Source organism: Aedes albopictus, chromosome 1 (genome assembly GCF_035046485.1).
Source record: "Aedes albopictus strain Foshan chromosome 1, AalbF5, whole genome shotgun sequence".
In the NCBI taxonomy this organism is placed as follows: Eukaryota; Metazoa; Arthropoda; class Insecta; order Diptera; family Culicidae; genus Aedes; species Aedes albopictus.
In genome coordinates, this window is record NC_085136.1 from 252,527,965 (window position 1) to 252,586,370 (window position 58,406).

The 58,406-nt window shown below is 41.1% G+C and overlaps 2 protein-coding genes and 1 long non-coding RNA gene across 4 annotated transcripts; 1 reads left to right on the top strand and 2 right to left on the bottom strand.

The window, feature by feature from the left end:
• Positions 1–8,384: 8,384 nt before the first annotated feature.
• LOC109428658 (uncharacterized) lies at positions 8,385–28,323 on the bottom strand. Of its 2 annotated transcripts, none has more exons than XM_062846617.1 (4): positions 26,424–28,323; positions 26,207–26,351; positions 25,367–25,768; positions 8,385–12,810 (listed from the first exon to the last, which is right to left on the bottom strand). In XM_062846617.1, the coding sequence occupies exon 1, from the start codon at positions 27,710–27,712 to the stop codon at positions 26,429–26,431; it is 1,284 nt and encodes a 427-aa protein (XP_062702601.1). In that variant the 5' UTR covers positions 27,713–28,323; the 3' UTR covers positions 8,385–12,810; positions 25,367–25,768; positions 26,207–26,351; positions 26,424–26,428. The 2 variants fall into 2 exon arrangements, with proteins under 2 accessions (XP_062702601.1, XP_062702600.1); XM_062846616.1 differs by having other exon boundaries at positions 26,207–26,355; positions 26,424–28,315.
• A 4,318-nt stretch (positions 28,324–32,641) lies between these two features.
• LOC134287274 (uncharacterized) lies at positions 32,642–33,191 on the bottom strand. Its single transcript, XR_009997179.1, has 3 exons — positions 33,052–33,191; positions 32,885–32,977; positions 32,642–32,825 (listed from the first exon to the last, which is right to left on the bottom strand). It is a non-coding gene; the product is annotated as an uncharacterized LOC134287274 (long non-coding RNA).
• A 219-nt stretch (positions 33,192–33,410) lies between these two features.
• On the top strand, positions 33,411–35,253 carry LOC109399863 (WD40 repeat-containing protein SMU1). Its single transcript, XM_019672352.3, has 2 exons — positions 33,411–33,582; positions 33,651–35,253. Exons 1-2 carry the CDS (start codon positions 33,557–33,559, stop codon positions 35,152–35,154), a joined length of 1,530 nt encoding a protein of 509 aa, XP_019527897.2. The 5' UTR covers positions 33,411–33,556; the 3' UTR covers positions 35,155–35,253.
• The last annotated feature ends 23,153 nt before the right edge of the window (positions 35,254–58,406 follow it).

Below are 58,406 nucleotides of genomic sequence, written 5' to 3' on the forward strand. Positions count from 1 at the left end.
TGCCACATATGTGGGTGAATCCAACGGAAGCTACCCGGATAAAAAATTACCATTCATTACATGGTAAATATTATTAACGTATGACTGGTTTTATTGTCCACAATAAAACACATAGTAGATATATTGTTACTTTTTACAATAGAAATCAAGCCCATATAGTTCGTACAATAAGTGAACATTAGCTTTATTAGTGACTAATTGATACGATTGTTTTTCAAATGTTCTATAATAATTTAAAGTTACTATCAGTAAAAATTAATTTAAGTTGTTTTTAAACAGTTGCAAAAGTACCTGCAAAGTTCTCATGGACTTTTTATTAAAAAGAATTTATTTCTCAATTACACTTAAAAACAATTCGTAACAAATAAATAACAATAAATATTATTGTTGCTTGGATCATGTTTGTATAATCAAATACAAAATCACTTGACATATTTTTTTATAGTTTTCGTTTTAAATTTGAGTACAGTAGATGTTTCGGTTATCGAATGTTTTTCGCTAAAACTTCAACGACTGACAGACGTCAAGCCGTGTTGGCAGAGGAAGCTCTCAATGAATAACTGAGGAAGTACTTATAGAAAACTAGCTGAAAAGCAGGTTTAGCCAAGTGAGGATGTTACGACAAGAAAAAGATGAACAATGATTTTTCTAATGTTTTCCAAAAAATTAAAGGAATTAGGTAAATAGTAAACTACCATTGATTACAATACAAATACAATTAGTTTAATGGGGTCAATTGAACCGATGTTAAAATAAACATGCAATAATATTTGTTGTTATGTAAACAGATTTCGCCTTTGAAACCCCAAAGAATTCATATTTCTCGGTAACATTTTTCTCCAGCATTCACAGATACTAATGACCACATGAATTGTGAACAATTTATGATATGGATCATATGACCTGAGGTCTGACTTGTGATATTTGGCAGTTTTTTGAAAAGATTGATGATAGATCTTATCAACAGCTGCCAAGCAATACATACCAGACAGACCCAAGCAACCAAAAGTTCGGATTCCACTTGAAGAACGAACTCAGAAGTTCAAGTTCGGTTCAATTCCAGGTTCCGTTGAACTTAATTCTCCAAAAAGTTACTCTTGTATTGTTTATGAACTTGGAAGTACATGTACAAGCTTTTGACTTCTCTTCAAAACGACATTAAAGTCGAAAAAAGGTTCAAAAAGAACTTATGTTGAACTTTAAAACAGAGTTCAATCAAATATTAACCGAACTCATGTTGAACTTTTGCGTGCCTTTAAAATTCAAATATAGTTCATTTGAACATATTCCAACAACTTGAAATCATCCGTTCCGAACTTGTTTCGAACTTGTTTTGAACTTACTACTGAAAGTTCGGATAAATATTAACCGTACCAAAAGTGAACTTCACTTGAACTTCGGCGACAGCGGGGCCGGGGAGAAGTTCTCATTCAATTAAATCACTCGGAAATCGAGCCCAGCAGCCACAGCTTGTGTTAATTCCACAAGTACACTTTGTTCCACTATAATATTTGAACGTACTTACTTGTAATCAACGCAAAGGATCCGTATTGTGTGGATCAAAGGCTGCTCCCGCAGCGGAAAACTGTTCCCCCAGGATGCCGCCGGGGGTTTTTCGGCTGCGCACAAAAATTTTCCAGCTTTGCTGGATGTTTTCACACCCGTCTCACTTGTCACTGCAGCGCACCGGTAATCGACGCAATCGTATTCACTGAAAACCAAGCTGAAAACTTATAATTTTTTCTTGAAGTCGATACACTGGCCCTAATTTATCGCTTTGCACTGCGAACCACAACAAACTGAAAACTGCGTAAGTTCACAAGAAGTTCCACGTGAACTTCTTTCGAACTTTCGACTTCAAAAACTATTCCAAGTTCAGGGAAAGTTCACACGCGAACCTGATTGAGCTCTACTATATGATATCAGCACATTGAGTAAAATCCCACAGTGCATTACAACACTTACATGGAGTAGTGGTTAGGCACCGACTTTCAACGAGGAGATCCCGAGTTCAAATCTCAGTAAGTAAAAAACATCAAACATTATTTCAAGGTATTAGTCAATTTGGATTCCACATGAACTAATGGTTCTTAATAATAAATTACTTTTGAGGACTAAACTTTTTTTTTCATTTTTTCGAAGTTTATTTTTAAGCTGAATAGCGTTCCTTTCAGCGACACAAGTGTACTTTTTGTGAACTGAAGTTCGGTTAATTACTTAAAAAGTGAGCTGAATAGAATGCTATTCATATACCTTCGAATAGCTGATTAAGCCCAAACATGCTATTTTATCCGAACTTTTGGTTGCTTGGGGACATCAGAGTGTTTGATTCTTATCATAAAATGTGCATATCATTCTGGCGGCCGTTAGTGCTCGTAAATGCTGGATATAAATGTTAGCGGGAAATATAAATTCTAAGGATTTTCAAAAGCGAAAACTGCTTACAAATAACAACAAATATTATTGTATTTTATTGTAACAACGATTCATTTGACGCCATTCAATTAATTGTATTTGTATTGTAAGAACAATGAAAAAACATTGAGATATATTGTTTTCTTTTGAAAATTGCCCTAAAAATGTCTCATAAAAACACAATACATTCTATTGTTTTTCGCGAAAAAGTGTATGAAAATTTTCTCAAAATTTTATGGTTAAGATACATAACGACCACCATTTTTTATTGTAAAAATGCCATTTACCATTCGCCGAATGGTATAAAACAATAGAAGTGATGGTGAGTGTGCCGTGTAAATTACAATACGTTTAATGGTGAATATTTTTCGAAAAAATGGTGTTGTAACAATCAAATTTATCGTATTTTTATGATACTTTTTATCAGGGTAACGATCCCTCCGCATCTGGTGGCAGGAATGAGAACCCTACGAAAAACGTGACTCCTCCAAAAAGTGCCTTGGTGCAGCATAGGCAAAGTGCACTTTTTTCACTTTTTCGTATCAAATTCCGCATCGTAGAGAAACAAACGAGCACATTTTGGAAAGAAATTTTCGAGGAAAATTTACTCCTCTTTCAGATGCGCTTAGATCCAGTGGGGTGACACGGCTGTCAAACTCGGTACATCGCCGCTACACCCAACATCATTTTTGGTACGGCGCGTTTTGGTACCCACTTTCTGGTCGGTTTACCCTAACTTGCTCCTGATTTTCGGGTGTGTGGCTCGTGTGTTGCTAGTGCTTATTTCGGAAATTACACATTTCAAGCGAAATTGTTGTTTTTAATGATTGTTTCTCTTTCCTTGTCACTTTGCACGATATTATATGTAGCAGCGAAGCAGTGTCGATGTTTCCAGCGCACGTTTTCCATGATTTAAGCAATCAAAACAAAAACATTGGACGCCATGTTGAGTTGAATGCTGGGTAGATGATTCGGGCCCTTCGTCATCCCCCTGCTTAGATCCGGTAGGTAGGGTCTTGTACCATTTGGGCAGGTATGCCTATTTTGGGCACTTGCCGCTATGACTAAGTCAGTATCAAACCGATTAATTTGAAATTTTGTTTAGAATTAGGTACGTACAGTATTGTGTATTCAGTTCAAAGTTGGATTATCCCGACTGTTTGTGAAACTGTTCAGAACAGTCGTCGAATATCGAGGGGGTTCTCGATGTATTCTATAGAAATCGATCAATCAGCAAATTAGTTTCGAGCACATCATTATTTCAAACATTCAGGTCTTCGAGAACTTCAAACATAGGTAATTACCCAAGTAACCACTAAACCGTAAAAATTGGCACCAAGTTGGTTCTATATTCACATGAAGAGCAATGTTAACAGAGCTTACCAGAACTACATCCTATAATAGATCTGCTTAAAAGCCAATTTTGGCGAAATATTCGGCTGATATACGGCCAGCTCAGAGGGGACGACACTAGTTTTTAAGCCGACTTTTTCAATAATATCTGCAACAATGCCAAACCAACCTTATTAATATGTTTTTGTCCAACTTATCCCTGCACATCCCTATTTATCCGCTTTTATCTTCATCCAACCAGAAAAAGCCAAAAAAAGTCGCTCTGGTTGTCAAAATCTTTTTGCGACTTTTTGGCTTTTTTGCTCTTTTTTTATTTTGCTGTTTACTTTGCGACAGGCACCAGACAGCCAAGTGGTGGAGTCGGTGCTTTCTTATTTATTTTGGGCCCCCTCCGGTGAGTATACTTATAATGTGAGAGAAAAATTAAATTTGATAAAACTAACGTGAATCTCTTCCAAAAACAGATAACTCAAGATTACAGCACAGGCGGGGTCAGCCAGATTGCACAATAAACTTCCGAATGACCTGCTTCCTGAATACGCTGCTCTATGCCTTTGCGGCTTGTCTGCATTTCATCGTCTGGCTTGTCTGGCCTTAGTTGCGACACACAGGAACTGCTGTACGTTAAACTGAACTCCTTGGAGCAGGAGGTAACGAAACCGAAAAAGATCGGCTGTCTGTTGGATGCCCCGGAGGAAAAGGAACTGAGGGACATGATGCCAGGCCGTCCAGTGGCATGCTTTTGCAATTTAGAATCCGGTCTGAACGTACACTCAGGATTAACCACACTCGACTTGCATGGAAACGGAGGATTCAATGGCGGTTCATTGATGAACTGCGCCGGATTACCGCCATCGATCATTTCCACGTTCTCCGGGCGACCAATCAGGCCGACATCGATTCTGGTCACGGAAATGAGCCGAAACGGGACACTAGACAAGCGATCGCCCGGGTCGTACCAGTCTGTGAAATGGTTGACGCATGGCCCCGGGACCTCCCTTCTGGGGAGACCAGAAGCAGATTCAGGGTACCCATCTGTTTCGAGGTGATTTGAGCAGCCAGTTGTGCTGCTGCGACTGTAGATACAAATCCATGATTCGATCCGTGGAAAGAATACGGAAATCAGTAGGTCGGCTCCAGAGGCACGGCTGAGAAACATAAGCGATTGTTTTTTGTACCACACATACGCGCGCATACATTTGCTCAGTTTGTCGAGCTGAGTTGATTGGTATATGAGACTCAACCCTCCGGGCCTCGGATCGATAGTCGGTTTTTCGAGCGGTATTTATACCCTTCTTTTGGATGTAAGAAGGGTAAAAAGAATATATTATTCTAAACCATTTCAAGCATAATTTTTCAAATCGACGTATCTAACTTTTTCACTGATCTGAGTAAATTCATGGTCAATGTTGACGACCATTTGATTAAAAAAGTTTTTATATAAAAAGACTTTCATAAGTTTTTTCGTGCTTTACATCACCAGGGATATAGCATGCACTAGGTAAGAAACAAAACCTACTCCATTTTCACAATGAATTTTGACAAAAATACACATACGCCGGGTTGGTTAGAGATACGTCATGCCAGATACGTCGCTTTTGTATGGTGCCAGTTTGGTGTATCTGTTACTTTGGATTTTGGCTAGATACGTCGTTTGGTTTTCTCATATATCAAAACGGTGTATCTATCAGCAAAGTTGTAAACATCAAAATAGTTAGATACGTCGTTTCGAAAAATTTACTTAGTTAAACAAATTGAGCAATAAATCATCAAACATTGATGTGGATTCTTTAATTTGCTTTATGAATCATACATGCAGCTGAAAACCCGGATTTGTTTACATTTGCGAGTTACGTCGGATTGAAAAGTTATGCTTGATTTGCAGTATTTGGTATGTGTTAATATAAAATGTTATTTTTTAACATAACATGCTAAGACAAGTATAGTTGAACTTTCCTCACAATGTTTAACCGTTATGTGTCCGACATATTTTTCTACTTCGTGATTTTCAAATGGGTGCTGGGTACCCGGGTGCCCTGTCGGCCACATAAGGGTTAACATTTATTCCAATTTTAACCCTTTATAAGGCCGAGAAAACTGGAAGAGTTGTCTACGCGTACTATTATAGAAATGATTGTATACATGATTACATATACAAAACAATTTTTGTTTGAAACAAATCTCAAAAATCTAGGGGGCAATATAGTTGCCACTGCCCATTTACCCCAAAAACGAGCTTTTGAGATGGCAATAAAGTTGCCACTGCCCGTTTAGGGTACTTTTCTTCTTTTGACTTCGACAAAAAGCCGGAAAAGAGATTTTAGAGTGGATTAACCCATAATATAAACTGCGTAGTTCAGCTCATGTCAACCCATAATTTGATTATTTCTTAAAATATTTACGAAATCTATAATTTTACAATAAGTTTGAGCTAATTTTCTTTACGCGGTCAAATTAAGCCATTTTTAACACTACAAATGGATCCAAAATTGTTGTTAAAGCTTTGTTTAGTACTAAAAAAATACCAGGCGTTGTTAGTAGTCCCAATTTTGCGCAAACCAAAAACAAGTTTGAAATAAATTGTTATATAACAGAAAAAAAAATACAAACAGTAGGTGGCAATATAGTTGCCACTGCCTTATAAAGGGTTCAAATGAGGCAAATGTTATTACTTGAGCTTGTGAAGAAAAGAAGTCAATTAGGGTAGGGGACCCAAATATTGATGCAATATGTCAGCAGTTTAGACTCAAAGCAGATTTCAGTAGCATGTACGGAAGAAACAGATTATTTCTAAATTTTTGATACAAGTTTGAATCCTTGCGGAACAAATAAATAGATAAATTTATATGAAAACATCAATTAGGCCGATAAAATATTAGTTTTGAAAATCGTTGCCTTTTTACCAATTATGGCAATAAACGTGTACCAATTATGGATTATCCATTATTTATCACAAAATTAACTTAAATACCATTCCAGAAAACATATCTTTAAATGGTTATAGGTCGCATTTTGTAAACGCTTGGTTTTAGTGTATAAATTAAAAAAAAAAATATGTCCAAATGCAATAAAACCTTCCAATACAGTCAGGTTTTTTTTTTTACGCGGGGAATACGTACCGCGTAAAAAAAAACTCAGTTCAAATTTCGAAAAACCGCGTAAAAAAAGTCTCACCATTTCTCGACGAATCATGCGAAAATAAGACGATGATTTTTTTTTTTGTATGGAGTTTTCATTTACGCGGCCGCGTTAATCAAAACCGCGTAAAAAAACCTGGCTGTATAGTCAAAGCGTGATGTGTGTGCTCATTAGTCAGTTAGGCTCATTTCAGCCACTTATCATGGAAAAAAATCAAATTCAGAAAAATATAAATCACTCAAATAACCACCATCACTGTAAAATATTTCTTTGACTCTTCCGTGCTTTTACGGTCCTTTAACAGTGGAACCTGATAATCACGCATAAACCTTAAAGATATTGTCTCCCCTCATCGTCTCGTCATAAAAGTTATAAGTAAAACTATTTTGATTGAATTATTTTACTTGTTAAAGTATGTAAACAAACCACCTTTAGAGTATCGCCATAACTGGTACTCCATAGATCCTTTGTACAAAATATCGCCATGTGTATTTTTCTACATTCCACAAAATATGATCAGATTATTTATCTGTCTTTTAAACATGGGCATTTTCTACCAATGCCTAGTATCTATTCATTGGATGACTTACTTTTTACATTGAAAATCCTTATTTTAATGCTGCATGTTGCTTACCGAATCGTTATGCGGGCAACGTATGCGTGGCGCAAAATTTTGAATTGTTAGAATCTGAAGAATATCTCATATTTTTGTACATAAAGGCCTTATATATTATGAAAAATGAATATGTTATTCATTTCAATGACGATGAGCTCCTATTTTTTGTTGAAATAGAAAATAAAGTTGTTTTTCTTCCACCTACTGCCATAAATAGTACATCTACCCTAATAATAGTTTCAAGGCAAATGTATTAGAATTGGCAATCAACTTGGGCCACCGTGTACGCTTACATTTCACAACAGAGTTGGCATTCCGCACAGAAACTGTGAACAGTGCATTTCATTCTTTTTCATATACTGAGGAGCATGTCATCCCTGTTTCACAATATGTACCGTCAAACGGGATGACTTGCAACAGATTTTAGCTTCAACTAACAAAAAATGTGGATAAAACGAAATTTAAAAATACAAACTTCAGGTAATAGTTTTAATAGTCGGGCCCTCTACAGAATACGGAAAAGAAAATTCATAAAAAGAAAATCGCGTTCGTTAAGTACTGTTCCTTTGAATTCCACTAAGAATTTGCATCCTTTGACAGATACGTATTTCGACCTCAACTGTAAGGTCGTCTTCAGTGTCTTGTACTTGACTCGAGTCGAGTCGAGACTCGACTCAAGTCTCGACTCGACTCGAGTCAAGTACAAGACACTGAAGACGACCTTACAGTTGATGTCGAAATACGTATCTGTCAAAGGATGCAAATTCTTAGTGGAATTCAAAGGAACAGTACTTAACGCGATTTTCTTTTTATTTACAGATATTCCCCTAACAAGCCCAGGTTAATCATCATCAGAAAATTCATATTAGGGGTAGGCGGGGCAATATGGACACCCTAAGGTTTTTGCCAACTTTACCTGGCAAGATGTCAAAAAAGTTTGGTTTTTTGATACATGTATCCTTTTAAAGTCTATTTAGCATCTATTGCATAAGAATGCTCACGAAGAAAAATGATTTATCCACTTCAAAAAATGTTATGAAAAATGTTAGTTTTTCATGACCGTCTTCAAGCATACGGGGCAGAATGAACACCCCCATGGGGCAGTATGGACACCATGAGACTTTTACGAATTTCGTACATTATTTACACCTATAGAGTCATTTCATTACAAAACAACTATTATGGATGAATAATACGCCGAAGTAGTTCATTTTTGTTCAGTTAATTTAAACTCAGGCGGTTTGGATAAAGCTTCGTTTTTGTCCGCATGTACAGCTGTGCCTAGAACAACTAATTTCCACTGCTGTCGTTTTTTGACCAATTTGTTTCACCCTATGTCTACTATAGTGAACATTTCACCGAAAATATACTGAAATCGAAGAATTTGGTTGGTTTGTGATTTAGGTTACATTTTTCACTTGCCGCTTCTTTCAAAAAGGTGAGTGTCCATTTTGCCCCGGCAGCAGAACATATTTTCAAACTTGATTTTTGATATGGTAAAGAAGAAAATATAAACATGTCAAGCATGTAGATACAGCAAAACTACTTGCATGTGTTCTAGAAACATCAGGTTTTAATCGACCTGCAATAAATTAATCACTAAATCTTATTTTAGATGGTGTGAAAATTATAATTTCCATACACAAAAAACGGAGGACGCAACTTTTTCGTGTAAAATCAAGTATAATTTTAATTTCGAATGTTTCTTTCCTGAAACTACGTTTTAGACAAATGGACTATATTCTCCATTCATTGAAAGTTCAAAAAAGTTCGCATATTTCAAAATATTGAGGGTGTCCATTCTGCCCGGGTGTCCATAATGCCCCGCCTACCCCTATTTTATTTTTTTCTTGTTGAAAAAATCAAATAGGGTCGTTTTTATACAAGTCGTCGTGCGGACTTGCATCACTCAATGTAAATCCCTTTTCTAACAAGCAAATATTTATTTTCAATTCCTAGCACACTTGACTGGTATTCTTATTAGGGTAAATCGGGGTAATTTGGCCACCTTAAGCAAAAGTCCATTGAAGATGCAGAAAACAACGTTTAATCTCTCGTACATCGTATGGTCAGAATGTTTCTGATAATACTAAACTAGTTGCATAAAAATATCATGGTCTAATCGTGTTTAAATGCCAAAAAATGATTTTAGAAAAAAGTGTTGTTTATGGGTCGATTTTGAACCGTCGGGGTAATATGAGCACCCTATTTTTAATAAAGAATTTATATTGCCTAATGCAATACAAACTTAATATGCTTCGCTTGATGTTGAATCATATAGTATCAACTTAAAGTGTACAGAAAGCAAACTAATTTGAAAGTTATTTAAGGTATTTAAACAAGAGAAGTCTGATGAGATGTTTTTGTTCAGCCCTCGTCGGGGTAATTTGGCCAACAATTTTATTTTTCTAATTTACTATGAGACTAAATTACTTCGTTCTAAAGTTTCAATCGCTTCAATATCAGGCCAGTATTGGAGCTCCTAGGTAGATTATCAAAAATACTAGATTTTAGGTGATTTTCAAATGACAATCCTCCAGTTTTTACTGATCAAATATAATTTGAACTCTTAAAAAAAAAAGTTGGTGCTTTTAAATATTGAGAAAATAGCTAGGTGTTGGAAGTCACCCCATCTAAGTGCAGTATGTATCTCAAAACATATGACTAGAACAAAGTTATTGCAATAGTTTAAGGACAAGGTATTTGGAGTACATAGTTCAAAATTTCTAGAGCACCGTTTTTTAGAACCGTTTAACGGATATGGCTGAAAATGCATCATGCTGGTTGCTCAGTGATTGTCAACAGGGTGATGCATTTTCATCCAAATCCGTTTAACCTTTTTAAAAAAACGGTGCTCTAGAAAATTTGAGCTATGTACTCCAAATACCTTGTCCTTAATGAAGTAAAATTAAAATTCATATAGCACATTAGGTTGAGAAACCGCCATAAAGAATATTACTTCGAGTCATTTACTTTATCTTACTTTTGTAGGCATCGATTCAGTGCTCTTATTTTTCCTCATTTTACAGTATTACATTATTTTGTAAACATTTTGTTTAAACTATTTAAAACGATTAACAAATCGTGACAACTACTCAGATAGTATGTGAACTTTATAGTAAAACTGACTTTTGGTGTGTAAACGTCTGATTTTTATGTTTTGCTGATAGACAATATCAGAAGACATCATGTGTTGCAAGTCACTCCGCCGTTGCAGGTCACCCCGTTTGACGGTAGTACAAAAAAAATCTATTTAATTCTAAATTCCTGAACCACTTCCAGTTGTAAGGCAACATAGGGGTAGGCGGGGCAATATGGACACCCTATGGTTTTTGCCAACTTTACCTGGCAAAATGTCAAAAAAGTTTAGTTTTTTGATACATGTATCCTTTTAAAGTCTATTTAGCATCTATTGCATAAGGGGGCCTACACACCAGTCAAACGGTTGCACAAACATCGTGTGGCCAAAAAACAGTTCGCTCCGATTGATGCAATGTTTGTCACAAACGATCAAACAAAGCACAAGTCTGAGCGAGTTGATCGGTCGTGCGGCCAGGTTTGACCAACCGTTTGACTGGTGTGTAGGCCCCCTAAGAATGTTCACGAAGAAAAATGATTTATCCACTTCAAAAAATGTTATGAAAAATGTTAGTTTGTCATGATCGTCTTCAAGCATACGGGGCAGAATGGACACCCCCATGGGGCAATATGGACACCATGAGACTTTTACGAATTTCGTACATTATTTACACCTATAAAGTCATTTCATTACAAAACAACTATTTTGGATGAATAATACGCCGAATGAGTTCATTTTTGTTCAGTTAATTCAAATTCAGGCTGTTTTGGATAAAGCTTCGTTTTTGTCGGCATGTACAGCTGTGCCAAGAACAACTATTTTCCACTGCTGTCGTTTTTTGGCCAATTTGTTTCACCCTATGTCTACTATAGTGAACATTTAACCGGAAATGTACTGAAATCGAAGAATTTGGTTGGTTTGTTATTTAGGTTATATTTTCCCCTTGCAGCTTCTTTGAAAAGTGAGTGTCCATTTTGCCCCGGCAGCAGAAGATATTTCCAAATTTGATTTTTGATATAATAAAGAAGAAAATATAAACATGTTAAGCGTGTAGATACAGCAAAACTACTTGGATGTGTTCTAGAAATATCACGTTTTAATCCAAGGGCTGAAAGTCTCTCTAATAAAGACAAATCAATCAATCACGTTTTAATCTACCTGCAATAAATTAATCACTACATCTTATTTTAGATGGTGTGAAAATTATAATTTCCATGCACAAAAAAACGGAGGACGCAACATTTTCGTGTAAAATCAAGTATAATTTTAATTTCGAATGTTTCTTTCCTGAAACTACGTTTTAGACAAATGGACTATATTCTCCATTCATTAAAAGTTATAAAAAGTTCGCATATTTCAAAATATTGAGGGTGTCCATTCTGCCCCGGGTGTCCATATTGCCCCGCCTACCCCTATTGATACCTAATTCATAGATAGCAAAAACAACTTACCCGAAGTGATGTAGATCTGCGTCATATAGCAATAAAAGTTCCAAGATTGAACAATATTTACAGGGTTTTGTTACTTTTCTCTGTAAAAAAGAACATGATTTTCAGAACTCCTAAACTATAACTAAAGAACTAAATCCGTGAGAAGGACTAAACCTATGATCAAATCCGCAAAAACCGCGAAATTTGCGCTGTTGTAACAACCTTGTCATTAATAAACATTCGTCATTAGGCCGCATTGTTAAAAAAATATAATTTATTCGATCGTTTAAAAGTGATAATACAATGTAGCAATAATCATACCAAAAAAAATGCAGTCCGAGGACTACCCAGCACTATAAGTACCGCTAGATTTCACAAAACAATTTAAATATTAGAAAATTTTGTTCCTTAATATAACTTGTACGTTTGCTTCTTCCGCTTCCCGTTCGTGCAAGTTGAACAGTTTAGCAAATTCGTTCAAATCATCGTCCCGAGAAACGATCCTTCGAGCCGTTCCGATTCGGTGAATGCTTTCCTCTTCCGTCGCCTTTGTCCTCTTCGGTTGGCACGGGCACCGTTTCCTGCTATGCTTTCACCACATCCGGATTGCCTTACACCGACGATTCTGCTCCTCCGGTGGAAGGAATGGTGGTTGTCTTTACCGAAGCATTGACGGAATGCCCTTGGTCAAACCGGCAACGGTGGGAAAGGTAGGATCGATGATACCTGGACGGCTCTATCCCAGTGCAGCTGTGAGATGTGCAATTTGTCTGCTCGACCTTTTTAGAAAAAGGAAAATAACGTTAGAAATATCATCGCTGAAAATATTATTTATACAGAAAAACAGAAGCTTAGTACTCAGATCGCAAGAAATGAGGTCAAGGAAAAAAGTGCATTTTTACCAAAGTAATTTTGACAGTCGATCTTGAGAGAGAAAAAAGAAAAAAAAAATCGACGAAACTCTTTGTTTACCAATCTGACTGACTTGGAATGGAACCGGGACAATCGGCAAGAACAAGTGAACTCCCTTCCCAGGAGCAGGCATGAATCAACTGATCCACAGCAAACTGGAAGATTGACCAGCAATTCGAAGCGCTCCAGCTCTATTTGACCGGTGATATTCTGAGCGGGCCAACTGGCTGTTTGCTGAAACCAGACACGATTTGTTTTAGAAAATATCCGGCTGCTGGAAAAATGTGATTTCGAATTCGAAAAGGAATTGCTTCGGGTATTCGGAAAATCCACCGGAGCCTCCTCCAGGGATTCCTCCAGGAATTCCGTAGAGGATTCTTCCCAGAAATTCCTTCGGTGATTCCTCCAGCAATTTGTGCAGATATAACTCCAGGAATTCCTCCGGGAATTCATCCTTAAAATCCTTCTAAACTTCCTCCAGGGCTTCTTCCGGGAATTCCTCCGAGGATTCTTTCAGAAATTCATCTGAAGACTCCTTCAGAAATTCCTCCAGGAATTTCATCGGTGATTCCTTCAGGAATTCCCCGGGGATTCATCCATGAAATCCTTCTAAGATTCCTCCTGGGATTCTTCCGGGGATTCCTTCAGGAATTTCTCCAAGGATTCCTTCGGAGATTCATCCGTGAATTCCTTCAGAGATTCCTCCGAGGTTTCTTCCAGAGATTCATCCATGGAAGCCTTCTAGGATTCCTCCAGGACTTTTTCCAGGGATTCCTTCAGAAATTGCTCCGGGGATGCCTTCAGAAATTCGTCCAGGGATCCCTTCAGAGATTCCTCCGAAAATTGCATCGAAGATTCTTCCGGGAATTCCTCCGGGGATTCCTTCCGGAATTCCTCCGTGGATTCCTCCAGGAATTCCTCCGGGGATTCCTCCAGGAATTCCTCCGGGGATTCCTCCAGGAATTCCTCCGGGGATTCCTCCAGGAATTCCTCCGGGGATTCCTCCAGGAATTCCTCCGGGGATTCCTCCAGAAATTCCTCCGGGGATTCCTCCAGAAATTCCTCCGGGGATTCCTCCAGGAATTCCTCCGGGGATTCCTCCAGGAATTCCTCCGGGGATTCCTCCAGGAATTCCTCCGGGGATTCCTCCAGGAATTCTTCCGGGGATTCCTCCAGAAATTCCTCCGGGGATTCCTCCGGGGATTCCTCCAGGAATTCCTCCGGGGATTCCTCCAGGAATTCCTCCGGGGATTCCTCCAGGAATTCTTCCGGGGATTCCCCCAGGAATTCCTCCAGGAATTCCTCCGGGGATTCCTCCACGAATTCCTCCGGGGATTCCCCCAGGAATTCCTCCGGGGATTCCTCCAGGAATTCCTCCGGGAATTCCTCCGGGGATTCCTCCAGGAATTCCTCCGGGGATTCCTCCAGGAATTCCTCCGGGGATTCCTCCAGGAATTCCTCCGGGGATTCCTCCAGGAATTCCTCCGGGGATTCCTCCAGGAATTCCTCCGGGGATTCCTCCAGGAATTCCTCGGGGGATTCCTCCAGGAATTCCTCCGGGGATTCCTCCAGGAATTCCTCCGGGGATTCCTCCAGGAATTCCTCCGGGGATTCCTCCAGGAATTCCTCCGGGGATTCCTCCAGGAATTCCTCCGGGGATTCCTCCAGGAATTCCTCCGGGGATTCCTCCAGGAATTCCTCCGGGGATTCCTCCAGGAATTCCTCCGGGGATTCCTCCAGGAATTCCTCCGGGGATTCCTCCAGGAATTCCTCCAGGAATTCCTCCGGGGATTCCTCCAGGGATTCCTCCGGGGATTCCTCCAGGAATTCCTCCGGGGATTCCTCCAGGAATTCCTCCGGGGATTCCTCCAGGAATTCTTCCGGGGATTCCTCCAGAAATTCCTCCGGGGATTCCTCCGGGGATTCCTCCAGGAATTCCTCCGGGGATTCCTCCAGGAATTCCTCCGGGGATTCCTCCAGGAATTCTTCCGGGGATTCCCCCAGGAATTCCTCCAGGAATTCCTCCGGGGATTCCTCCAGGAATTCCTCCGGGGATTCCTCCAGGAATTCCTCCGGGGATTCCTCCAGGAATTCCTCCGGGGATTCCTCCAGGAATTCCTCCGGGGATTCCTCCAGGAATTCCTCCGGGGATTCCTCCAGGAATTCCTCCGGGGATTCCTCCAGGAATTCCTCCGGGGATTCCTCCAGGAATTCCTCCGGGGATTCCTCCAGGAATTCCTCCTGGGATTCCTCCAGGAATTCCTCCGGGGATTCCTCCAGGAATTCCTCCGGGGATTCCTCCAGGAATTCCTCCAGGAATTCCTCCGGGGATTCCTCCAGGAATTCCTCCGGGGATTCCTCCAGGAATTCCTCCGGAGATTCCTCCAGGAATTCTTTCGGGGATTCCTCCAGGAATTCCTCCGGGGATTCCTCCAGGAATTCCTCCGGGGATTCCTCCAGGAATTCCTCCGGGGATTCCTCCAGGAATTCCTCCGGGGATTCCTCCAGGAATTCCTCCGGGGATTCCTCCAGGAATTCCTCCGGGGATTCCTCCAGGAATTCCTCCGGGGATTCCTCCAGGAATTCCTCCGGGGATTCCTCCGGGGATTCCTCCAGGAATTCCTCCGGGGATTCCTCCAGGAATTCCTCCGTGGATTCCTCCAGGAATTCCTCCGGGGATTCCTCCAGGAATTCCTCCGGGGATTCCTCCAGGAATTCCTCCGGGGATTCCTCCAGGAATTCCTCCGGGGATTCCTCCAGGAATTCCTCCGGGGATTCCTCCAGGAATTCCTCCGGGGATTCCTCCAGGAATTCCTCCGGGGATTCCTCCAGGAATTCCTCCGGGGATTCCTCCAGAAATTCCTCCGGGGATTCCTCCAGAAATTCCTCCGGGGATTCCTCCAGGAATTCCTCCGGGGATTCCTCCAGGAATTCCTCCGGGGATTCCTCCAGGAATTCCTCCGGGGATTCCTCCAGGAATTCTTCCGGGGATTCCTCCAGAAATTCCTCCGGGGATTCCTCCGGGGATTCCTCCAGGAATTCCTCCGGGGATTCCTCCAGGAATTCCTCCGGGGATTCCTCCAGGAATTCCTCCGGGGATTCCTCCAGGAATTCCTCCGGGGATTCCTCCAGGAATTCTTCCGGGGATTCCCCCAGGAATTCCTCCAGGAATTCCTCCGGGGATTCCTCCACGAATTCCTCCGGGGATTCCCCCAGGAATTCCTCCGGGGATTCCTCCAGGAATTCCTCCGGGAATTCCTCCGGGGATTCCTCCAGGAATTCCTCCGGGGATTCCTCCAGGAATTCCTCCGGGGATTCCTCCAGGAATTCCTCCGGGGATTCCTCCAGGAATTCCTCCGGGGATTCCTCCAGGAATTCCTCCGGGGATTCCTCCAGGAATTCCTCCGGGGATTCCTCCAGGAATTCCTCGGGGGATTCCTCCAGGAATTCCTCCGGGGATTCCTCCAGGAATTCCTCCGGGGATTCCTCCAGGAATTCCTCCGGGGATTCCTCCAGGAATTCCTCCGGGGATTCCTCCAGGAATTCCTCCGGGGATTCCTCCAGGAATTCCTCCGGGGATTCCTCCAGGAATTCCTCCGGGGATTCCTCCAGGAATTCCTCCGGGGATTCCTCCAGGAATTCCTCCGGGGATTCCTCCAGGAATTCCTCCGGGGATTCCTCCAGGAATTCCTCCGGGGATTCCTCCAGGAATTCCTCCGGGGATTCCTCCAGGAATTCCTCCGGGGATTCCTCCAGGAATTCCTCCAGGAATTCCTCCGGGGATTCCTCCAGGGATTCCTCCGGGGATTCCTCCAGGAATTCCTCCGGGGATTCCTCCAGGAATTCCTCCGGGGATTCCTCCAGGAATTCTTCCGGGGATTCCTCCAGAAATTCCTCCGGGGATTCCTCCGGGGATTCCTCCAGGAATTCCTCCGGGGATTCCTCCAGGAATTCCTCCGGGGATTCCTCCAGGAATTCTTCCGGGGATTCCCCCAGGAATTCCTCCAGGAATTCCTCCGGGGATTCCTCCAGGAATTCCTCCGGGGATTCCTCCAGGAATTCCTCCGGGGATTCCTCCAGGAATTCCTCCGGGGATTCCTCCAGGAATTCCTCCGGGGATTCCTCCAGGAATTCCTCCGGGGATTCCTCCAGGAATTCCTCCGGGGATTCCTCCAGGAATTCCTCCGGGGATTCCTCCAGGAATTCCTCCTGGGATTCCTCCAGGAATTCCTCCGGGGATTCCTCCAGGAATTCCTCCGGGGATTCCTCCAGGAATTCCTCCAGGAATTCCTCCGGGGATTCCTCCAGGAATTCCTCCGGGGATTCCTCCAGGAATTCCTCCGGAGATTCCTCCAGGAATTCTTTCGGGGATTCCTCCAGGAATTCCTCCGGGGATTCCTCCAGGAATTCCTCCGGGGATTCCTCCAGGAATTCCTCCGGGGATTCCTCCAGGAATTCCTCCGGGGATTCCTCCAGGAATTCCTCCGGGGATTCCTCCAGGAATTCCTCCGGGGATTCCTCCAGGAATTCCTCCGGGGATTCCTCCGGGGATTCCTCCAGGAATTCCTCCGGGGATTCCTCCAGGAATTCCTCCGTGGATTCCTCCAGGAATTCCTCCGGGGATTCCTCCAGGAATTCCTCCGGGGATTCCTCCAGGAATTCCTCCGGGGATTCCTCCAGGAATTCCTCCGGGGATTCCTCCAGGAATTCCTCCGGGGATTGCTCCAGGAATTCCTCCGGGGATTCCTCCAGGAATTCCTCCGGGGATTCCTCCAGGAATTCCTCCGGGGATTCCTCCAGGAATTCCTCCGGGGATTCCTCCAGGAATTCCTCCGGGGATTCCTCCAGGAATTCCTCCGGGGATTCCTCCAGGAATTCCTCCGGGGATTCCTCCAGGAATTCCTCCGGGGATTCCTCCAGGAATTCCTCCGGGGATTCCTCCAGGAATTCCTCCGGGGATTCCTCCAGGAATTCCTCCGGGGATTCCTCCAGGAATTCCTCCGGGGATTCCTCCAGGAATTCCTCCGGGGATTCCTCCAGGAATTCCTCCGGGGATTCCTCCAGGAATTCCTCCGGGGATTCCTCCAGGAATTCCTCCGGGGATTCCTCCAGGAATTCCTCCGGGGATTCCTCCAGGAATTCCTCCGGGGATTCCTCCAGGAATTCCTCCGGGGATTCCTCCAGGAATTCCTCCGGGGATTCCTCCAGGAATTCCTCCGGGGATTCCTCCAGGAATTCCTCCGGGGATTCCTCCAGGAATTCCTCCGGGGATTCCTCCAGGAATTCCTCCGGGGATTCCTCCAGGAATTCCTCCGGGGATTCCTCCAGGAATTCCTCCGGGGATTCCTCCAGGAATTCCTCCGGGGATTCCTCCAGGAATTCCTCCGGGGATTCCTCCAGGAATTCCTCCGGGGATTCCTCCAGGAATTCCTCCGGGGATTCCTCCAGGAATTCCCCCGGGGATTCCTCCAGGAATTCCTCTGGGGATTCCTCCAGGAATTCCTCCGGGGATTCCTTCAGGAATTCCTCCGGGGATTCCTCCAGGAATTCCTCCGGGGATTCCTCCAGGAATTCCTCCGGGGATTCCTCCAGGATTTCCTCCGGGGATTCCTCCGGGGATTCCTCCAGGAATTCTTCCAGGAATTCCTCCAGGAATTCTTCCAGGAATTCCTCCAGGAATTCTTCCAGGGATTCCTCCAGGAATACCTCCAGGAATTCTTCCAGGAATTCCTCCAGGAATTCTTCCAGGAATTCCTCCAGGAATTCTTCCAGGAATTCCTCCAGGAATTCTTCCAGGAATTCCTCCAGGAATTCTTCCAGGAATTCCTCCAGGAATTCTTCCAGGAATTCTTCCAGAAATTCCTCCAGGAATTCCTCCAGGAATTCTTCCTGGAATTCTTCCAGGAATTCCTCCAGGAATTCTTCCAGGGATTCCTCCAGGAATACCTCCAGGAATTCTTCCAGGAATTCCTCCAGGAATTCTTCCAGGAATTCCTCCAGGAATTCTTCCAGGAATTCCTCCAGGAATTCTTCCAGGAATTCCTCCAGGAATTCTTCCAGGAATGCCTCCAGGAATTCTTCCAGGAATTCCTCCATGAGTTCTTCCAGGAATTCTTCCAGGAATTCCTCCAGGAATTCTTCCAGGAATTCCTCCAGGAATTCTTCCAGGAATTCCTCCAGGAATTCTTCCAGGAATTCCTCCAGGAATTCTTCCAGGAATTCCTCCAGGAATTCTTCCAGGAAGTCCTCCAGGAATTCTTCCAGAAATTCTTCCAGGAATTCTTCCAGGAATTCTTCCAGGAATTCTGCCAGGAATGCCTCCAGGAATTCTTCCAGGAATTCCTCCATGAGTTCTTCCAGGAATTCTTCCAGGAATTCCTCCAGGAATTCTTCCAGGAATGCCTCCAGGAATTCTTCCAGGAATTCCTCCATGAGTTCTTCCAGGAATTCTTCCAGGAATTCCTCCAGGAATTCTTCCAGGAATTCCTCCAGGAATTCTTCCAGGAATTCCTCCAGGAATTCTTCCAGGAATTCCTCCAGGAATTCTTCCAGGAATTCCTCCAGGAATTCTTCCAGGAATTCCTCCAGGAATTCTTCCAGGAATTCCTCCAGGAATTCTTCCAGGAATTCCTCCAGGAATTCTTCCAGGAATTCCTCCAGGAATTCTTCCAGGAATTCCTCCAGGAATTCTTCCAGGAATTCCTCCAGGAATTCTTCCAGGAATTCCTCCAGGAATTCTTCCAGGAATTCCTCCAGGAATTCTTCCAGGAATTCCTCCAGGAATTCTTCCAGGAATTCCTCCAGGAATTCTTCCAGGAATTCCTCCAGGAATTCTTCCAGGAATTCCTCCAGGAATTCTTCCAGGAATTCCTCCAGGAATTCTTCCAGGAATTCCTCCAGGAATTCTTCCAGGAATTCCTCCAGGAATTCTTCCAGGAATTCCTCCAGGAATTCTTCCAGGAATTCCTCCAGGAATTCTTCCAGGAATTCTTCCAGGAATTCCTCCAGGAATTCTTCCAGGAATTCCTCCAGGAATTCTTCCAGGAATTCCTCCTGGGATTCCTCCAGGAACTCCTCCTGGGATTCCTCCAGGAATTCCTCCAGGGATTCTCCCAGGAATTTCTCCAGGGATTCCTCCAGGAATTCCTCCAGGGATTCCTCCAGGGATTCCTCCAGGAATTCCTCCAGGGATTCCTCCAGGAATTCCTCCAGGGATTCCTCCAGGAATTCCTCCAGGGATTCCTCCAGGAATTCCTCCAGGGATTCCTCCAGAAATTCCTCCAGGGATTCCTCCAGGGATTCCTCCAGGAATTCCTCCAGGGATTCCTCCAAGGATTCCTTAGGTAGTTCCTCCATGAATTCCTTCAGGAATTTCACCACGATTTCTTCCGGTAATTCCTCCAGGAATTCCTTCGAGAATTCCTCCAGGGATCCCTCCATGAATTCCTACAGGGTTTCTCTCAAGAATTTATTCGGGGATTCTTCCAAGTAATTGCTCCATGAATTCATTCGGGAATTTCACCAGGAATTCTTTCGGGAATTTCTCCAGGAATTCCTCCAGAGATTCCTCCAGGAGTTCCTCCAGAAATTTCTCCAGTAATTCCTCCAGGGATTTCCCCCAGGATTCCTCCCGGAATTCCTCCAGAGATTCTTCCAAGAATTCCTCCAAGTATTCCTCCAGGGATTTTTCCAGGATTTCCTTTAGAGATTTCTCTAGGAATTCTTCTAGGGATTTCTCCAGGAATTTCTCTAGGTATTTCTCCAGGAATTCTTCTAGAGATTTCTCCAGGAATTCCTCTACGGATTTCTCCAGGAATTCCTCTAGAGATTTCTCCAGGAATTTCTTTTGGGATTTCTCCAGGAATTCCTCTAGAGATTTCTCCAGGAATTCCTGAAGAAATCCCTCATGGAATTCCTCGAGAAAGTCTTCCAGAAATTCCTTCCGGAATTTCTCCAGGGAATCCTCCCTTAATTCTTCCAGGAATTTGTCAAGGAATTCCTCTAGGGATTCTTCAAGAGATTCCTCCAGGTATTCCATAAGAAATCCCTCATGGGATTCTTTCAGGAAGTCCTCAAGGGATTCCTCCCGGAATTCCTCCAGGGATTCCTCCCTCAATTCCTCCAGGGATTCCTTAGGAATTTCTCCGGAGATTCTTAAGGGAATACCTCCAAGGATAATTCCTCCAGAGATTCCTTAAAGAATCCTTAATGGGATTCTCTCGGGAAGTTTTCCAGGGAATTCTCCAGAAATTCATCAAGGGAATCATCTATCAATTCCTTCAGGAATTTATTCTGGTATTTCTCTTGGGATTCCTCAGGGCTGGATCTAAGGGGACCGGGCCCCACATCCGGGCCTCCACATCCGCTCTGGCCCCGGACCCCCACAATCCTTAATCCTGGCCTGAATTCTACCAAGACTTCTGCCTGATATTCCTCCATGATTTCTGCGTGGAATTTTTCCAGTATGTCATCCTGGCATTCCAAACTATTTGTAAAATTCACCGATGGAAATCCTTGAAGAAATTTCTGAAGAAATCCCTGAAGAAATTTCTGAAGAAATCCCGAAAGGAGTACCTAAAGAAATCCAGAAAGAAATTTCTTTAAAACGCCAGAAGCAATTTCTGGAGAAATCCCAGAAGCGATTTCTGCAGAAATCCCAGAAGGAATTCCAGAAAACATCCAGGACGAGATTTCTGGAAGAATCCCCGAAGGAATTTCTGGAACAATCCCCGAAGGAATTCCTGGAGGATTCGCAGAAGGAATTTCTGGAGGATTCCCAGAAGAAATTACTTGAGACACTTCCGATGGAATTCCCTGAACAACGGAAGAATTATTTGAGGCGTCTCCAAAGAAATTCGGTGAGAAATCCCGAAAGGAATTCCTGGAGGAATACCCGAAGGAATTCCTGGACGAATCTCCGAAGAAATTGGATTTTGAGAAATTCGTTGAGAAATCCCTAAAGGAATTCCTGGGGGAATACTCGAAGAAATTCCTGGAGGAGTCTCCGGAGGAATTCCTGGAGGAAACCCCGGAGGAATCTCCGATGGAATTCCCGGAAGAATCTCCGGTGCAATTTTCGGAGGAATCTCCGAAGGGATCCTGGAAGAATTTCTGAAGGCATCCCCGGAAGAATTTCTGAAGGAATCCCCGGAAGAAGTCCTGGAGGAATCCTAGAAGGATTCTATAGATAAATCTCTGGAAGAAATCCCGGAGGAATCTCCGATGGAATTCCTGGAGGAATCCCCGGAGAAATACCTGGAGGAATCCCCGGAGGAATTCCTGAAAGAATTCCTGGAGGAACTCCTGGAAGAATTCCTTGAGGAATTCCTGGAGGAATTGCTGGATAAATTCCTGGAGGAATTGCTGGAAGAATTCCTAGATGAATTCCTGAACGAATTCCCGGAGGAATTCCTGGAGGAATCCCCGAAAGGAATTCCTGAAGGAAACCCCGAAGGAATTCCTGGAGGAATCTCCGAAGGAATTTCTGGAGGAATCCCCGAAGGAATTCCTGGAGGAATTCCTGGAGGAATTTCTGGAAGAATTCCTGGAAGAATTCCTGGAAAAATTCCTGGAGGAACTCCTGGAAGAATTTCTAGAAGAATTCCTTGAGGAATTCCTGGAGGAATTGCTGGATGAATTCCTGGAGGAATTGCTGGAAGAATTCCTGGATGAATTCCTGAACGAATTCCCAGAGGAATCCCTGGAGAAATTCCTGGAGGAATCCTCAGAGGAATTCCTGGAGGAATCCCCGAAGGAATTCCTGGAGGAATCCCCGAAGGAATTCCTGGAGGAATCCCCGGAGGAATTCCTGGAGGAATCCCCGAAGGAATTCCTGGAGGAATTCCTGGAAGAATTCCTGGAAGAATTCCTGGAGGAATTCTTGGAGGAATTCCTGGAAGAATTTCTGGAGGAAATCTTGGAGGAATTCCTGGAAGAATTCCTGAAGGAGCTCCTGGAAGAATTCCTGGAGGATTTCCTGGAAGAATTCCTTGAGGAATTCCTGGATGAATTCCTGGAGGAATTGCTGGATGAATTCCTGGAGGAATTGCTGGAAGAATTCCTGGATGAATTCCTGAACTAATTCTCGGAGGAATCCCCGAAGGAATTCCTGAAGGAACCCCCGAAGGCATTCCTGGAGGCATCTCCGAAGGAATTCCTGGAGGAATCCCCGGAGGAATTCCTGGAGGAATCCCCGGAGGAATTCCTGGAGGAATCCCCGAAGGAATTCCTGGAGGAATCCCCGAAGGAATTCCTGGAGGAATCCCCGAAGGAATTCCTGGAGGAATCCCCGAAGGAATTCCTGGAGGAATCCCCGAAGGAATTCCTGGAGGAATCCCCGAAGGAATTCCTGGAGGAATCCCCGAAGAAATTCCTGGAGGAATTCCTGGAGGAATTCCTGGAAGAATTCCTGGAGGAATTCCTGGAGGAATTCCTGGAAGAATTCCTGGAGGAATTCCTGGAAGAATTCCTGGAGGAATTCCTGGAAGAATTCCTGGAGGAATTCCTGGAAGAATTCCTGGAGGAATTCCTGGAAGAATTCCTGGAGGAATTCCTGGAAGAATTCCTGGAGGAATTCCTGGAAGAATTCCTGGAGGAATTCCTGGAGGAATTCCTGGAAGAATTCCTGGAGGAATTCCTGGAAGAATTCCTGGAGGAATTCCTGGAAGAATTCCTGGAGGAATTCCTGGAAGAATTCCTGGAGGAATTCCTGGAAGAATTCCTGGAGGAATTCCTGGAAAAATTCCTGGAGGAATTCCTGGAAGAATTCCTGGAGGAATTCCTGGAAGAATTCCTGGAGGAATTCCTGGAGGAATTCCTGGAAGAATTCCTGGAGGAATCCCCGAAGGAATTCCTGAAGGAACCCCCGAAGGAATTTCTGAAGGATCCCCCGAAGGAATTCCTGGAGGAATTCCTGGAAGAATTCCTGGAGGAATTCCTGGAAGAATTCCTGGAGGAATTCCTGGAGGAATCCCCGAAGGAATTCCTGAAGGAACCCTCGAAGGAATTCCTGAAGGATCCCCCGAAGGAATTCCTGGAGGAATTCCTGGAAGAATTCCTGGAGGAATTCCTGGAAGAATTCTTGGAGGAATTCCTGGAGGAATCCCCGAGGGAATTCCTGAAGGAACCCCAGAAGAAATTCCTGAAGGAACCCCCGAAGGAATTGCTGGAGGAATCTCCGAAGGAATTCCTGGAAGAATTCCTGGAGAAATTCCTGGAAGAACTCCTGGAGGAATTCTTGGAAGAATTCCTGGAAGAATTCCTGGAGGAACTCCGGGAAGAATTCCTGGAGGAACTCCTGGAAGAATTTCTGGAGAAACTCCTGGAAGAATTCCTGGAGGAACTCCTGGAAGAATTCCTGGAGGGATTCCTAGAGGAATTCCTGGATGAATTCCTGGAGGAATTGCTGGATGAATTCCTGGAGGAATTGCTGGAAGAATTCCTGGAGGAATTCCTAAACGAATTCCCGGAGGAATCCCCGAAGGAATTCCTGAAGGAACCCCCGAAGGAATTCCTGGAGGAAGCTCCGAAGGAATTCCTGGAGGAATCTCCGAAGGAATTTCTGGAGGAATTTCTGGAGGAATTCCTGGAAGAATCTCTGGAGGAATCCCTGATGGAATCCTCTCAAGAATTCGTGGTGAAATGGAATTTCAGGAGGAATTCCCTGAGGTTTTTTTTGGGGAATCACAGATAGAAATCTTGGAAAAATCACAAACTCAAATACTGGTTTTGAAATCCTAGAAGAAAAATTAGGACGAAATCTCAGAAAGAACTTTTAGGCGAATTCCAAAACTGCTGGAAATATTTGAAGGAATTGCTAAGAATTCACAACAGCTTCCGGAAAAAAATCAGGAAGAATCCCAGAAAGAAACTCCGGAGGAACTCTTGGAGGTTTGCCAGAAAGAGCTCCCGGAGGAATTCCCGTACTAATCACTAATCAACACCACTTCATTTTGAAAATAGTTGCTCCCCACACTCAATTTGTATGATTTGTAACAAGTTCCGGCGTCTCATCCAGTGGTCCATTCTAGCAACAGCTAACCGCAGTGTTCCGGTGATGGTTCCATAGAAATGTAGGCATTAGAATCCGGCAGAAACATCATTTAAATTCACACCAGCAGCAGCCGCTCTATGTTGTTTACATCTCGCACTTCGCACAAAATCCGAACAGCGCGAGAAACGTCACTTTTCCTTGCGGAATAATTGGTCAGGCTATTTTTCCCAAAAGAAAAATTGACAGCTGGCTTGATCGACACAATCATCACCACCCTTGTCACCATCATCATTGATCATCAAGTTCGTCGATTTTTCCGTTTCAGCTGAGTACCGCTCAAGAAATTTCGACAGAAAATCGTTTCTTGACCGTTTCTTGGCCTATCTTTTTACACAGTACTTACGATGTGAGTATCACCCCAGAATCCATACCATTACTGATTTATGCATGTCACACAAATGTTGGTGCTTTGGGACCAAAAACTGCTCGAAACTGATCTGCTATCTGCAGGTGGGCGATCGTAGGAATTGTAGCGATTATGTGGAGTCAAACACCTTCGGTGAACGCTTTCCGCTTCCGTCCTCCAGGTAGAAGATAACGCCCTTGTTGAAGTCGTCTTTGTCCTCTTTTTTGTCTTGCTATTTATGCCTTCACCATATTCCGATTGCCTAACACCGATTCTGCTCCTCCGGTGGAGAAATGGTGGTTGTGTTTACCGAAGCATTGGCGGAATGCCCTTGGTCAAACCGGCAACGGTGGGAAGGGTAGGATTGATGATACCTGGACGGCTCTATCCCAGTGCAGCTGTGAGATGTGCAATTTGTCTGCTCGTCCTTTTTAGAAAAAGGCAAATAATGTTAGAAATATCATCGCTGAAAATATTCTCAATTTAGTTGAAAATCGGAGTTTTCGACTATCGAAGTTGGATTTTTCTCCAAATCCATGCGTCGGACCTAACTCTGGAAGTGGTGCGCTATACAGCCAATTTCGCTAGTCGGAAATTTCGGGTTTCAACTGCACGGAGAATATATCCACTTATCCGCGAGCGGTAATGGCGGTGGCGGGCACAAATAACCGATTCGAATTTTGACGTTTCTTGGGGATCGCAATCGGTTGGCGCCACTGAAGAGTGGGTGAAGGGGTGAGGAGGAGAATGACAATGTTTTGACTTTCCCCCAATAAACGTCAAAATCCGAACCGGTTGGATATGCCCGCCGTCGCCATTACCGCTCGCGGATAAGTGGATACAGTACAACAGAATCCATACATACCATGATTACTAATTTGTGTATGCCACAGACATGTTGGTGCTTTGGGACCAAAACTGCTCGAAACTGATCAGCAATCTGTAGATGGGCGATCGTAGGAATTGTTGCAGATTGTGTGGGGTCAAACAACTTCGGTATCCTCCACGACCTTTCTAAAGAAACAAAATAAATGTTAAAAATATCATCGCTAAAAATATGGTATAGCAGAATCTATACCCACCATAGTTAGTTATACTGATTTATGTATTCCACAATTTCTTCAGGGTAGAAAAATATTGCAGAATCGACTGTCGGTTTGATTAGATGAGACACATAGTGCTTAACATCTATGGTTTGATTGTTGCTGATAAAATCAAGCAAGTAGTCTTCATCATTGTTTACTAGCTCAAATAAACAACCTGTCAATCCAACTGATGAATGTGTGTCATCTTTTTGAATTTTCAAAGATACCTCTGCCGCACAATAGGAATTGTTTTTTCGATTCAAGTATTTGAATCCATAAATTTTAAAAACCCTTAGTGTCTGATTCATTCGAAGCAACACATATTCTCCTACCACAATTTTTTCGAGGACTTCATTGCAGTATCTTGGGCTGTTACTTTTGTCTGGTTTATCGAAAAATCGATATGTGCGATCGGTGGAACATTTTTGCAAGCCAGATGTCAGCATCCACAGAAATGTCCGTTTTTTTACATGAATGATCTTGTTCCGCCGATTTTTGATTTTGAAAACGTTCTTAAAATTTTTCGAATCGGGCAACAAAATCTCTTCGCCAATGTTTTCGAACAGCTCTGAAGCATCGTGAACATCGCATTTTATTTCTTTTTCATACACTGCAAATTCCTCGGGAACCGTGATAAATTCGCTTTCATCAAAAGCATAAGCTTCTTCGTCGATATTTTCTTGGACATCATCATCGCTTCCATATTCTTCAGGAACTGTGATGAATTCGACTTCAGGCGAACTACTAATCTGCTTTGTTGTGAGACACTTTGTTGTTACGCTACTGTCGAAGCAAATGTCTGATGAATCTATTCCCAATTCTATCAGAATTCTCTCAACAGATGCTTGCGCTTTTTCGACTTCCCGAATGATTTCATCGTTTGTCGGCATTGTGACTTTTTCTGTCTTGATTGAATTGTTTTTCAAACTTGGAAAGTTTAAAACATGTGCGTTTCTGTGCATGACATTTTTCTTGAATTGAATCCGACTTAAGCGTGATTCGAAACCTTGGATCGTAAAATTGACGACTGTAGACTCCGTGGAAGTGAATGCTCGGGCTTCCCTAAAAGTACTCTCGCAAGCTTGGCTTTGATTCCAGTTAGGGTTGAATTCGGTACCGTTAACTCGACAATGAACGATGTAATTGATGAGAGAATGCGCGTTTATTTCCAACCCCCAGTAGGCATTCGTTGTGACGCAGTTTTTTAGGTTGCCGAATTTCTTCACACACCAATTACGCCAACTACGCACTAGGAATAGAGCGTGCCTGTAACAGGAAAAAAACATATGATTGAAAGCTTGCTAAAACTGCTAAAATAGACGATAGAGATATTGCATTAGGACAACTTCACTGGTGGTCCATTTTTTGTTCCAAATTTATACCGTTTTTGGAACGGTCCAAATATATTAGACCAATTGAAAATGGATCAAAATGCTTGCTCGCGCAGCGGTGTTCTAAATCTGTTTGGTGTATTTTACTTGTAAACAATATTGTGACATTTGCACCCATTTAGACTCGGCCGAAATTCATTATCATCACAGTCGAATTTCGCACACGACTTCGCAGCGGCTGGCATACACAAGTTCGGTTGAGTTCATGACAGGGGCGTCGGATGCTCAACAGGTAAACAAAATAAGTTTGATTAGTGTGAAATTTTGCTGGGAAATGATGATTCAGTGGATTCTTAAATTATCACAGTAGTCTAAACATTAATGAGAAACCCAGTAATAAACAAAGAGAGCACTGTAGATCGTGAAAAACAGAATCGCGATGTAGACATTTTTCGGGGAACTTCAGGAATTCCTTCGGGGATTCCTCCAGGAATTCCTTCGGGGATTCCTCCAGGAATTCCTTCGGGGATTCCTCCAGGAATTCCTTCGGGGATTCCTCCAGGAATTCCTTCGGGGATTCCTCCAGGAATTCCTTTGAGGATTCCTCCAGGAATTTCTTCGGGGATTCCTCCAGGAATTCCTTCGGGGATTCCTCCAGGAATTCCTTCGGGGATTCCTCCAGGAATTCCTTAGGGGATTCCTCCAGGAATTCCTTCGGGGATTCCTCTAGGAACTCCTTCGGGGATTCCTCCAGGAATTCCTTCGGGGATTCCTCCAGGAATTCCTTCGGGGATTCCTCCAGGAATTCCTTCGGGGATTCCTCCAGGAATTCCTTCGGGGATTCCTCCAGGAATTCCTTCGGGGATTCCTCCAGGAATTCCTTCGGGGATTCCTCCAGGAATTCCTTCGGGGATTCCTCCAGGAATTCCTTCGGGGATTCCTCCAGGAATTCCTTCGGGGATTCCTCCAGGAATTCCTTCGGGGATTCCTCCAGGAATTCCTTCGGGGATTCCTCCAAGAACTCCTTCGGGGATTCCTCCGGGAATTCCTTCGGGGATTCCTTCGGGGATTCCTCCGGGAATTCCTTCGGGGATTCCTCCAGGAGTTCCTTCGGGGATTCCTCCAGGAATTCCTTCGGGGATTCCTCCAGGAATTCCTTCGGAGATTCCTCCAGGAATTCCTTTGAGGATTCCTCCAGGAATTCCTTCGGGGATTCCTCCAGGAATACCTTCTGGGCCAGCTTCAATCTGCGTACCAAGTCTCTGGTGAAAGAGTTGTCAAATGAGTCAGAAAAAAAAGCAAAAAAAAAAGAAAGTTATTTACCTTCTTACTTTTTTTGTTCCGGATGTTTTTTCCATCGACGTTTATTTTTCTTCGATTTTTACGGCCTGATCCAGATTCGGTCTGATATCCTCGGGATTGTTATTTCTAAGTGGATTTCGTCACATTTCCCATCTACTCCATCGATGAATCAACAGATCGGTTGGCTCAGCACCGTATTTAAAGAAAAGCAAGCAATAAGTTGGTACAGCGTTGATATTCCGGATGATCCGATGTTCGGATCGGAAATCGGGCACAAAGTGTCCGCATTCGAAATGTATAAAATGGTTTTATGGATGGCTGAGAGAGATTTGCAGGAGATGCTGCTAGGGAAGTTTGGGAGGTTGACGAGGTTCATTAACAGGATAATCAAAATGGGGCTCATCGCTCATCGATTAGTTTTGGTGTTTTCCGAGGATATTTGATTGTCTTGCTCCGGATCAGTCGAGGGTTCAGTTTTGTTTTGCTTGAAATCAGCTTTGATTGATATAAACGTCATACAGGCCAAGCCTTTTAACAGCACTGTCAGGCTTCTTATTCGGCTCATAGACACTGGGTTTACAAGCACTATAGCATAGTGTCATATACTAATATACGGCTTATTCCAGTGCTTACTATTTATAATGCCTGAGAACATTTGAAAATCTTTTATAGAGCCTATTGACACGGAAAAGCTTTCGCATGGCCTTTAGACCGCTTACGACAGGGCTTAGTGGTTACTTGGGTACCTTGGTTATTATGTAAATTGCCTTTACTATACCTTATTTAGAAAATACACAACATTTATCGCGGAAAAAATATCCTCATAAATTTATTCATTGATAAACATTGCATCTGAACACCCCCTGACTTCCGCGCCAAAAAGCTGGCGGCTTGGCTGCCGGCAACAGCTGATCAAAGAATCAGTTGGCGCCCGATCAGCTGTCCTTGTTTCACCAATTCAATGTTTTTAGATACGCGTTTGCGCGCGAGATCTTTCTCGCTCGTTTTTGCTGTCAAATCCGTCAGCGACCGTTCACCGACCGTTTGAAACGTCGACTGTTTCAAACGGTCGTGAACAGTTTGGAACTGGACGGTCAATATTATCTAACTCTGTATGTAATAATGTACACGCTCATTGAAATCTACTCAAAAGTGAGTAGAATTCGACTCACTTTGGTAGAAAGTGGAACAGCTCAAAAGAGAGTAATCAGGGGCCTGTAGCATAATCGGGCTAATAATATTAGCTACAAGTTACAAGTTACTAGTACTTATATTACAAGTGCTAATAATTTGTGTTGCATAAACGCTCGATTTTCCACTAATATTATTAGCACTTGTAATATTAGAGACCATGAAAATACAAGTTGTTTTGGTTCATTTACCTGTCAAAGTTCATCCGACAGTTCACTAATAATTTGAAATGGCAGTTGCTGTTTATTTACTTTCTGTATTTTTCGAGTAACATCCAAAAGAAAAATTAAAAAAGGATGTTCGTTAAAAATAACTTCGTAGAATCCGAAGTTTTCCATTCTCGATACGATACATGAAGAAAAGCATGTGCTATTCGGATCATTTTTGACCACTCTAACAAAATAAAGTTATTAAAAACTATGATATTCCAATTACCAAAATAAAGTAATTTATTAAACATTAATTAAAAACACATTTTTATATTGTACTTTTATTCTTTTGGTGAGTGGTTTTCTTATGTCATTTTCATAGACAAATAGACGACCGAAGCGTCAAAGACGATAAACACACAAATGACAAATATACACACACAAAACATAGATCAACATCGGTCAATATGTTAAACCAAGTACCTAGATTGTTATTAAAATGTCCCAAAGATTCAATAGAACTGGTAGACAAACAATTGAAAAAAATAGTAACAGGTAGTATTTAGTTAAATCCGAAGTGATCTGGGGTGCAAAAAATGAGTTTTTCCTTATTGTTATATATCGCAACTCGATTCGGATTAGTGCATATTGCAGGTCTTAATTAGCTTAATGATGCGCCATATAAACTATTGATTCAAATTTATTTCGTATCTGAAACTTCACGTGTGTTTTAAGTCGCGACTTCGTTTTGGTGCAGTAACCATAATAACTTTCCCAAGAACCACCAGTTCAAGATGGGTATTGTAGAAACTTTGGAGGACTTGAGAAACTCGGCAGAAATGATTTTTGTGTACAAAATGACGTGTACATCAACACAATCATCTCTCAATAAGTTTTAAATACAAAACCGATGGATACATATTGCCAAACTTAATCGTCAAAAGCTAGAATGAAGGTTGAAATGTTTGATAAATATTATTTCTTGAGTTCATGAAAATGGAAAATCGATACATATACAGCATCCGCTCGATAACTGACTGCTGTTTAACTGGACTGCTTTTTAACTGGGCGCTCGATAACTGGACCAAAGTCCAGTTAAAAAGCAGCTGTCTGTCAAAACTAAACGAAATTTAACCTCACATTTTGCAAATCAATAAACAAAACAAAATATAACAATAGCCTCCGGCTCCGGGAGTTCAATCCAGTTATCGAGCGGCGCTCACTAACTGAACTATCGTCAAAGCCCAGTTATCGAGCGGAAGCTGTACATATTTTAAACTAAATATGACTTCGGAAAGAATTTAAATTACCTTGTAAATTATTTTACAAGACGTTCGAGACTTGTAGTAAAAAGTACAAGTCATGGCTAATATTTTATACTTGTAGTTTGTTTATGCAACAGACACTTGTAATTTCTACTAATAATATTAGTCCAACCGACTTGTAGTTTTGGACTTGTAACTTGTACTTGTAGGTTTTTTATGCAACAGGAAAAAACAAGTTACAAGCTACAAGACTAATATTATTAGTAAAATTTTCATTATGCTACAGGCCCCAGGCTTTACCACAGAGAACAGACGAACATGCTCGAACAAAATTGCTTGAAAATCTTGTGTATAGAAAAAACAAGCTCAGTAGCGACATCGACGGTGACTTTCCCACTCAAAAACTTGTTTCGACACCATGATGGTGCTTTCTGGAGAAATATTTCACTAGCGCACCTTTAAATTTTCCTACTCAGATTCTAAGCTGTATTTGCTTAAATAACAAGATGTTTATGATTATTTCACTAATCCAGCAACAAAATTTGAGCAACCCATCGATAATTAATTTCATTATCTTCAATAAGAAACAAGTTGAACAAGAATTCAATTATTGTTTTCCAAGTAAAACCAACACATTCTCTTGGTGGAACTATACTAGGGTGCACACTTGGCGACACTAGCGCCAAAAGGTAAAACAACGGCAAATTTGTACCCCGATTCGAAATTTGACAGCGCCGCGTAATGGCCACATTCCCAGTTATTTCAAAACAACCGTTGCAATGCTTTACACAACAGCACTACATGAGCTTGGACGTCTGTTCTCTGTGGCTTTACTCTCTTTAGAGTAATTTACGAATTTGTCCAAAAGTGAGTAGAGAGTGAGTAACTTTAAAACTGCGATTTGTAAAAGTGAGTAGATTTCCAATAATTTTAATTTGGTAGGTTTTATTCGTAAAATTAATTAAAAAAATACAAAATAATGAAAGAACATGTTTATTTATATATTTAAAAGTAATTATACAAATAATGATTCGTTACACTAATTCCAAATCGGCAAAGACACATTCCATTGTGGTGATCTAGGATGATGGGGATGGTATGTAGTGGTTCTCGGTTTTCGGGCTTGTCGGCCTCATGCTGGCTGCGGTGAAGGTTCCGGAACTAAAATCATTTGCATATTTATTAGTTTTCGTTGAAAGGCACAATTTTAAATAACTTACTTAATTGTTGTTGCCATAATTATCACTTAGCAGGAAAAAATAAGTGGCATCTTGTCCGTCAACTTGGAACCGCCGTTCGACATCGATAACAACCTTGAACATTTAAAATGTTTCTTTATGTTTGTTTATGTTTCAAAACAATATCAAATTTTAAGAAAACTACTTACCTTGTAATGGAGGAGTAGTTATCGCTTAAAAGATGTCAACAATTTCTTTAAAAAAAAGTAATCCGCAAATTTTATTTCTACGGCAAACTGCTGACCGTTACCAAAGATGAATTTGAATGATGCTGCTCAAAAGTGAGTTCATCCCCAAACTAATGCAATTGAGTAGAAATCTACTCTCTTTGGAAAAATAATGTCACTCAATTTTTGACATGTTCGATGAAATACAAAAGTGAGTAGAATCCTACTCACTTTTGAGTAGATTTCCGTGTGGGTTTCCGCATCCATCTGGCTGCGTGCCAGAATTAGTTGTTCTTCCCCCGACTCTCGGTTTATTTATGTTTCCATCCTCTTGTCAGCTGTCAAGCAGTTTTGTAAAATTGGATCGCTGCGCTGCTCTGCTTTGTTCGCTGTGCCAGTGAAATAGAAAAATCCCTCAATTTCCTAATCTTATTGTGAAAATAGAATAAAAAACCCTGTTCGCTGTGTCCGGTACGATAGCCTAACCATGTCCATCGAAATCGAGTCGGCTGAGTGAGTATTACCATCAAAATATTCGCTTTGAAAATTGCGCTCTTCAACTCTCCCTCTGAATCCCATAGCGTGATTCGCCTGATCCAGCAATATTTGAAGGAATCGAATCTGCACAAGACGCTACAAACTCTGCAGGAGGAAACCGGCGTCTCGTTGAACACGGTCGATAGCGTGGAGGGTTTCGTGTCGGACATCCACAATGGCCACTGGGACACGGTGCTGAAGGCGATCCAGTCGCTCAAGCTACCGGACAAAAAGCTGATCGATCTGTACGAGCAGGTCGTGCTGGAGTTGATCGAGCTGCGGGAGCTGGGAGCGGCGCGGTCATTGCTCAGGCAGACGGATCCGATGATAATGTTGAAGCAGCAGGAAGCGGAGCGGTATATTCATTTGGAGAATATGCTGCAGCGGGCTTACTTCGATCCGAGGGAGGCCTATCCAGAGGGCGGAAGCAAGGAGAAGCGACGGGCGGCCATTGCTACGGCATTGGCCGGAGAAGTATCGGTGGTACCATCGTCGAGGCTATTGGCTTTGCTGGGGCAGGCGCTGAAGTGGCAACAGCACCAGGGATTGCTTCCGCCCGGAACAACGATCGATTTGTTCCGTGGTAAAGCGGCCATCAGGGACCAGGAAGATGAAATGTTCCCGACGCAACTGTCCCGACAGATCAAGTTCGGTCAGAAGAGCCACGTCGAGTGTGCACTATTTTCACCGGATGGTCAATATCTGGTAACGGGCAGCGTGGATGGATTCATCGAGGTTTGGAACTTCACAACTGGAAAGATCCGTAAAGATTTAAAGTATCAAGCGCAGGACAACTTCATGATGATGGAACAGGCGGTCTTGGCGATGTCCTTCTCGCGGGATTCGGAAATGTTGGCCACGGGATCCCAGGATGGACAGATAAAGGTCTGGAAGCTGCTGACTGGTCAGTGTTTGCGTCGCTTCGAAAAGGCCCATTCCAAGGGAGTCACATGTCTGCAGTTCTCAAGAGATAACAGTCAAATTCTAACCGCTTCGTTCGATCATCTCATCCGGTTGTACGGATTGAAGTCCGGCAAAATGTTAAAAGAATTCCGAGGTCACACATCGTTCGTCAACGAGGCAGTATTCTCGCCGGACGGCCACAACGTTCTCAGCGCGTCCTCGGACGGATCCGTAAAAATCTGGTCTCTCAAAACAACCGAATGCCTCTCAACATTCAAGGCCCTTGGAAGCGAACTGGCAGTCAACTCAGTTCTAATGCTTCCGAAAAATCCCGAACACTTCGTCGTATGCAATCGGTCCAACACGGTGGTCATCATGAACATGCAAGGTCAAATCGTCCGATCATTTTCGTCCGGTAAGCGAGAAGGCGGAGCGTTTATCTGTGCCACAATTTCCCCCCGAGGTGAGTTCATCTACTGCGCCGGAGAGGATTTGGTGTTGTACTGCTTTTCGGTTACTTCTGGCAAGCTGGAGCGAACCTTGAACGTGCACGAAAAGGACGTCATCGGGCTGACGCATCATCCCCATCAGAACCTGCTGGCGACGTATAGCGAGGATGGGTTGCTGAAAATGTGGAAGCCTTAAGGAACTGCCTTTGGGTTACTTCTAGGTCATTAAGGTATGATAATTACACTACTTCTAGGTATAACGATACAAATTGCGTGGAATAAAATTTAAAATTAAGTTTATGTGTTGTACTTAAAGCCGAACTCTTGCAGAAAAACTGCAATCATCGTACATAGGACAAGCTAGGTGAACATTTCACCTATTGGTGGCTTACCCCACGTCTCCACTAGACAGAAATGTCTTGCCATTTTGCTGCCAGAAAGAGAAAACGTAACAGAAATGATCAACACCGCTGCTTTCCATGCAAACAGCGAGAGAACGTTTCTGTCATGACACATCTGTCCAGCAAAATGGCAAGACATTTCTGTCTAGTGGAGACGTCGGGTTACGATTAACATAGTTAACAGGAGTTAACCCTTTCCTTCCCATGACTTTAAACGGCTATTTCTATGCCAAAGGACTATTTCCAGGAGGAATCCCTGGATGAATTGCTGGAGACTTCTCGAGAGGAATTCTGGGAGGCATATTATAGAAATAATATCTGCACGAATTTCTGGAAGAATTCTTACAGACAGAAACCCTGGAGGATTCTCTGGAGGAATTATTTGACGAATCTCTGGAGGAATTCCTGGAAGAATGCATACAAGAACCCCAAGATTCATGGAGAAATTCCTACACGAATTTCTGAAGACATCCCTGGAGGATTTCCTGGAGAAATTCCTAGAGGAATTCCTGGAGATATCTCTAGACTAGAAGAATTCCCGGAAAATCCCTGCTGAGTGCTGGAATTCCCTGAAGAATCTCTGGAGGAATCCCAGAAAGAATTCCAGAAGAAATCGCGGGAGGAATTCTTGAAGAAACTCCAAATGTAATTCCTGAAGAAATCGCAAAAGGAATTCTTGAAAACATCCTGAAGATTCCAGAAGCGTTCATGGAGGAACTTCTGTAGGAATCCTTATATCAATTTCTGGAGGAATCCCGGAAACAATCCCAAGAAAAGATCCTAGAGGAATCCATGGAGGATTTTTTATTAAAAAAATATTTTTATAACATTATCATCGGTGCTGATCCTAAAGCACTCCCATATAGAATTCCTGAATGAATCCCTGGAGCATTTTCTGGAGGGAATCCTTGAAGAATGTCAGGAGAAATTTCTGAAGAAACACCAGGAGGAATCCCGGAAGTAATCTCATGAGAAATTTCTTTGGAAATCCCAGAGCGGGAAAACGAATTCTCGAAAGATATTCTGTAGGAATCCCTGGTCTGCCGTAATTTCTGGACGAATTTTTTAAGGCATCCTTGGATGAACTTCTAAAGGACTTCTATAGAAAAGTTAGAAGGAAATTCCCGATTAATGAGTAGTACGCAGACGTCGCTTTATTCCGGATCCTGGTACGGAGCTGAAACGAAACGTCGAATTAAATGGGGCTTGCTGTGTTAAATTTCTTGACCATTTTGGTCACGGAAAAATAATGCACTGAACGAAAACTACTTGAGCGATTCCGTTTGAAGTGCATACCTCGCATAACTTTTGAATAACCTCTGGTAGAATTTTCTGGAAGAATTCCTGGAAGAAATTCCTGAAAAAAATACTTTGAATGATTCCAGCTGGAATTATTGGAGCAATCTCTAGCGGAACTCTTGAATGACTATATGGAGGAATCCCTAAAGAAATCTAAAGGAATACCTGCGAAAATACCAAAAAGGATTTCTGGTGAAGTTCCTTTGGGAATCCCTGAAGAAATTCCTGAAGTAATCCCTAAAAACAACACTGGAACAATCACTGACTGGAGGAACTTCTAAAGATTTCCCAAGAGAAATACCCGGAGGAATGTTTTTGAGAAATCCCTAGACGAACTCTTGAAGAAATCTCTGGAGGAATCCATGATAGAATCCCTAGAAGAAACTATGAGGAATTTCCTGGAGAACTTTTTCGACGCATTCTTGCAAAAGTATCTGTAAGAATTTCTGAAGGATTCGTGGGAGGAACATCTGAACCACGTCAAACTCTGAACAAAAACGATGCGAGCGCCACAGATGGGCAGTTGGCCAACTATCAAATTTTACAAACTTCCAAAGGCGTGCGGAGAAAAACAGCGCCTTCTCCCGTCATGTGCAACGACCGTGAAGGAAACTTGATTCTTCTTCTTCTTAATTCTGGTGCTCTTTGCACAGAGCTAAAGAGCGGAAAAATGGCACAGCGAACTAGCGCTATATTGCCAACGAGTTTTCGTTTATACTCCAATGGAGTTTACTTTCTGGTGAGTACACCACGAACACGACCGATCGTGTCGATCGCTGCAGTCGTACTGAAGGAAACTTGCTGACAGACAAAACAATGGTGGCTGCCAGGTGGAGAGACACTTCGAGGAGTTGTTGAAAGGTGGGGATGGAAGAGCGTCAGGCAGAATTCGAATCGACGACGACGGACAAGCTGTGGAACCTCCAACGCTAGACGAGGTCAAGACAGCCATTAGAGGGCTGAAGAACGATAAGGCTGCTGGGAAGGATGAACTCCCGGTCGTGATTCTCAAGCACGGTAGTGAGCAGCTGTATCAACTCTTACACCGTATTATATTGAATATATGGGAAGAGGAAGAACTGCCTGCTAGTTGGTTGGATGGTCTCATTTGCCTTCTATACAAAAAAGGGCATCGACTGGAGTGCGCGAATTGCAGCTTAGCTTAGCTTAGCTTAGACTGACTGCACATATCTATGGTTGCTACTCCGTGATTGACTCGTACCAATGACAGTTGCACAATGAATCAACTGAATAATTGACTGGGAGTGGTCAACATTCTCACTGTGCACGCTTCAGAGGCTCTCTTTAACAGTACAATAACGGCGCCGGCCACGTCCTTGCAGTCAGGTTGGAAGAGTGAAGAAATGTTAATAGCAACCTTTGTTATGTGAAAGTTGGCGTTTACCGCACGTCTCCACCAAAGGCTGCAGGAAGAAGTGATTGTTAGTTAGGAAAGGTAGCGTTGGGTCAGGATTCACTTTGATAAGTAATATGACCTTTTGAGGTTGGAGCATGCCGTGCAGACTGCAGTGATGTTGTTCGCTTCACGCGGAAAGCAAACAACCAACCACCCTCGTCAGGTGGTTGCTCAATATTTACTACAAATGAAGCAACAAAATATGCAGACGGAAGTGCTATTGATCGCATCACGCGGAAAGCAAACAATCGGCCACCCACGTCAGGTGATCGTTTAATATTTACCATTGAAGACGCGACAACATATAAAAACTTAAGCGCTATTGTTCACTCCGCGCGGAAAGCAAACAAACAGCCACACGCGTCAGCTGCCCAAGTAACCACAAGCATTATATCATAACATTAATTCAATCGTATTATAGTTTAGCTAATGCGAGATAACTTTTATTCCACACCTGTCAAGTAATGAAGCGTTTACTCTACATTATGAAAGCATTGAAGCATCATGGGATTTTGACAGTTCGGTATAGTTCTATAGGGACGTTGTTTAATGCTTCATTGCATTACGATGTTTAAAGCTTTATGGCAATCAATAATGCAGGGATTTATTACTTCATATATGCCTTTACTAATGCTTTCATCGTTGTAAACAGAAAAAAACCCTCAGTTCGAAAAAAAATCTGTAAAGCATTTTTAGAAACACAACCATTCAAAAAAAAAAGAAAAACAAACCCAAATTTTCATAGATTGCTGCGTAGAACTTAAATTATCATGCTCAGATGTTGCTGTTTGAAAATTTATATTGTATATGGATTTTCAGGTTTCTGGTTGGGGCATGAACACAATCAGATGCTGAGAGAACAAAAATTATGTGGGGTTGAGATATTGGTTTCCTTATTCAACATAGTGACCCGATTTCATAAAAGAAATGGTAGAAGTGAGCGTATATGAAAACAATAAGAACAGAATCAACACAGACTAATTTATATCTTTATATTATCTTCGTTTGTGGAATCAATCGGTTCTGTAATCGCTTGTTTCGAATGGATTTGGGAGTGTAAGATAACTGATGGCATTCAGCCCCTAGCACAACTTTTAAGAGCTGCTGAAAATACAACTCAATAAAGCAGGAGCTGAGTATACGTTACTTTATGTTGCACATTTTTCCAGGTGCAAAATACATGGTAGTCGTAGCACATCGTTAGCGCGTCCGAGTTTCATCGCGGTCCAGTTTCAGCAGTCTACCCAAGTAACCACGGTGATGAAGCCTTATTGCATGCAGATATACGGTGTACTTAGAGCAATCATTACTTTACATGCAAACTAAAGGTTGATTTAAAGTGGAAGTGGGCAATTATAGAATCAAATTAAGATTATACTGGTATAATCTTAGAGCAGTCGCATAATTGCCCATTTCCACTTTAAATCAACTTTAAGTTTGCATATAAAGTAATGATTGCTCTAAGTACACCGTATATCTGCATGCAATAAGGCTTCAGCATCGTGGTTACTTGGGTAGGTTCAATTCCCGAAGTAGAACAAAAAACATCAGAGTGAGAGTATCGGAACAGGTATGAGAAGATAAAAATAGACACAAAAATGAAATAAATACTTTTTTCTTTTGTTGACATGATGCCCTAAGTATGCATTCCATACTATTTTATTGCATTAGCTATATGGTACAAGCATTTTAAATGCTTTAGCAATCGCCATAGTAAAGCTTGCTATAAATCAACAATAGTAGCGCCACTTTCGACTTTAAACCTACTTTAATGGTACTTATATGACAAAACAACTTTATATCGCATGTCATATAATACACTATAAAGCGAAATTAATGCTCTATATCCAGCGTCATGGTTACTTGGGTATATATATTTAAGGCAACTCAAGAAAAAAAAAAGAAAAACAATCTTCTTATATCATTTCCATCCAGCTCTCTTGTTCTGTTGAGTTTTTTTTTCTTTTTCGGAAATTGAACCTAGACTACTGAGACTGGACCACGATGAAACCCGGCCGGACGCGCTAACGCTTTGAACTACGATTACCATGTATTTGCACATGGAAAAATGTGCAATATAAAGTAAGTATACTCAGCTCGTGCCTTGTTGAGTTGTGTTTCCAGCAGCTCTAAAAAGTTGTGCTAGAATGCCATTCACTTGCTGGAGTCCACTGAGATTCTTACAGGGTTTTCCTGGATTTATTGGGAGTTTCTCTAACAATTTCTGCACTGCCCATAACTGCATAACAGTCACATTCAACAAAAGTAGGCATGGGAGAACATGGAGCTCAAAGTTTGCAACTTGCGTTAGTATGGCAAGGATAAAAATTTCCCAAGAAATCAAAATTAATCTTTTTGTAATGAAATCTTCTACAGCTCTTCTTCTATGCTGGGCGAATAGTTGTAAAAATAATTAGACCAAATTACCCAAGTAACCACGATGCTGAAGCCTTATTGCATGCAGATATACGGTGTACTTAGAGCAATCATTACTTTATATGCAAACTTAAAGTTGATTTAAAGTGGAAATGGGCAATTATGCGACTGCTCTAAGATTATACCAGTATAATCTTAATTTGATTCTATAATTGCCCACTTCCACTTTAAATCAACCTTTAGTTTGCATGTAAAGTAATGATTGCTCTAAGTACACCGTATATCTGCATGCAATAAGGCTTCATCACCGTGGTTACTTGGGTGAGATTGGCGGTCCGCTACGAGGCCAGTGTGTATTCCCAGTGTGACTGTTATGCGGTTACATTCGTGAATATTTGATAATGAGACAAAACGACTTGGTATTTGTTTCATATTTCGTAGGACAAACTTGTCAATCTCAATTGGGTGGATGAAAGTACTGATAATTTGGAGATGATCCCCGGTATTGACTCAACATTGACAAAAACTGCAAATGTAACATATATGTAGTTATGGGCAGTGCAGTAATATATCCAGGAATGCCTGCAGAGATTCCTCAGAAGTTTTCAGTAACAATGCTATGATTTATATGCCTTTTTCAAAAGTTTTCTCTACTGATTTTTTCCGAAATAAACTAGGTATTTATCTAGAAATCTCTTTTAAAAATATATAGCAGGTGACTTTAAAAATTGTACCGGTAATTCGGGCATTTTTTTCGGAACTAGTCTTTCGGTTTTTGATGAATGGAATTCCTGGGAACAAATTTGATTTTTTTTTTTGAGAAACTTGTGTTCTTTGACATTTGAATTTAGATGCATAACATACCCGTAATGGAAATATTGGAGAAATTGTTGCACAACTTCTTCAGAGAAATATTTTGAAGAACTGATGAAAATCGTAAAAAAATGTTGTAAACCAAAATGAAAACTTGCTCTAAATTCTTCACTAGCACACAGCGCCTTCTCAAGCACATTCCTCCGCTCCAAAATCCACCCAAAGAAAAACGAGAAAACAGAAACCAGTCCCAAAGTTCCGCTTGTTTTGTGTTTTTTTTTGGTTCGAACCAAACAATAAGACCACCGGTCCTATTTCATACAAAATGCCCAAGTTTGACGATATGGTACTAGGTTTTTAGTGAGCCAAATCGGCTGAAATTTTGGCAACCGACATGAATTAACGGGAAACTTGAATTGTATTGAATTGATTGAGTTCTGTTCACTACTTCCAAAGTTACAGATAGGGTATTTTAACCAATAGTGGACCCCTTAGTAGCTGAAAATTGCTCTGATCGTTAAAACAGTATGATATTCCAATTAAATTGCCCCTGTCAACGTTTGCACAGCAAGTTCTATGTCTTTCCTGCACATTGCACACAAAAACCTTACCATACCACCCTATATTTCCCATAAAATAATCATTTCAAATCTGGCTCAAATTATCCCATAGTGGTCCCCCCGGGGTCCACTATAGGATTGTTGGGGTCCACTATAGGATAAATCGTATTCTCTTACCATGTTAAAACGGAGACAATAGTGGACCCCCTTGGTCCCCCAGATTTGTTTACATTTACAAATTTGTTCAAAAAATCAAATTATTGCTTTCCAGCGTAGCTCCACCACTTGTAACTAACTGGCTAGGAACATGATCCATCGTCTCCCGGTGGAAGTTCACCGGTAAAAACAGATTTAAGCAGGAAAATTAGGAAAAATATAAGGGGGTCCACTATAGGTAAGGGGTCCACTATTGGCTAAAATACCCTATACGATGCGACAAAACAATAACACCAGACTTTTATGATGGTTATTTGTGGTGAATTCAATGAAAATGTCCCCAAGTTTAAATGGCAACCTTAATAATAGTAGGGTATGTGTGCCATCAGTAATCTCACGCTCCCATATTCATCTTATTCGAAAGCGATCACGGCACCGATTGATTCCGTTCTTTTTGTTTCCATGGGTGCCCACTAGTATGGGACAAATATCAAATCCTCGCTCCAGTCGACTTTTTAGATCCCATTTAGGTCCCATATGAACTGTGCAAAATTTCAGCGCAATCGGTGAAACTATAATTTAGCGCAAGCGGTTCAAAGTTTTCATAGGATTTACTATGGGAAAAGTTACACTTTCAGATAAAAAATCCCAGAGGTCGTACTTTGTCTCCTTAATTCAAATCGATCAATGTTTCTAGTAGAAAAATCAATTATGAAACTTCCCTTCGAAGACCGCAAAACAATAGGATGCTTGTGGAAAAAGTTATTGATTTCCCAAGTAACCACGGTGATGAAGCCTTATTGCATGCAGATATACGGTGTATTTAGTGCAATCATTACTTTACATGCAATCTAAAGGTTGATTTAAAGTGGAAGTGGGCAATTATAGAATCAAATTAAGATTATACTGGTATAATATTAGAGCAGTCGCATAATTGCCCATTTCCACTTTAAATCAACTTTAAGTTTGCATATAAAGTAATGATTGCTCTAAGTACACCGTATATCTGCATGCAATAAGGCTTCAGCATCGTGGTTACTTGGGTTATTACCGATTAGTGATCCGACGAACGGCTTTTTGTTTTGTTTTATTAGCAGCACTGTAGCTGTTGCCTTGGCTGCTGCTGTTTCTGGGGGTGGTGATGCCTCCCGCCACCCCATGCAACAACGGCAGCAACAGTGCTGCTGATAAAACAAAATAAACAGCTGTTCGTTGGATCACTAATCGGTAATAAATCAATAACTTTTTCCACAAGCATCCAACTGTTTTGCGGTCTTCGAAGGAAAGTTTCATAATTGATTTTTCTACAAGCAACATTGATCGATTTGAATTAAGGAGACAAGGGATGACCTCTGGGATTTTTTATCTGAAAGTGTAACTTTTCCCATAGTAAATCCTATGAAAACTTTGAACCGCTTGCGCTAAATTATAGTTTCACCGATTGCGCTGAAATTTTGTACAGTTCATATGGGACCTAAATAGGATCTAAAAAGTCGACTGGAGCGAGGATTTATTTTTTCCATACAAGCGTGTACCATACTAGTGCCCACTTCTAACAAAAAAAAATACAAAAATAAGAAACAAAACAAACAGCGCTTCAATGCTTTGTTTTTCGTAGGATGAAAATGGGAGCCACATGCTTAAGGGAACCAATACCCTACTAGTATATCAATCATCGAACATCAGATACTCTGATATATCCTTTGGTAAAGGTAACCTGAAAGTGGTCCTATTGTTTTGTCGTTTCGTATATCTGTAACTTTGGAGGTAGTGAACAGAACTCAATCAATTCAATGCAATTCAAATTTCCCGTAAATTCATGTCGGTTGCCAAAATTTCCACCAAATCGGCTTACTAAAAACCGAGTACCATATCATCATATCATATTTAAAAACGCAAAGTTTGCCGGAGACAGCTAGTTTAACATATTTTTGAAATATACCCAAGTAACCACGGTGATGAAGCCTTATTGCATGCAGATATACGGTGTATTTAGTGCAATCATTACTTTACATGCAATCTAAAGGTTGATTTAAAGTGGAAGTGGGCAATTATAGAATCAAATTAAGATTATACTGGTATAATATTAGAGCAGTCGCATAATTGCCCATTTCCACTTTAAATCAACTTTAAGTTTGCATATAAAGTAATGATTGCTCTAAGTACACCGTATATCTGCATGCAATAAGGCTTCAGCATCGTGGTTACTTGGGTATCGACTACCTACTACTATATCCAAACCTGGCAATTTAAACAAACACATTTCATAATTTTATTAGGGGTTCTCACTAAACAGATTAAATTGCTGCGTAAGCCATGATTATCTGCTTATTTGAAATGTTTCATGATTTTGCGAATGAAACAATCAAAGATTGCTTTGGTGATCGCGACGTTTAATCAGTTTAATCAGTTTACGCTGTTAAGTGAATCCCCCTATTATCAAGTGTCGATAATCTTTCAATTATATCGCTATACACACTGTAAAAATCAATTCCGCGCCAAATCCGCGCGAGGGTCAAATTCCATGGGTAAATCCGCGCCAAATCCGCGAAAATCGCGAAATCCGCGAAATTCGCGAAATCTGCGCTGTTGTAACAACTCTGCACATATTTTTCCTTTTCAACTCGTTAAGTAGTTTCTACTGCGATGCCCTCAAAAGCTTCACCAAGAATTCCTTTCGAGTTCGATCTGTATAATAGAAATACACTAGAACGCCAACGGCGCTGTATTCAGTTTTCCCATTTAATTATTTTAATAACTTTAGTTGTAATAATTGATTATTTTTAAGTGCCCCAAAAGAGGGCCTTTTGTTTTGGTAAACACAATTTATTTGACACTTATAGTACCGCTACTGACGCTTTGAGGGCGAGGCAAACTAGATGTTAGTCACACGAACAGTCGCGACATTGGATTTCTGTGGCTGGTTATTCTCATATCTGTATAAAGATTCTGAGTTTTCGAAAATATTGCATGCTTGTTTACGCTGCCTAGTGGCAGAATTTCGAATTAAGTGTCTCCTTATATGTATGGAGGGCTAAGAGGAGTTATATGGGGTTTTCCTAAAGGTGATTCTTGGGGCATGGAACTAATTCCGAAAGATGTTCGAGGGTAACCAAAACAAAACATCCGCGAGTAAAGCCCTGAAGATCTCACAATCACTGTTCTAAAGAGAACTAATTTCCAAATATGTTATCCAAGAACTTTCACAAGTTTCTTAAGATCTACAAGGAGAGGTGAACCAGGGGCTAGTTGGAAGCCTCTTCAATAAAAACAAAGAAAATATCTACAAGCGCAGTTACCTTGTGAATAAGGCTTTAGATCACCAATCCGGAGACGGTGGGTTCGATTCCCGTTCCGGTCGGGAACTTCTCGACTTTCTTGGGCATAGTGTATCATCGTGCTGGCTTCACAATGTACAAAATCATACAATGGCAGGCACAGAAAGTCCTGCAATTAATAACTGTGGCAGTGCTTAAAGAGAACTAAGTCGAAGACAGGCAGGCCATGTTCCAATGGGTTTGCGAAACACAGCGTAATTAGCATTGGGCAATTATACTTTTGGGACGATGATTTGAATTGCGCTTTGTTCGAGGTGATGCATCTGTGTGTGTGGATTGTTGTTACATTACTGGAACGGTGCAATATCATACAGGTTCATAAGCTAGGTCCATAGCTCTGTAGATAGGTAGTTTTCAAAGATTTTCTTAGATCTTCAGGAACTTCCGTGAGTAAAAGCCTGTAGATATAAAAGCAAAATAAATGAATGGTTGTTACATTACTGATATAGTGCAACAACCTACAGGTTCATGGAGCATAGTTCTGTAGAGAAGTAGTTTAAAAGATGTTGTAGGATTTCCAAGAACTTCTGCTAATAAAGGCCTTAAGATCAATATGCGTAATCAATGGATATTGTTACTAATGCTGCGTAGCATCCTGGGGGTACTAGCACAGACAAACAGACGTAGCACTCTGTTAATTTCGTGACGTTGTTTTTTAATGAAATTTGTTCTTAGTGGTACCAGTGGAGCACAGTACATTTTGAGACTGAAAGTTGTGCGCCTCATTTTTCTCAAGATGTGTCTCATGTGCTTCGTCTCATGTGAGAGCGAGTGAGCGATCAGGCTAAGGCCGGGTGGCCTCTGCTGTACATAGTAGCCGTCTCCATTCCACTCGGTCCATGGCTGTTTGTCTCCAGTTCCGCACTCTGCGTAGGGTCCGTAGATCGTCCTCCACTTGGTCGACCCACCTAGCTCGCTGCGCTCCACGTCTTCTTGTACCGGTCGGATGACTCTCGAGAACCATTTTACTCGGATTGCTATCCGACACAGCAGCTGATGCAGCTCGTGGTTCAGTCGCCTTCTCCAAGTCCCGTCTTCCATCTGCACTCCGCCGTAGATGGTACGCAACACCTTCCGTTCGAAAACTCCAAGGGCGATTAGAAATCGATGAACAAGTGATGTGTGGGCACGTTGTATTCGCGGCATTTCTGCAACACCTAGCGGATGGCGAGCATCTGATCCGTTGTAGCGCGTTCACCCATAAATCCAGCCTGATATTACCCCACGAACTCTCTTGCAATCGGTGATAGACGGCGGCATATATATAAAAAAATGAGGGAGTATCTTGTAGGCAGCGCTCAGTAGTGTGATCGCGCGGTAGTTCCCGCAATCCAACTTGTCGCCCTTCTTGTAGATGCATTCCTCCGATAATACTTCCTCCTCCCAAATCTTGGTAATGACCCAGTGCACAGTGGCTCCATTTGTTAAGGGAAGCGGTCATAAATCATTTTTTTTTGTTTTTTGAAGGGCAGAATCATTATAAATGACCAAAAAAAACATGTTATGACTAAATTAGGATATTTCAGTACGTTTTCTTGAACATCACTTGAAAACTATTAACTTTGGACATTTTTATTAATGATAATGAAAATACCATTAAAAAAATATTTTGCACAGAAATCCGAAATAAAATATTTTCAATTATTATAAAGAGTGGGTCGAATTATATCAGTTTCTGCTGAGTATAACAAGTTAAACCATCTATCACACGACAGCATCATAATAGATTCTCGTGAATAGTATGAGTATTAGCATTATAATTGCGATTTTTTTTTTTATTTTATTAGTAGGTTTTATTTCTGCTGTAATAAAAATTATATAAAATTAAAGAATTTCCTCAGAAAAAAGGTAGTTATCATTGTCGAAACACAGAAAAATCATCACAAATCGAATTAGTATGTATAACTACAGTATCAAATAACGAATATTAATAATTTTGAAACAATAGTAGAATAATTCAAATACAGTATCAATTACTTCTTCAATTGCAAAATTTTAAACAATTATTCGGGATTATTTCACGATACGTACGTAAAAGGAAATTTAAAACTGTAAATATAATGCTAACTGTGTGTCATACGATTCATGGGCCTGCGTTTTGAAGTATTCAAGTATTTCCAGTCGTTTTTGTTTCTTGCAATTGCATTGGAAATGCTATACAGTAAACAAGTACTTGGAATTTTAATCAAAGATAGCTGTAACCCAATAAAAGAAATATATACAAATATCGCTCTATATTGCTATAAATTCGACAATGGGCTTGCAATAGTAACAAAGAAATCAACTTAAATACAAAAAAAATCGTAAATAAATTTATAGAATATTTAGATTTGGGAAAGGAATATGAAGAATTAGGCCCAGTAAATATTCCTCAAAGAACGTATTCGTCTTCCAGCACTACAGTTTTAGGTTCTGGATGGATTTTGATGAAATGTTAGCAATAAATGCGAAATTTCTCACCAAATTTGACAATTACACAGGTAAGTTTTGACGAGGCCAAATGAGGATGGTTGTTATGAAATCACTCATACCTCAAGCTATATCTCCAGAACTATATTTTTTTTAAATAAAAAAAAATAAAAAAACATTTACAAAGTATGTTTTAAAACAAAATATTCCTCAATTATTGCAAAAAGCATTGGATTATCTCCTGTAAAAAATTCAGTCATTTTGGTACGCATTTCAGAAAGTTACAGAAGGACTAGTATGTATATATAATTTTGTAGTTATTTCAATGCACATTTTTATAAAAAGGCAAAAGGTTATTGTGACCATAACAAATTACAAATGCTCCATGGAAAATCAAAAAGGGCTCCCTAAAGTAAGAACATATGTTCCATGAAAATGTGCAATGTTACCCATCAATAATTGAAAACGTTTTATACTTTATAGAAAATGTACCTGTAAAACATAAAAAATTCTCATTGAAAGTGAAATTTTGCACCAATAAATAATACTGATATGCTCCATACTAAAATACAAATGCTCCATAATAAATTGCAAATGCCCCATAGAAAAATAAAATTGTACCCAAAGTAAACTGAATATTGCTCCATATAAAAATTAAATTGCACCATAAAAAATTGAAATTGCACCATATGAAATATGATTTGCTCCATAAAAAATTGAAAATTCTTCATAACTTTAAACATCTGCACCACTAAAGTGGTGCTATGGAAAGCAATTCATTACTGCCGAATTTAAATTACGGCAATATGCTATCTATGGAGAATTTTCAATTTTTCATGGAGCAATTCATATTTTGTATGGTGCAATACTTATGGAGCATTTATCTATTTTCTATGGTGCAATTTCAATTTTTTATGGTACAATTTATTTTTTCTTTGGAGCGATATCCAATTTACTATGAGTACAATTTTAATTTTCTATGGAGCATTTGCATTTTATTATGGAGCATTTGTATTTTAGTATGGAGAATTTCAGTATTATTTATTGAACTTTTAATGAGATAATTTTATGTTTCACCGTTCCATTTTTTATAAAGTATGGAACGTTTTCAATTACTTATGGGTAGCATTGCATATTTTCATGAAACATTTGATCATTGTTTATGGAGCGCTTTTTGATTTTCTATGGAGCGTTTCTGTTTGTTTAAGGGTGCAATAAATAGGCTGACTTAAAAAAAAATAGCGGGTAACTTCCAATACATCCTGTAATCTTGTATGCAGATATTTGCAGCTACAACCTTCACAGATTGATTCTCCTACTCAAATCTGATCATTTGATGGCTGACGATTGATTAAATGTGATTAAGAACATGTTTGAAATGTTAAATGAAGTTTTATTATGTATATATTCTATGGGTAAAATTATGTGCCTATTACTCACATTTCCATTGATTCAAAAACATCCAGTACCACTTCTTGGTACATTGAATTTGAAAGATAAACATCTATTCTGATTCTCTGCGTTGAAAACCATTTTAAAATCCATTTGGTTTTGTAATACGAGGACGCGGTGTACAACTCAAAAGTCATGTATTTTTTTGACAAATTTAGAGAATGTCAAATTGCGTAACAGTACTCACGCTCTCAAGCAGAATATGCAACAGAGACTTGCATAAAAATGGTTTCTCTGCATTCTTGGGAGCATCATTTTATATATCAATATACAAATATACAAACTCATTAATTACAGAAGCGATTTTTTGATTTTTGGCCTATGGCGGTACCACTGTGCAGTGTAGTGCTCTCACCAGTGCTTCTCCGCCGTTTTTTAGAAGCTCGCATGGTAGTTGATCTGCTCCAGCGGCTGCGTTGTTTTTCAACCGGCCAACCTCCTCCTCAATCTCTTGGATGTCAGGGGCTGGAAGTCTTTCGTCCTGTGCACATACTCCTAGATCTGTTACCACGCCACTTTCGGTACTTGCAACGTCGCCATTGAGGTGCTCATCGTAATGCTGCCGCCACCTCTCGACCACCTCACGCTCGCTCGTGAGAATATTCCCGTGATTATCTCGGCACATGTCGGCTTGTGCCAAAAAGCCTCTGCGCGAGCGGTTCAGCTTCTCGTAGAACTTTCGTGTGTCCTTAGCGCGGTACAGCTCTTCCATCGCTTCGCGATCTCGTTCTTCCTGCTGGCGCTTCTTCATCCGGAAGACTGAGTTCAGCCTGTTCCGCCCCTGTCTGTGCCTCATTGGCTCTCGTACGGTGTTGCAGCATTCTCGCCCATGCTGGATTCTTCTCGTTTTTCAATTGTTCACATTCGCCGTCGTACCAGTCGTTTCGGATGGCGGATCGGATGTCCCTCCAGCCATCTTCAAGTGTAGCTGCGCCAAGCTGCTCTTCCGTTGGTAGGGTCACTGCTAACTTGCTGCGCGTAGTCTTGAGCCACTTCTACGTTACGTTTACGCATCGCTGGCCGTTATCATTCGGTACGGCGTACAGGCTGTTTCGCCTGATTACCGGTCTGTACATTTCCTCCCTTCCTACCTGCGCGTTCATGTCGTCATCAGTGTCATCAGGTCTCCCTATAGGGCAGTGCATGAAATTCTCTCCTTCTCTTTCACTCTTACAGAAATTTTGTAAACAACAAGGCCAAGAAACGTCAAAATCCCATACAAAATCAAAACAATGCAGTGCCCTATGCTAGGGGTGCTAGGGGAAGGACACCCAACGGGAATGCCACAACATTTGTTCACAGTTTGCTTGATTGCATAACTCGCGGGTGTTATATGATAGATTAACACTGTGCTAGGCAAGTTAGGAGGAAGGGAAACGTCCTTTTCAACCCGTTTCTGTTCTAGCGATGGCTATGAACATGTGAATATACAGGGGATAGACAAAATGATCGGGACAGGCAAAATTTTCACTTTTCAAAAAATGTTCAACTAGCTGTAACTTTTCGTAAAGTGCATCAAATATTCTCAAATTTTTACTGTAAGTTCACCAACTAGTTGTGTATCAGTGGTCAAAATTTGGGAAAGATCGGGCCATTCTCCACGAAGTTATAACAATTCTTGGAAAAGGTAAAATTATCCGATAGCCAAATTTGAGCTGTTATATCTCCGGATTGAATGAACTGAATGCAATGAAATTTTGACCATTTATGACTTATATAATGAGCTATGAAAAACCGTTGACTTATCTTGAAATTTTTAACACGGAAGAAAATTATAACGATTAGATTATTTTTCTAATAAAACGCCAAATTATCAAAAACTTCAACATCGTTTCAAAATTCGAGATGCAAATTATAGTTCATTTAATTTCCCTCTAATTGACTTATATATAAACGTGTTTTGAAGGAAAGTAACAACATTGCCGCCAACAATTTAAAAAAGTAATGGAATACATATTAAAAATAGACCAATTTGCTAAAAAATAGTGAAAAAAATAAAATCGCTATATTTTTTTCTCTTGTTGAAAATTTCAAGTTTAGTCAAAAGTTTTCCAGAGTTCATTATATAAGTCATGTATGGTCAAAATTTCATTGCAATCGGTTTATTGAATCCGGAGATATAATAGCTCAAAGTTGACTATCGGATAATTTTACCTTTTTCAAGAATCTTTATAACATCGTGGAAAATGCCCCGATCTTTCCCAAATTTTGGCCACTGATACACAACTAGTTGATGAACTTACAGTAAAAATTTGAGAGTATTTGATGCACTTTTCGAAAAGTTACAGCTAGTTGAACATTTTTTGAAAAGTGAAAATTTTGCCTGTCCCGATCATTTTGTCTATCCCCTGTACATGAGTTGTGTATGTAGTGAGCTATGCAGAAAGTATATAGAAGCGGTAGCCACTAGACCACCAAGCCCGTGTTTTCATGTCGTTTGAGGTTAACATAGAAAAGAGCAAAGTTGCAAAGTTCATATTTTTATTCTTCGGTTATAGTCATTTGGCGGCAAGAGACATCTTAAAGGAGTTTGGATCATGGGAAGGATATTCGGTTCATAATTATTTAAGGAACCGTACACGGATTTCTTCAAAAAATTCTTCATTATTTTTGCCTTTCTCGTACACTAAGTGTACTGGAAAGGCTATATGTTCACTCCAAAAATTACTTTTTGATAGAAGGCCCGGAGGGTCGAGCCACATATACCAATCAACTCAGCTCGACGAATTGAGGTGACGTCTGTGTGTGTGTATGTGTGTGTGTATGTGTGTGTGTATGTATGTGTGTATGTGTGTATGTGTACAAAAAAACTCACATCACTTTTTGGCAGTAAACCTCAACCGATTTTAATGACTGACGGTTCATTCGACGCGGAATCTGGTCCCATTGTTTCCTATTGAAAATGGTTCGGATCGGTCCAGCCGTTCCGGAGTTATGGCCATTTAGGTGTTCCGGACCGGTACCCCTGGAAGGGGCCAGACATGAAAATGCAACAAACCCATGCATGCGACCCATCAGACCACGGAATTTGCTATTATCTGATGAATGGTAAGCAGGAAAATAGTCTCAGACCATATTTGAACCGGAAGTGTTCCGGAACCGGTTCTGGGTGTCCCACCGGAAGTGGCCAAATATAAAATTGAACATAACCCATTCATGCGACACATCAAACACCGGCATTTTCGGTAGCCTGATGAACGGTTAGCAAGAAAATTGTATCAGACCATATCTGAACCCGTTGTGTTCCGGAACCGGTTCCGGATGTCCAGCCGGAAGTGGCCAAATATAAAAGAGAACCAAACCCATGCATGTGACACATCAAACAGCTGCATTTTCGATAACCTGATGAACGTTTAGCAGGAAAACAGGATCAGACCATATCTGAACCGGTAGTGTTCCGGAACCGGTTCCGGGGTCCCGATGGAAGCGGCCAAATATAAAGTGAACCAAACCCATGCATGCGACACCAAATCACGGCTTTTCCTATAATCTGATGGCCGGTTATAAAGGAAGTAGGCTCAGGCCACATTGGGGACCCGGAACCAGTTCCGGGTGTCTCCCCGGAAATGGCCTTATATAAAAGCGAACCAAACCCATGCATGCCGCACATCAAACAGCGGCTTTTTCGATAACCTGATGAACGGTTAGCATGAAAACCCGAGCAGAAGGGAATAGCAACAGCATAATAAAATGCGTTATTTTGGAAAAATAACTGAGTAGCGGAAAGAGTTATTTTCATGTTATTTACATAACATATCCTGTTATAAACTTGTCTGTCATAAGCGGCAAAATAACAAATATTATAACAAAAAAATGTTCCTGGTAGACCTGTTTAATAACATGTTTTGTTAGTTTCAATAACAACTTAATAACAGCGAATTTTGAAAATATTTCAATAACAAATTTTGATATGAATGCGTTATTGATAACAATCTGAAATCAAAATTTGCTTTTTTTTCTGTTGCGGATAGGAACTGATTTTTTTACATTTTTTGTCGAAAATTTGTTGTTCGTCGTTGAATTCCACCAGTTGATCCAAAATGTTTCGTAAAATGGCTAACACTCTATTACACTCTCTATTTTCATATTCATACCTAACTGAAATGAGCATGAGCATGAGCATGAGCATAGACGACCGCACAATTCGTAGTTGCTACTCCGTGATTGACCAGAGCAATCGAAATTGCACAAGGAACCAATGAATAGGGCTTGGGACTAGCTTATTATTCTCAATGTACACAGGTCGAGAGCTCTCAACTTTAATAAGGTCAATAACGGCGCCGGCCACGTCCTTACGGTCATCGAGGATGGAAGGGAATGTTAGTAAGACAAACGTTGTTATAAAGACCGCGAATCGCTGCATCTCCACGTTTGTCTCAGGAAGGAATTTTTTGTTAGTAGGGTAAGGTACATTGTCAGTCCGGGAGTCACCTATGGTTGGTGATATGATTTGACAATGGATCAATATACACAAACCGCCGTTAACAACCGACCACTTTTCGACGCAAGAACTAGCCAAAAAGAAAATTCTATCGCGCGTCTCCACTCCACTAGGGAGCAGAAACCTTTAGTCTATTCCACACAGAAATACACTGAACGCGACTCACTTGTCGGCGCCCGGATTTTTTCTCGACCGGCGAACCAGAAGTAACATTTTTCACTCTTTTGTGTAAATGCAAAAAATGAAAGAAAATATTTATTATCAACTAAAAGTGTATTCGAAACTAGCGCCGAAGGGAAGCGAAAAATTCGGAACCGACTCGAACCACGGCGCGCGCACACTCGTCCCGTCGTCGGAGCCCCGCAGTGAGAAGAGAAAAAAAAAATCGCAAAAATCAAGCAAAGCCAGCGCGCGAAACTTTGCTGCTGCCGAACTACCGCACACTACTGACTGCTTGGCGTCCCGTCGTCGGAGCCCCGCAGAGGGAAGAGGAAAAAAAATCGCAAAAATCTAGCAAAGCGAGCGCGCGAAACTTTGCTGCTGCCGAACTACCGCACACTACTGACTGCTTGGCGTCCCGTCGTCGGAGCCCCGCAGAGGGAAGAGGAAAAAAAATCGCAAAAATCTAGCAAAGCGAGCGCGCGAAACTTTGCTGCTGCCGAACTACCGCACACTCTTTTCATATTCATACCTAACTGAAACTGGAAAAACAGGTATACTTTTCAAAGTGCTTATAAAACAAAAGGCTGATAAGTTGGCACTGTAACGTAATGTCAGTAAGAAGAGGAACTGATGACAAAATAACATTTTCTCTTACAGTTCCTCACGGAATTCTGTGAACAACGAAAATCTCGAATGGTGTAGTTTTGATTGCAAAGCTATTTATGTTGTAATATTTATGATCAAATATGTGTACTAGTCTCAATGACACAATAATAACTGAACTTGTGCTACAACAAAACATGTTATTGAAATGTAATTTAAAGAAAATATACCAAGAGCACGATCATAACAAAATAAGATTGCCCAACAGAACATGTTATGGAACGGTGATGACTTAATAAGTTAATAATAACAAACCGAGATATAAAAACAGGTTTTGTGATTCCGTAGTTATTATTTTGATATTTTCCTCTGCTCGGGAATAGTCTCAGACCATACCTGAACCAGTCTAGCTCCGAAACCGTTTCCGGGTGCCCCAACAACGACCCTTAAGGGTCGTGAGTTCAAATCTCACCTGAGCTGTGGATTTTTCCCCAATTTAACCAAACATTTACCCATCTGTACATATGTACGTTGAGTTTTTTGAAATTCATAATTGACCACACGGATTGGTATTACCGAAAATGTGCACTTTGAGTGAGGGCCTTTTTTATGTTCATTGATCTTCGTCCTACCGCTCGTGTAAGAGGTAACGGTAGCGCATGAATTTAACAAAGCAAGCTGACACTCGACTACGGCACCGAAAGATAGTAAAAAGTGTCGAATGTTTACAAGACTGCTTGCCTCAAACTGGCTATAACTTGAAAATGGGCAAGCTTAACGCAGCTTTTTAACCCTCATTCGAAAGATTATTAAATTTTCTACCAAAAAGATCTTCGAATCTATTGGTTTAGTTAAATAATTAGTTTTCTAAAGCAAATGAGCTCAAAAGTAGTGTATGGTTTTGTAAATTATCTTTGAAAAATGCGTAATGAACTTGAATTTTCTCTTAGGCAAATTTGTGACCCCTGTTCCGTTCTACAATTCGTTCTTTGACATCAAACGTATAGCTCCTCTCGTGTTCTTGTAATTCCGAATTCAACATTGTATATCAGATCATGAATTTGCAACTGTAAATGTAAGCACTTTTTTGCACACTGTGCCGCTGGAGCTAGTGCAAGCTGGTATATCAGCATCGCGCTCACAGTCTTGATCATATGCCGAACCACTGCTGCAGTGGTTATGAAATAAAAAGATAACACCGCCGATGTGCGGTGTAAAAAATAAAGGTTTGCACTCACGAACCTAACACCCTACATTAGAGACTATCGGTAGTATTCCAGAACCGGTTTCGGGTGTCCCAACAGAAGTGGCCAAATCTGAAAGTAAACCAAAGCCATGCATGCGACACCTCAAATCACGGCTTTTTAGGTAACATGATGTACAGTTGACAAGAAAAAAGTCTCAGACCATATCAGTGAATCAATCCATGTGACATGTCACATGATTTATTCGGTAATCTAATGAACGGTTAGCAAGAAAATAGTCTCAGATCAAATTTGGGACAACAGATCCTTTCCGGGAACCGATTTTGGGTGTCTCGTTATAAGTGGTAAAATGTGGTAAAACTCTGCCTAACCCATGCATGCGACACACTAAATCAATAACCAAATTTTAACAGCTAAGCTAAAAGTCTCAGACGCATATTTAGGAGAACCTTTAGTGTTCAAGAACAGGTATCGAGTGCCCCGCCGGAAATGGTAAAATATAAAAGAAAAGCAAAATCATGCATGGGTAAGTGGTGAGAGTGACAAGCAATGTTCTGCATATCATCGCATAACTATCCCATATGAATTCGAAACCCAGCAAATATGAGACTCATATGCGATGATAGGCAGTGTATTAAATATAGGAAAAGCCCGCACGCGTTGAAGGGGGGGGGCCTTCGAAAATTTCCAATTGGGTTGTTTAGTGAATAAAATATTGCTATTTTCTATAGCCTAATCGAAAGAGCTCATTTTTCTGAGTATAACGTGATTTTATTGGATTTCAATACCTTTGTTTTGATAGTTAAATCAACAAAACTGATTTAATTTTCGTGGATAGAATGACAGTTCAATCGATAAAGTGACAGTTCGACCCGAACAAAAAAAAAATCCCCATACAAACTTTAAATGCATTTTAAAAATAGTTCCCGGACTCCAAAAATTATGAAATTTTGGATTTCGGCAAATTTTTGGGCGGAGAATCAGATTTTGAAATAATCGGGATACCCCTAAAGAACCCAATTTCAGCGTGACATACTTACTTAGGCTGTGAACCATTTCGCTTGTTCGTTTAACTTTTAGTTAAAATTTGACACTTCGATAGTTATTTTGAAAATAACCCTACTCACGAGCAGGGTTAGTCTTGACAGTTCGATAGTTATTTTTTGTTCGCAATGATTTGGCTGCGTACTGTATTTTGTTCCAAATAACTACTCCTCTGTCAAATTTCAAATGGGCCACCGTCGTGGTTATTTTTTAACTTTTCGATGGCAAATAACTATCCAAGTGTCAAATTTTAACTAAAAGTTAAACGAACAAGCGAAATGGTTCACACCCTTAATGGATGCTCCCCATGCAACACATCAATTCATGGTTTTCTAGGCAACCTGATATCCAGTTGACAAGAAAATAGCCATAGATAATATTTGGGACAACCAGTAGTGTCATGGAATCGGTTTCAGGTGCCCGCCGGAAATGGTCAAACGTAAAATCGAACCGAATTCATACATGCTCCACTCAAATAGTGGAATTATGAAAGAGAACAAAACGAATGTTAGCGATAAATCAAATTGTGGCTTTTCTGATAGCCTTTGGGTAAGAGGAAAAGTGAAGAAATGATCAAAGTCTTCATATATGCAAGAGAACAAAATCGTGACCAAAGCAATCTCATCAAATCACACAATTCCAAGTGCCTGCGGTGTTTATATAATGGGAAAATTATAATTTGATCGCTTCAACACTGAAAAGCATTGAATAAAGTTTTTCCATTCTCCTTCTGCGTCTAAAATTACAGTGCACAATTTGGGTTCATAAGGAGGTCAAATTTTACATGAATCGTATTAAGCGTATAAGTGTTCTTAGGATCAGCTAATGTCGACGTAAAGATTATGAATACATATTCGACGAGAAAGGCACTACCACCACTAGGTGGATTAATCTGGGTTTTTTAGAAATTCCTTCAGAAAGATTTTCATGAAATTTCTAAGAAATTTTGCCTGGGATTTCTCTGAGAATTACTTTAAGAATAATTCCAGAGTTTTCTTGAGAAAATCCATAGAATCATTTGGGAACTCCTCTGAAGTTCCCTAAAGATTTATCAAGAGACCTAAAAAAACAAAGAATTCTTTTATAATATCCTTTCATGGATTCCTTCTGAAATTGTTCCTTGGCTTCCTATATATAGTACTCTAGGAATTTCTTTCAAAAATGTGTATTCCATCATTTTAGCCAGTTCTACACTCAGAGAGCTGTCAGTTTATAACTGTCGTAGTGTTCATAGAACACTAAGATGAGAAGCAGGGTTTGCCCCAGGGTGGACTTTACGCCTGAACTTCTACGGAGATTATCATCCATGCATTGCTACAGAAATTCCTCCTGAGTTCCATGAACTACATTATTCATGTTTCCCTAAAAAAATCTTTCAGGGATTCCGTGAGATCTTTTCAGATAATCCTTGAGATTCTTCAAGATAATCTTATATATGATATGGATATTTTTAAAAAATACTTCAGGAATTCTTTTATAAAATGTTGCAAGGGTTTCCCCACTGCTTCTCTTAGATATGTCGTTAAGAAGTTCTTCAAAAATCTTACCAAAAACTCGTTGAAGAAGCTTTCCACGGATTCCTGATTAAACTTCTCCTGAAATTCTTCTAGGGTGTCCGTAAGAAAATCCTTCTGAAGGAATCCAATTTTTTTCATAATTTTCCACAGAGATTCAAATATTATTCCTTTATTATTATTTAGATTTTCAACCCTCAGCTGGTTCATCTCCGTATTCATAAGTAATTTTCATAGGGTTACGAAAATACGTCAAAA

Bases quoted from the DNA above. Each gene is read 5' to 3' on its own strand.
- LOC109428658 (XM_062846617.1), bottom strand. From the start codon at position 27,712: ATGTTTTTTTCCTGTTACAGGCACGCTCTATTCCTAGTGCGTAGTTGG.
- LOC109399863 (XM_019672352.3), top strand. From the start codon at position 33,557: ATGTCCATCGAAATCGAGTCGGCTGA. The intron at 33,583-33,650 runs GTGAGTATTACC...TGAATCCCATAG, and splicing joins ATCGAAATCGAGTCGGCTGA to CGTGATTCGCCTGATCCAGC.